Source organism: Cupressus sempervirens, chromosome 3 (assembly GCF_028749045.1).
Source record: "Cupressus sempervirens isolate cs-2001-9-10 chromosome 3, ASM2874904v1, whole genome shotgun sequence".
Taxonomy (NCBI): Eukaryota; Viridiplantae; Streptophyta; class Pinopsida; order Cupressales; family Cupressaceae; genus Cupressus; species Cupressus sempervirens.
Window position 1 is genome coordinate 447,991,942 of NC_143120.1, and position 72,089 is coordinate 448,064,030.

General features: G+C 35.0%; 1 protein-coding gene across 1 annotated transcript; it reads right to left on the minus strand.

Annotated features, from left to right (window-relative positions):
* Positions 1-366: 366 nt before the first annotated feature.
* LOC149567001 (Saccharopine dehydrogenase) lies at positions 367-30,484 on the minus strand. Its single transcript, XM_089820208.1, has 2 exons — positions 29,781-30,484; positions 367-1,247 (listed from the first exon to the last, which is right to left on the minus strand). Exons 1-2 carry the CDS (start codon positions 30,450-30,452, stop codon positions 558-560), a joined length of 1,362 nt encoding a protein of 453 aa, XP_089676334.1. The 5' UTR covers positions 30,453-30,484; the 3' UTR covers positions 367-557.
* Between the last annotated feature and the right edge of the window lie 41,605 nt (positions 30,485-72,089).

Below are 72,089 nucleotides of genomic sequence, written 5' to 3' on the forward strand. Positions count from 1 at the left end.
TATATGCATTAATTGGCAGTGTAAAGTGACAAGGACTCAACTTCTTGGTAGTAATAATACAAATTCCAGTGCTGAGGCAGAGAAAGGAGTATACCTAGGTATTTGTCTTCAGATGTATGTCAGTCCATTCCCGCAAGCTTTGCTTTCAACTTTAAGACTACGAGAGAGGTATTTTTCCCTTGTCATTTACATGATAACAAGCAAGTGATAAAATAATGTCTAACAAATGTTCAAAATCGATTACAATTATTTAAAATCCTATAAGGAAGTTCTTAAATGTATGTCTTTCTCAAATTGACCTAAAAGACAAAATTCTCTGCAAAAAGAAATAAATGGCAATCACACTAAAAACTGTAACTGATAGCATTTCATGAAGTTTTTGAAAATAATATATTGCGAAAAGGATGTAAAACTAATGTTTTTTTGACACAGAATTATCTTACATAAATCTATGTAGCTCGTTTGAAAGAGGGAAGAGCACAAATAATTATTTAGAATTCTTTCGTGTGGATCTATTCAGCTCGCTTGACATAAAGACTGTTTTTAGTGTATGATTACTATGAGATAGTCTTTTTACTGATAAGTTCAAACAATATGCCCCTTTTTTCTAGACGCTCTAGCAAGTCTGTAGGACCAAACACAATCCCTGGAGGAAAAACACCTCCCTTTGGTAAACTCTGACGTTGATCCATCACAAGGAGAGCACACTGGACAAGAGTGATAGGAGTTGTTGCGTAACCAATCTCAGGCCCCGAAATTCTAGTCACCACTTCCATATTTGGCTTTGATCCTTGTTGCAGAAGATGACTCTCATCACTGAAACCATGACCAAGAAACCACATCTTGAATGAAGCACTTCTAACCTCTTCTTCCGTGGGACCCCTCTTCTTGAACTGTCCTAGAGTGAAAATTTCTGGATATTTGAGAAGTAGTGAGCGACCCCAGCTAAATCTGCCTAGTAGGACCACCATCAACCCAATACAAATTGTCCGAGGAATGCTCCAGAAACTTTTAGAACCTAAATAAACACCAAAATAAAGAGGCTTCACTTCTGACCAGAATTTCCTCCTCGTTTCCACCAACTCAGAGTTCTCATTGACAGCAGGCAAACCATGTGGATTTTCTGCCAACAAGGCTTGTGTTCTTCGAACAACAGCTGCATCTGATGAGGGCAACTTCAGTGCCCATAGTCCAATTGATTTTTGGTGTTCAATTGACTTAGCTTTCGATGCAGGAGGGCCAGGTACCTGCATGCAAAAAGCAATATTTAATATTCCATGTCATTCTAAACTTCTTGTTCTGCACCCAGGGGAAATAAGATTAATCAAAGAAAGTGAAATGTACAATGAAATAGTAGTTATAACACATGTATTTCTAAGACTTTATTATGTACAATGGTTACAGTAGATATCATGTAATCATGATAAATATAAAACACAACATACATTTCAATATTAATATGAATTTGATTACTTCTACATCCATAGTATAACGAGGCACAGAATGTATCTTACAACAAACAAATAAAGAAGGTATATTTTTAAAAGTTCATCTGTACTTCAGGTACATCAAATAAAAATGTGATTACTAGGCATAAAAGCATTGTCATGTGAATAAAGTGTGATGGAAACAAAAGCTCCCCGCAGCTAATTTATTTTCATGTTTCGAAGATAAATACCTTAACTTTCTCCCTGCGAACTTTTATAATCTTCATGTTTAAAACATGAACACCTTTAACTCAGGATATTTCTCCCTACAAGCTAATCTCATTCACATTCAAGTTGCAAACATGTAATGGAAGATAAAGCAGATGATGTATGCCTGCTATCAGGAAATACTTACATTTTTGGAAATTGCAGTTAATTTCCTTGTCAACAATATCAATCTAGATAAAAGGACATGTCCACTTCCTCATAGTCATAATGTTCTAGCACGTCTACCAAATTAGGGTCTAAGGTTTTAAATTATATTAGAAAAAGTAAACTGCACACAAATTTTATAGTTGATTTTGAACAAATGCTTTGTTCTATAGTTCAATTTGTCAAAAACTATAGCTTGCATTAAATAAGAACTTCTGCTCTAAAATATGTGTTTATGAATAGGTGATTGGAGCATCTAATGCAGTTACAACTTCTAGTCATGTCCACTTTATAGATAGAAAAATACAGAAATTTATACAGATAAAATTACTTATATAATCAATCGCAGCTTAATGCAATAGTCAAGACTCACCAACTGAAAGTTGGTCAACGAATTGAGATACTATGATAGAACAGAATTGATCATTCAAATTAGGTAAGATGGTGCGAGATGTAAAGTTTCTACAAATTCTTTGGACTGAATATAGACTGGAATCTACCTTCTTTATCTCCTTATAGCTTGCTGTGAATAGCTTCAGATTATTGCCTTTAATTGGATTAGAAATGTAATTCAGAATTCTGCCTTTTATTTCTGCAATTCCTATGAGGGCAGTAATGACTAAGGAGCAGACTTGTATTTGTTCTTGTGTGCTCTTAGACTTCATCCTTACCCTCTATGAGTATAGGAGTCAAGGGACATGTCTCTTCCAAAGTTGTTTTGCCCAACCTCTACAAGTCGGCAACTTTCTAGGAATGATTTTAAGTTTAATTACAAACATAAAAAATTAAGTTAGTTTAGTATTAAAACAAAATCCTAAGACGCCGATCTTATAAAGGAAAACACAGCAAAGACTTTAGTCTTTTACTTATCATGCCATATCAGTTTGGATCGATCAGATCAGTATGATAGCAAGTTATAAAATTAATACTCCCTCTTAACTTGATAATCATACTGAGAGATATCATATCTAGCAACATCAATAAAGATGAACAAGCAAGAATTGATACTCTATATCTATCTGAATCTCCTTGGCATGTGGTATCATAGAACACATGATACAAAGTCATATTACTAGACCTGTAGTATGACAAATCACTACTACTAGTGATAACAGTATTGCAAAGAATACAATATACAGGATAAATCTGAAGAGTAATTTAATTTCTTCATTTATCCAAGTTGTGACTCATAGACACTAGTATTTCCATATCACAACATGATCTTGAGTTTAAGACCTACTAGAATACAGGATAAACTTAGAGAATAATAAAATTCTTCCTTTATCCAAATTGTGACTTATTGACATAGCAATGTCAACATCACAATATGATCTTGAACTCATCTAGATCTTAAAGTAGAACTCTACTATTTAGCACATTATCTAAGAGATCGTCATCTCTCATAATGTCTTTTATACAAGTGTTCATTATCTCAGAGATTGTCACCTCTTAAATAATGAATACAAATGGTGGACCCCATAACAGTCAATAGCCTGACAAATAAAATTATTTTATTAATAATTTAAAGAATACAAATAGATTACAATTCAACCATACCAAGTCTTCTCCTGAAGTGGTCTATCTTCACTCTAGATAGAGGTTTGGTGAGTATGTTTGCTATCTAATCTGCAGTGCAAATGTATTCTAATTTTACAGAATTCCTTTCTACCATATCTCTTACATAATTGTAAGGAATTTCAATATGCTTGGACATGTCATGAAACACTGGATTCACTCAGAGCTTGATGGAATTTTGATTATCACAATGAATAATTGTAGGATTCATAGTTTTCCCAAATAATCCCACAAGTAACTTCCTAAGCCAAACTGCTTCTCGAGAGGCCATCGTTGCTGCAATGTATTCAGCTAAAGTGGAGCTTTGAGCTACTGAAGACTGCTTTCTGCATATCCAGGATATCATTGCTGATCCTAAATTGAAACATCCTAAAGTACTTTTCTTGTCTTTAACACTTCCACCCCAATCTGAGTCAATGAATCCATGTAAATCTAAGCCAACCTTCTCGTATTTGAGTCCAAAATTAAGAGTGCCTTGTAAGTATCTCATAATGTGTTTAACTGCAACTAGGTGAATCTCCTTTGGCTCACACATAAACTGGCTTAAGGCATTAACAACATAGCAAATATCAGGTCTTGTATTTACTAAGTACATAAGGGACCCAATCATCTGTCTGTAGAGAGTAGAATCTATGGAAGGTGATTCTACAACTACTTCTTTATGTAGATCAGTTTCCATTGGAGAAGACATAGGCTTGCAATTCCACATTTCAAATCTCTTCAAAATGTCTGATGTATACTTCCCTTGATTAAGTATGATACTGTCAGAATTCTGCCGTACTTCCAGTCTTAGGAAGTAATGGACGAGTCCCAAGTCTTTCATCTCGAATTCTCTAGTTAGATCTTTCTTACATTGATCTATAAGATGATCATCACCTGTTATTAGTAAATCATCAACATACAATATCAGAATTATCATATCATCTTTATCTCTTTTATAATATAAATTTGGATCGGCTTCATTCTTGGACAATCCTAAGCCGGTGAGATACTTATCAATTTTTTCATACCAGGCCCTTGGAGCCTGTTTAAGCCCATAGAGAGTTTTCTTGAGCCAAAGTTTGCAACCAAAAACGTTAGGATCATGAGTTTCAAATCCTTCAGGTTGCTCCAGATATACTTCTTCTATAATCTTTCCATTTAGGAATGTTGTTTTTTTACATCCATTTGATGTACTTTCCATCCCTTCAATGCTGCAATTACTAAGACTGCTCTTACGGAGGTATATTTGGCAACAGGAGCAAAGGTTTCTTCATAATCAATCCCTTCTTTCGGAGAAAATCCTCTGGCCACAAATCTAGCTTTATACTTTTCAATGCTATCGTCAGCAGCATGCTTTATTTTAAATATCCACTTTGAAGAAACAACATATTTTCCTTTAGGGCCTATTTGGTTGGAGGAATATGATTTCAGAATTAGCATTCCAAATCTTTGATTTGGGATTCTGGAACTTCAAGTCCAGAATACGGTTTCTGGATTTTATTTTGAGACTGTTTGGTTCAAACCAAAAAACATTTGATATTCAGAATTTGTAATTCCATGCCTGTTTGGTTCAAAATATAAATATGTGATTGAGAAGATAAACATATAAGTTACAGTGATCACAACAAAAAGCCTCAAATATGTGACCTCAGAGCTTGAAACACAACAAAAATGGTGGACTGTAGCACATAAAAAATCAAAATTTGATTCCAAAACTTTGATAAATATCCCCAATAATATAAACAAAACTGAATGAACGATGGCACAATTTCTTATGGGAAAAATTCAAATAGAGGCACCACAAGCAATCCAGTTGACTCCATTGGCCTTGACCCAGTAATCGATTTAGTTGCCCCAGCCCAGTAATCATTGAGATGCCGGATTGGGAAGCCCAACAAATAGCCAGAGCCGGGTGTTTAGCAGGATTGAGACCGGTGCAGACCCCTAGTCGGCTTAGGAAGCAATGACACCCCTACAATTCTATGGAGTTAGTCCGTAGGAGATCGAGCAGTAGATGTTAGGGACCGGGATCACTACTTGAACCAGCAGTGGGGGCGGAGGTGGGCATAGAGGCCGGAGCGGGAGCAGAGGCAGGGGCAGTTGATTCGTTGGTTTAGCCAACCCTACATGGCTATGTAGTTGATCCAGCAATTGTTGATGCATATGAAGCAGAAGAGTTGAAGCGTTGGATGGTTCGAGGTCGATGAACCAGCCTAAAGAAGTTTTAACTATCCCACTTGTGGCCGTAGGCAACCAGCACTTCAAAGCCCTTGCTATTTCTCTGTGCAATTTAATTCAATCTGGTTCTACATTGATTGGATCCGCTATTTCTCTAGTGATTCGATCTCAAATCTCTCTCTGTGTAGTTGCAAAAGTGAGCGTCCGGATGTCAAAGGAACATAAATTTCACTTTATTTAGAATGTTCAATTTGAAAAAATGGGATTTAAAACCTGGATTCCAAATAACAAGTATTTTGAAGGGAGATGGGATTCTTGTTTTGGGGGTCAAATGGGGATACCAAATCCACATTTTCTCGAATTCTAATTCTCATGTTGCAGACCCAAACAGTGGATTAGGAATTTTTTAGAATTTCAAATTCTAATTCCTGCTCAAATCCACGATTCAAACGGACTCTTAGGTCTTGGAACAATTTCCCAAACATCATTCTTCATAATAGATTGATATTCTTCTGTCATAGCTTCTTTCCAAGCTGTATGTTTAATAGCATTAGAAGGATTGGTTGGTTTTGTTTGGATAAATCACTCATGTTTGTTGTATAACTAGAGAATCTTTTAGGTCTTTTGCTTTCTCTTGCTGCCTCAACTGTTTTAATGGCCCAAAGTGGTCTTTTCTTTGAATTTTGAGTTTCTTCAAGATTTAGATTTTGAATTTCATCTTCAATTTCTTCTAAGTTCTCCCTCTGGGACTCAGAGTCACTATTTCTTTCAGAACTAGGTAAAGGAGAAGGTTCTTCAGAACTTAGGACTTTTTTGAATGCTAGATTTTCTTCAAAAATTACATCCCTATTAAGTTAAATACTTTTTTGTCCAAGTATGAAAATCCTATATGCCTTAGATGTTTCACTATACCCTACAAAAATACCTTTCTTCCCAAAAATCTTAAGATGACTTATATTAGGTTTGACCTTAGTAAATACTTCTTCAGGAGTTTTATCTCTAAGGTAAGAATGCGGGCTTCTATTTTGAATATAGACGACAGTACAACAGGCTTCTGCCCAAAGATAATATTCTAGATTTTGATCAAATATCATAGCTCTAGTAGCTTCTATAATTGTTCTATTCTTTCTTTCTGCTACCCCGTTTTGTTCTGGATTATAAGGAATGGTGTACTCCCTTTTAATTCCTGATTCTTTACAAAACCTTTTAAAGAAATCTGAGGTATATTCTCCTCCATTATCAGTTCTAAGAATTTTAATTTTATGTCCTGATAAGTTCTTAGTTAATGTTTTGAATTCTTTAAATCTCTTTAGGATTTCTTCTGATTCTTTATAATTTAAGAAGTAAATCCATATTTTCCTAGAGGAGTCATCTATGAACAAAATATAATACTAGAATCCTCCAAGAGTAGGAACAAACATAGGTCCACATAGATCTAAATGAATTAATTCCAAAACATTATTTGTTTTTCTAGTGCTATCATGAAATGGACATTTGGTGTTCTTACCCAAAGCGCAACCTTTGCATATGCTTGAGTGGTCTTTATTTAATTTAGGTAACCTAGTAACCATCTTCTCCATAGTTGATAAGGTTTTGAAGTTTAGATGCCCTAATCTTCAGTACCAGATTTCATTTATGTCTTCAGCTTCATGAATTAAGGCTTGAATAGGTTGACTAAATTCTGAATTCAATTCATACAAATATTCTTTTCTCTCACTAATCAACTTTTCTTTCTTGATTGAGGAGTTCTTTGCCCAAATTATTACTTTGCCGTCCACAAATGCAACATTATGCCCATCATCTTCAAGTGTTGTAATTGAGATTAGATTCCTTTTAATTCCTGGTACATAGAGTACACCTTTGAGAAGAAGAGAATTTCTAGATTTTAGTTTCAAGGTACAATTTCCAATTCCTTTGACGTGATGTGTTGAATTATCACCAATGGTAACTTCGCCATTGACCTTTTTTGAAATAGAGTCGAGTGCTTTTTTGTATCCTGTTATATGTCTAGAAGATCCACTATCAATTACCCATGGTTTACTTGAAATTTCATTTGATAGTGATGAGTACAATACACGATTCTCAGGATCATAGTATCTTCTTCCCTAGTAACATTTGTACAGTTTCCTTGTTGTTTATGATTCTCGGGACAATTAGATTTGTAGTGTCCAAACTTTTCACATTTGAAACACTTTATTTTGATTAAATCTTTCTTGGGTTTTCCATTCTTTTGATTTCTCTTTTTCTTCTTGAAATGCTTTTTCTTGCCCTTATAGGAGTTTGTATTAAGAACATCAAGTTCTTCATCTTTTGTTTTCAATTTCCCTCCTTTCTTTAGTTTTCTAGATTCTTCTTGAAGACAATCGTTCTTAAGTCTGTTGAAGTCAGGAAGATTATCTTTGACACTCATTCTTTGTGCAAAAGTCTCCCATGAATCTGGTAATCAATTTATAGCCATTAGTGTTAATTCTGTGTCACTAATAATGGTTCCTATACTTGACAGTTCATCTCTAATGCTAGCAACCCTTAGGAAGTAAGAATTCATTTATTCTACTTTCTTTATTTGAATGTGATTTAGTTGCCTTTTCAGTGTGAGAACCCTAGTTGCATTGTTGACCTCATATGCATTTCGTAATGCTTTCATCATATCAAATGCAGTTTGATGTTTTGTACGCATGGGTACGATATTATTTTTTACTCCATCTAATATGATTTGAATGGCTTTTCTATTTCCTCTGATCCAAATAGATTTATGAGATTCAACTGGAGGTTGTTTGGATGCTCTATCAACAAATTGTTTTACATCATTCTCTTCGCGAATCATCATGATTTTGAATTTCTAGGCATCAAAGTGTTCTTTCCCATCAAACCTGTCCTTGGGTCTAATTGTGTATGCCATTGAAGATAGGAGATAGTTGCTAGATATATATAAAGTCTGATTACTGAATTTTGCAGAGCCTAGGTTTGACTACCAGAGCTCTGATACAATGTAAAGTTTCTCCAAATTCTTTGGACTGAATATAGTCTGGAATCTACCTTCTTCATCTCCTTATAGCTTGCTGTGAATAGCTTCAGATTACTGCTTTTAATTGGATTAGAAATGTAATTCAGAATTCTGCCTTTTACTTCTGCAATTCATATGAGGGCAGTAATGACTAAGGAGCAGACTTGTATTTGTTCTTGTGTGCTCTTAGACTTCATCCTTACCCTCTATAAGTATAGGAGTCAAGGGACATGTCCTTAGAAAGGACATGTCTGTTCCAAAGTTGTTTTGCCCAACCTCTAGAAGTCGGCGACTTTTTAAGAATGATTTTAAGTTTAATTACAAACATAAACAATTAAGTTTAGTTTAGTATTAAAACAAAATCCTAAGACACCAATCTTATAAAGAAAAACACGGCAAAGACTTTAGTCCTTTACTTATCATGCCATATCAGTTTGGATCGATGAGATCAGTATGATAGCAAGTTACAGAATTAACACAAGATGGTGAGTTTCGATGATAAAACATGATTGATACATTTGGAGTCTGTAAGAAAATGCTTTTCCCAAGCTGCTCCAAGGTAAATCCTAGTCATGTCCACTTCATAGATAGAAAACATATAGAAATTAAAAAAGATCAAACAAATTATATGATCAATTCCAGCTTAATGCAATGAAACCAAGATTCGCTAATTCAAAGTTGGTCATATTAATTTTAGAACCAGAGGAGTGTAATTGCACAAATAAAAACCTCGAAACTCAGAAAACAAAAGAAAATAAGAATTTTATTTCCTGGTAAAAACCCTCCTCACCGAGGGAAAAAAAACCCAGCCCACCAAAAATGAATCCTTTATTTAGAGTCTCAAACAATTTTATAACTGCCGCTATTGATTAAAGTCTTCAAGATTAATCAATCAATCAATAATCCTCTGTAATAAACCATCTCAAATGAAGTAAGACTGATTACAAAATAACAGAGTACAATCATGAATCATACACAACAATAGTAATCATCTCTGCACCATTGAATTCCCAGACTAAGAGAGGGATATCAGAAAATGACAACATTAAGAAATAAGCCTAATTCCACCACCCTTGAAAAGACACACAATGGAATATCAATTGATCCATAATCCAGGAGATCAACATTATAATCAACAATGGCATAAAGGAAAGAAGAAAGAAAAGGTAACCTGATGAGAAGGATCAAATAGAATAGAATAATCAACAGCACTTAATAATCATCGACACTTAATAAACATTGGCACTTTCCAAAGAAAGAAGGCCTGACCATGCAAAAAACGTGACCAACATGATGGTAGATCATAATGAACAGCGGTGACCAATACATGGCTTCAGAAAAACGAATTGTTGACAATAATAATTTCCGTAGATTCTGCACAAGACTGCCAGCTATCCATGGTCGAATATGGTGCCATGTCATCACTTATGACACCAAAGCATAAATTCTTCATATGCAAGGAAGCAAGGAAAAGTCAGTGCACCAAATTGAAAAACAAGAATGAAAGCCACAAATAACGTCCATGTTCCGAGCACAGCTGAACCAGATGACCAGAGGTAAAAGATATATATCACAGTTGCTAATCTTCAACAGGTCAATCATTACATTTCTCTTTATTAAACAAAAACTGAGATACTGTGATAGAACAGAATTGACCATTCAAATTAGGTAAGACGGGGAAAACTGGTGAGTTTTGATCATAAAAATGATTGATACATTTGGACTTGGTAAAAAAATACTTTTACCAAGCTGCTCTGAAGTAAATCATTCTACATTTTAAGATGAAGGTTCTTTAACTTGTGGAATACTTCAGAGGGTCCACTAGAGATCTTCACAAATTAAACATAGATACTTTTTGAAAACTAAAGAGGAGGATGGGATATGTCCTCAAAAGATTTCTGGACATGCATGAACTGTCATGTGTGCTCCAAGAAGGCAGGAGACATGTCTATCAGTAACAATAAAACATATTTATGCTGAATTTTTGTTTCAAAGTGATTGGGGGTTTGGGGGTTTGCCACAGATAAGATACAGACCAACCTTTGTACCCCAGGGACATGTCCCCAGCATTTTCAGACCACAACCTCTACAAGAAACATTTCAAGGAAGTGGAGATAGGTGGGATATGCCACTCAACTGTCTCTGATCTGCTACCAAAATTGTAGGCCTCCCCAAGACTATCATTTTTTTTTCCTGAAGTGGCAAGGAATGTTTAACTGTCTAGGACGATATAAGCATCAAAAAAGGATGTTGGGCTGGTCCACCCCTTTACAACAAAAACAAAAAACCACTCATTTTGCCATTTTACATTTTGTAAAGATGATGCTTTAATTCTCAACTTTGAAAACAAGCAGCAGCAATAAGATAGTGACAGTGAAGGAGCTCGAATTAAAATTTGAGATTGTTGAAATACAGCTGGGTTCTTTAAAATGGGAGTGCTGCAAACACAGTTCAAATAAGCCATCTGAATGCCTTTCTGAACCCCTCAACACATATGCGGAGGGCTCATTTGATCCTTCATAAGTTAAACCCTTTTTACAATTTGCAACAGTCATTTGTGTAAGAAAGATTATAGGTGCAACTACAAAAGGATTTACTCCCATCTTTTGTGCATAAGTGAACAAAAAGTTGTGCAAAACTAACCCTAGCTTAGAAGGTCAAGGTGACTAGGTTGCACATGAAAATAAAGCCAAGAAATAACTGAATGTCAATAAAGTCTACATGTTATGAAAATTCATCATATGGTGATTACAAAAGGGAGATGAAGTCTCCTTATAAAGGCAAAAACTGAGAAACTTTCTAAAATGACCTAAACAAATTGAGAAATTAGAAACTAGCTATAAGATAAAATAATGAACAAAATATCTAAATGACCATTAATAATAACATTAAAAACTTTATGACTCTCCCTTAATTGTCATTTTGTTAAGAATATAGCTTCATTCTGATTGAACCATTCTTATCATTAATATGGATTTTATATATATATATATATATATATATATAATTGTATATATTATTGTTAGTCACAAAAAATTTATACATATACTTATATATTGAAAGGAATACAAGGTATCGACGGATTCATATTAAACTCATCTTAATCGGCATAACTATTTAATTAGCCCGATACACTAAGAGAGTCATGACCATGAAGGGCTGTGACTCCCCGTGGCATTTGCCATGGAGGGAGTCACAACCCTTCATGATTGTGACCCCTAGATGTTATACTAGTATGAGACCGATGACTGTAGCAATCTAACAATCAATAACTAAGGCATTGAATTGTTACAGCAGTCATCACATTTAGCAGATCAAATATATTCAGAGACATCGATTAGAGCAATTCAGAATTAAACATATTCAGAGACATCGATCAGACCAATTCAGAATTAAACTATAAAAGATACATTTGAAATAAACAATGCAAGCAGAATACTGACATTAAAACATCAACTCCTGAATATAAAAATAAACCAAGGAGAGACAATGACAACTTACTTTTTAAGAATCTTTGAGATACGAGACCAACTTGTCACCATTGGAAGCAATGCAGATGATGAGGAACTTACACTAATTACTCTAAGAGGCTTATCTATATCATGGGAACCTTTCATTCAATGTGTAAGTCGTCCCTCACTTCCAAAATTTGATCAACTCAAGAATGAGTGCATTCAAGAGGAATCCCGGTTAATCTCAAGAGGAATCTACACAAATCAAGAAGGGGAGAGATTCAAGCCCTACATACCAACAACAAAGGGAAGAAGAGGAAGTTCAAACCAAAGAGGAAATAATTCTCAATATCACAAAGAAAAGGATCTATCCAAAGTTTAATGCTATCGATGTGATAAATTTGGTCACATCCAAAAAAATTGTCTTGAAAGGAAGAAAATACAAGCTACCATATCTGAATCTCATAAAGTTGAGAATCCTCCATTCTATTTATAGCTTTGTCAAGTGAATTAAACACAAGTGATAATACTTGGATAATAGATAGCGGAGCTTCAAGACATATAACTGTATTCAGAAATCAGTTTAAAACATTCAAAGAGTATTGCATAGAAGAAGTCACAATTGGAGATAATTTTACTTATCCAATAAAAGGAATTGGGACCTGCTCCTTACAAATAAAAACAAGAGAAACTCTTCAATTAAAAGATGTGCTATTTGTACCAGGGATAAAAAAGAAAACTAATTTCCATTTCAGGTCTAGCCGACCAAGGATATTGTGTCACCTTCAATGAGGATAAGGTGTTACTATGGACAAAAAACTCCAACATTAAGAACACCATTAGTATAGGATCAAGAGATGGAAGTTTGTACAAATTAAGCACTAAAGCAAAACAAGCACTAAATCATGAAGTCCATAATTCAAATGAACTTTGGCATAGAAGATTAGGACACCTTGGCTTTAGTGCTCTTCCTACCATAGGGAAATCACTATAGGCATACCTAATCTCAAATCTGATCACATTAGTATTTGTAAAGGGTGTGCCCTAGGAAAAAATAAGAAAGGATAATAAGAAAGGATACTTTCCTTTAAGTGAACACAACTCAAAAATTGTACGAGGACTTGTTCGCACTGATTTGTGTGGACCCATGTCAACACCCTCACTAGGGGGATTGTTGTACTATGTGACATTCATTGATGATTACTCTAGGAAAACTTGGATATACTTTCTAAAACTTAAAGAATCTAATGAAGTTTTACAAAAATTCAAAGAATTTAAAGCCCTAGTGGAAAATCACATTGGAAAGAAAATAAAAACATTAAGATTGGATAATGGAGATGGATACACATCTAACATCTTCAAAAAATTCTGTATTTCTGTTGGGATTAAGAGGGAGACTACAGTACCTTATAATCTTAAACAAAATGGGGTTGCAAAAAGAAAAAATAGAACTATTATAGAAGCAGCAAAAGCCTGATTCATGATCAAAATCTCCCTATGTCTTTTTGGGCTGAAGCAGCAAGTACAACAGTATACATTCAAAACAGAAGCCCTCATGTAACATGAGAAAATATAACTCCTGAAGAAGCCTTCATAGGGAACAAACCAGATCTTAGTCATCTAAGAATTGTCGGTAATCTAGTCTACATTCACATTCCCAAAGAGAAAAGGTCTAAATTTCCACAAAGAAAGGCATATTCGTTGGCTATAGTGAAACAACTAAGGGATACAGAGTATATGTTCCATGAAAAAAGTCTGTTGAAATCAGCAAGGATGTTAAGTTTGATGAAGATATCGCTTTCAAAACATCATTAAACAAAGAAGACGAGGAAGTTGAGAATCAGAGGGAGTTCATCATAGAAGATGATTATAATACTGAGAATCAGAGGGAGAACACTATAGAAGATAATTCAATTGGAAATCTAAGGGAGAGTCTTTCTGAAGGCAGAGACACACCTGCATCTAATGTTGAGAATGATGAAGTTTTAAATCACAAAAAAAGACCACTATGGGCAAGGGAAATCATTGAAGAGAACAATGTGGAACTAGATGAGGTTTCTAAAGAAAATAAAAAAACAAGAAATCAAAAATGCTATGTTGCCTTATTGATAGAACTCACAAAAACAAAACCAACTAATGTTGAGAAGGCCTTAAAATGTCAGGCATGGAAAGATGCAATGGTAGAGGAATATCAATCCATTCTAAAAATGATGTCTGAGATATTGTTCATAGACCTAAAGACAAATCAGTTGTATCTTCAAAACAGTTGTTTAAAATCAAGTATGCACCAGACGGAAGCAACAAAAAACACAAAGCCAAATTTGTTGCAAGCGGTTTTTCTCAAAAGGCCGGAATTGATTATGAAGAAATATTCGCTCCAGTTGCATGTTATACTTCAGTAAGAATGATAATTGCCATTGTTGCATCCAAAGGATGGGAAATACATCAAATGGATGTAAATACAACTTTCTTGAACGACATCACTGAAGAATATATATATATATAGAACAACCTGAAGGATTCACTACACATGACCAGAAGCCATACGTATGTAAACTAAAAAAAGCCCTCTATGGGTTGAAGCAAGCTCCTAGGGCTTGGTATGAGAGAATAGACAACTAACTTCTCAAATTGGGATACTCCAAGAATGAAGCTGATCCGAATATATACTTCAAAATATCTAATAATGACATGTTGATACTTGTTCTTTATGTTGACGATTTGTTGATAACAGGTGCACATCATCTTATAGCCAAATATAAACAGGATCTCATAGTTGAATTTGACATGAAGTATCTAGGCCTTCTACATTATTTTTTGGGTCTAAAAGTATGATAGAAGGAAAATTACATATTCCTAAATCAAGAAAAGTACACTACAAATATATTGACCAGATTGGGATGATGGATTGTAAGCCACTATTTACTCCAATGGAAACTAACCTTCATAAGCTTAAGAGTGAAGCAACAAACTCAGAATCAGTAGATCCTACTCACTATTGACAAATTGTTGGATCCCTTGTGTACTTAGTAAAAACTCAGCCAGATATCTACTATGCTACAAATGTGTTAAGTCACTTCATGTGTAAGCCCATGAAGATTCATCGAATGGTTGCCAAAAATATTTTATGATATTTAAGAGGAACTATTGGACTTGGATTGAAGTATGATAATACTGAGCTACAACTTCAGGGGTATTTTGATCTTGACTGGGCAGGCTATATGATTGATGGTAAGAGTACAACAGGGTGTTGTTTTAGCCTTGGATCAGCTATGATATCTTGGTTCAGTAGAAAACAGTCAGCAGTTGCTCAAAGCTCTATGGAAGCAGAATGTATGGCATCTTCCATGGGAGCACTCAAAGTAGTATGGCTAATAAAACTTTTATATGGATTATTTGGAAAACCACTAGAAACTTTCAGTTAATCCAATTTTTCATAACAGGTCTAGACATATAATGATTCCTTACCACTATATAACAGATATGGTAGATAGAAATGTTATCAAATTGAAGTACATTAGCATTGAAGAATGTTGAAACTTGAATACTTCAGGAATAAACTTGGTATAACCAAACTGTAATTCAATATTATGTGAAATTGTTATTGAATATTTAATAAAATCAATATTGCAATATTGTGGATATGTTGTGGCAAGAAAGGTGATGATCTTTCATGCAGGTGAGGTTACTATTGTAAGGTGATGATCTTAACAATAGTTTGACCTGTTGTCATGTATCTCTAAAATTGTTGAAATACATGATGATGGATGTATGAAGATTGACTGCATTGGATTAATAGTAGTATGCTCTCAATCCTCTTTCTTCTAAGAGGGAGTGTTAAGAATACAGCTTCATTTGGATTGAATCATTCTTATCATTAATATGGATTTAATATATTGATGAACATATATATACATATATATATTCTATTGTTTTACACACACACATATATTTGGCATAACTATTCAATTAGACCGATACACTAAGAGAGTCACGACCATGAAGGGTTGTGACTCCCTATGGCATTTGTCCCGGGGGGAGTCACAACCCTTCATGATTGTGACACCCAAATGTTATAATATGAGACCAATGACTGTTGCATTCAATCAATTAATAACTAATGCATTGAATTGTTACAACAATCATCACATTTAGTAGATCCAATATATTCAAAAACATCAATTAGACCAATTCAAAATTAAATATATTAAGAGACATTGATCAGACCAATTCAGAATTACGTATTCAAAGATATTGATAAACATTAAAAGCATATATCAATAGTCAATATTCAATTCTGAAAAATACAAGTTAGATTATTCTCTAGAAAAGATCCTTTGTTTAACACATTTTACTAACTAGCCAGACAGAAAACAAAAACTATTAAGTCATTTGGCCATGAAAGCATTGAAGGTCGACTCCTCTTCAAATTGCTCTAGTACATGAGCTTGTTGTTGATGCTCTCCCTAGTTGGACTTCTGATTAGCCAATTGCTATTTGCAGAACTCTTATACATATGATCAAGCTTCCCACAATAATGACATATGATCTTCTTCTTGGAACCCTCCTCAAATGTGCATTGTCCATTATGCTGAGCAAACATGCTTTTGCCTCTACTTGTGGCAGTAAATGTCTATTCCGCACTAACCATATCTTCGGTGCTAGCAAATTGCTCCTCCACCTAGTTTGTTGCAAGAGCTTAGTGCACAACTCATCAAATTTCAAGTCAACATTAGTGGAGGTAATGTTGAGCGTCTCAATAAAGTGTTTGTAGAACTGATAAACTCTTTATTGTAATCACTATCATGTCCTCTTCCATCTTGCGACCAATGGAACCCAATCGATCGTGTATTTCCTTGATCTTCATGAGATGCTGCTACAGAGACATCTATTCTTCAAAAAAAAGCTCAACTTTTATCTAATGTTTCTTGGAGACTTTTTAGTTGTGCCTAAAATCTCCACTATAGACTTGCTAGATGACACTTCTAGAAGCATCTCATTGGTGACGGATAACTTCAACAACATAACTACTTCTTGAGTACATTCATCGAACTTGATCTGATCTTTGCATGTTGTTGTAGGACAAGTAGAGTTACCTCGAATAAGCTAGTCCAAGCACCGCTACTCAAAAATCGAGAGCATTCTTTGCTTCCAAGTATTGTAGATCCTATCATTGAATTGTTGATTTCTCCAACATGATGTTGGTTAATGACATAATCTCTCTTGCTTTCGTATACACAAAGAACTAGGCAAGCTTGAGCTTCCAAAAAATCTACTTTTTTGGTCAAAATCTTCAATGAAGTACTAGCACAAACTCTAAAAATCTAGTGTTCAAGTCAAAACCAATCAAATAATAGACAAATCCCAAGACAATTTTGGTCAAATTACAAAATGTTGTTCTTATGGAAGAAACGGTATAAACCCTTCTCTAAAAATTATGATTTTTTTAGAAATATTGCACAAAACCTAGAAAAATTGAGGAAAAAACTCCACACAAATTCCTAGGTTTGAAAACCTAAGTGCCAAAAGATTCAGGAAACACAAATTTTCTCAAAAAATTATCAAAAAATTGTAAAAGAAAAACCCTAGTCACAAATTTCAAAAACAACCACTAAATACCAGATGTATCCAAAAACAAGGACCAAAAAACTCAAAAAACCGCCCAAGAAAATGTCTTCTTGGGAAGGAAAAACATCTACAAAAACCACACAAGTTTAGTCATAGGAAATTGAAGGTCCATTGGAAACTTGCGCAGAATGTAAATAAATTTGCCGAAAAATCCTTCCCTCCTACCAGCTCTAAGAAACCCTGCGTGTTGCTTGAAAATGCAATGCAGAGAAATGTGCCCTGCGACCCAAAAATAGCACCCAAACAATAGTTGCAAGGAAAAAAGCAACGTCTACAACTTCAAAAAAAAAAAATTGCCCTTGGAAGAACTACGCCAAAAATTGAAGAAGACAAAACACAACCTTCCAAAAAACATGTCACATGGCAATATAGAAAAACAAACCACAATTTTTAGAAATTGGCATACGATTTTCTTTTCAAAGAAACCCTCAATCTTAAAATCAATGTCCAAAACCTTAAAAAGCATACTCACAAACCCTCGAAAAAAAGAACAAACCATACTTTTATCAAAAAAAATGAAAAAAAAATTAGGGCAAAATTCCAGGTAAGAAACAAGAATTACAATTTTTTTCAACAAATCATTTTGGCCTAATACCATATTACAAAAATTCATAATATGGTGATTACAAATGAAGATGAAGTCTCCTTATAAAGGAAACAACTAAGAGAAACTTTCTAAAATGAACTAATACAATTAACTGAGAAATTGGAAACTACCTAAAAGACTAAATAATAAATAATAAATGAAATAACTAAATGATCGTTAATAATAACATTAAATACTTTATTACTACACAACACAATATGTCATTGCCTATATGAACCATATATCTCAAAAGGAAAGAGTTCTACCAAAGGAAAGAAATGGGCAATGATGTTCAATATGCAATCACTTGTGGTCAAGTCTTCTATTATCACATATGGCTAAGTCTTCTATTATCAAATTTTCTTTGCCCATGTCATAATATTTCATGTTGCACATTCTTATTTCAAACAAATTTCCAAAATACAACTATTGTTGTTCAGTTTGCACCCTCTAAAAGATGTGCACTAATGAGTCTACTTCAATAAGTAAAGGGTGGCCTTTGTAAATCTTTGTGTTCCCAATTCACCAAAAAAGAAGTGAAAGAGGGAAAAGACATGGTAAAGGTTCCTGGACTAAAATTGCATTCGAAGGATAAGTACCACTAGATATGATTGGTCACCTTGTCAGATCGGATTCTTGGTAAGAATGTGGAATAGTTATGTTCAACTTTACCTTCAAGTATTGGACGACTCTGGAGTCATATTGATACCACCAACTTGCACCATGTAGGACGTGTCAACCTTGTCTAGCTTGAAGGGATTCCTAGCGATGTTACTTTTATTATCCGTAGTGTAAAATTAACAAGTGATGATTTAGAAGATGTATGCATGTGTAGACGCGATTTACACTTGTATTTATGTGTGTCGCTAATGGTTTGAACGCCATACTAGAATCACCCACACATATGTAAATATACGATAGGTATATATTTTGACTGAATGAGCATACATGTTTTATATCATTACTTGTTGGCACTAGATACTAAGCTCTTATAATCTAATTTTTTGGCCAAATATTTTAATGAACATTTCAGTGCAATGCATAGTGGGCACTTAGTAACAATGGTAAGGAATTGAGTTTCCATAATTTATTAACACTCAATTAAAACTAGTTCAACCTTCTCGAACCATGAGCATCGCCCAGTAGGAGTGGCTCTATGGGTGAGCGCCCTTGAATCTGCACCTAGAATAGGTCATAGCCAATCGGTCGCTTCATAGCTTCATTCCATAGATTGGTGCCTGGTCTAGTCCATTCATGCCCCCCCTCGGCCGATACATGGACTGGTACGCCTGCAATGGGTTGGTCATCGATCCGATCCCCTGATTCATAGATCCCACCCAAGGCCTTCACTTCCTAGATTCCACCCCAGTCCCTGATTCAATTCATAGACTGATTTCTTTCAACCCCTCCATATAGATCCACCACCTTTGGATAATCATATATGAATTAATTCATTGGTTAACAGGTGAGTTGTCAGAAAAGCTTGGCTCTTTAAATTAAAATCTTTTGTGAAAAATTAAGGTAAAGGATTTGAATAGGAGAAAGAGGATCTGATTTTAGAACTTTAGAAAAAATGATCTCTCCCGCATGCATACATTCTTGAAGCACGAAAGGAGGTGGTGGAATTAGTATGTCCGCCCATCGTTAGTTAGGGATACACCTCCAACGGATATAATTTGGATGGGAAAATAGTTTTGTGTATCTTCTCTTCTTTTTTGGTTGGTATTTTACATTCTTGGTCGTTGAACACTATCGTGAGCATAGGAAAATAAAGGTACGCACCGTTGGTAGCTTGGGTCTCAGCTTGGAACAATACTTGCATAGCTTCTTGTGAAGAAGAGCTACACAGACCTTGTATTCTCTCCACCAACAATTCTAGACAAGTGAATCTCCAATTTTTGGTTACTTTCTTTTGATTTGAATGAATTGGAGAACTCTCATTGCCATTGTAGTTTCCTTTTGAAGGGTTCTTGGCAATCGCACACGATAGGAATGTTAAGATGATTATGAATTGCTATGTAGTGACAAAGAATTGTAACTCTTATGTTGTTTAGTTTTGTTTATATCTTAAGTTCTAGTTTTATGCATAATACGAGGATGGAAGAATAGACGTACAGTTTAGATCAGTGTTACAGGACTCGGTGAGTCCTACAAGGATTTAGTGAGCCCATCAAAACGAGGAAAATTGCCTTTGGACTTGGACTCGGCCAAGTCCTAGCCAAGTCTTGGCTAACTCGCTGAGTCCCGTTAGCCTAACTCGGTTGGCGGACAATGTTTGAAAAAGACAAAAACAAATTTTTAATGTCTTTTTTTTGGTATGTTAAGCATGAGTAAGACCTAAAAAGGTAATTCTATCACTTGCAAACACAAAGAATAGAGATGTTAGAGTTGAGGGAAGAGTATTGGGGTTTTGGGAGATAGATTAGCAAATCAATTGAGTTTCATCTATCAGTTGTTGATTGTTTGTGCGAATTTGTAGCTTGCATATAAATATTGAGAGGAGTTAAAAGAAGCATTTGGAGGAGGCTTCTTCAAACTTGGGTTACATTTCCATTTCTAAAGCAAATTTGAAAAGGTAACGCAATTGGAGTATCTTGAGCCAACCATCTAGTGCTTCAGGATGCGAATGCAATTGGAGTATGTTCGAGCATATACACTCAAAGAGGCGCAATAAGTTCGCAGAAAAACGTTGAATGATCTTGTTTTTGTTCACTACAACCTTCGCTTCTGCCACAAATAGATTTTGGGCACCAACACATCTCCCATTGTATTAGAGAAGGTTGATATACAACCAAGGTGGAACACAGAGGTTGATGGTCTTGTTTTTAGTGATGAAGACTTGGAGTAGGTTGATCAGGTGGATTGAGAGGCAGAGGCAGTGACGATGGCAATGGAGAAGGCTAGAGCACGAGGAGACCTAGTGTAGGATCCTGAGGTCGAGAGTGATGGATCTGACTCTGATGATGAGGATTATGAGGATGAGTATAAGGATCATGATGAGCATGTCACTGAGATTCAACCTCAGACACATGGAAAGAGGATGGCTCTAGCATCTTCCATGACCTATCTTAGGTGTACTCGTAGGAAGACATAGGCTACTATGAGCCTTTCTTTTGATATATGTTTTGAACTTTTGATTCCATGGATATTGTAGACATTTGACAGTTACTATTTTTCAGATTTCTAATATGTTATTCAGTTTAACTTTAAGTGATTTCTTTCAAAAATTCGCCTTTATACTTAGTGATCTATGAAAAGTTGTATATGTGTACAAAGTAGCTTCTATTTATCTCAATTATTGTGTATTTGATGTTAATTGGCAAAATGATGCACAAATAAACTTTAAATCCTTAAAAATCTTTGAATTTCATGGGTTTTTTAATTTGCCGAGTCCGGCCGCCAAGATCAAGTCCGAGCCCAATTTGGGCCTGACTGAATCCAAGCTGAGTCCGAGGCTAGTAACACTGGTTTAGATTGTGCATAGTTTTAATTAAAAGAATCCTTGAAGATTGGATTAGCAGTACGGACTCAACCAAAACTTGTTGTGGTGCTGGATGGCATGCAAGAAGTGCCGCTCAGCTATCTCATTAGCACAGACTGTATGGAATGCAAGCTTTTAGTACACTTAACAGACACTTTCTTGATTACTTTTTTGGTCTCTTCACTTAACAGAAAGAACTCCAGCCATAAGAGCAGATATTAAGAAGGGTGACTAAGCTATTAATGTTCAGGCAGAGCCGATGCAATTTGAAAGATTTGAAACAACAACACTTAACAGCATAACAATAACTCATACTGTTTGATGTATCATGTGTGGACTGATTCGGGATAGGAAGTCCAGGATTACAGCAGGCAAGTAGGAAACTTTGACAACAAATTTGATTTGACCAATATCTTAAGCATGATACAATAGCAATGATGTATTAATAACATACTTCCATGTTGAGAATACCTATCAACAGTTGCAGCAGAGCAACCATCCTCAGATTCTACATTTGTAGGTGCAGATTTAGATTCCTTAAAAACCTACAGCATCAGAAGAGTCATGTGCAACAATATAACCAATAAACAAGTCAGTCACTTCACAAGGATAACAACAGTTGATCTATATGAGTCAGATGTAATAGAAAAAAGCTTAGATACCGAATCGTGAAACGAATCCGATTCGGGCAAATGAATCGGATCCATGGATTCGTGATTTTTTCCCCCAATTATTATTTGTGGAGGCTATGTATATATATATATATGTTGACCTCATGTTAAACATGACTATGAATCCTTGGTCAAGGTGCACTAGAACATGTTGTTGCTTGTCAATCTTGCGATCCCAGATGCAAACTTGGTCAGGAGTTACGCTAAGTTAGCAGGAGTTATGGGGCGTAACCAATAAGGTTTGAAGGGCAACACCAGTTCCAGATGACTTGAATCCTTACCATGTACCTTTCCCTAGAGGAGGGTCAAGCCCTTCAGCTAAAGTATGCAAGGGATGATAAGGATTTCATCCATGGTTGGCTGGATAAATGCCCTGATGGTACCTTTTCCCCTAATAAGAAGAGAAAATAAGGTGCCCAGAGTCAGACATTCTAACTGCTCAGTAAGTCCTTTTTCCATTCTGCATTTGTTTCAATATTTATGGTATATATTGAAGATTCAGATCTGATTTAATTTTCCAGTTCAGATATCTTGCATAGATGTTTATAACGTAATCTAGAGTATATGTATTTGTGTACATTATTCTGTTCCAAATTGTAAATAAAAATTATAGGTCTTTATGGCAAATATAATAGTTTCTTTTCCTGTAATTTAGAATTATAATCTTGTTATTAATTAGAAAACTAGACATTAGATTCTCTTCTCAAGTCTTAGCATATTACAAATAGACTGAAACTATCATAGTCTCACCCCTCCAAAGGCTCTGTTTGGACATCCAACTACTATCCATTTGGACCACCATCATTGGAAATATCTATACTCAAACCCATGGCTGTTGTTTTATATTTTCTTTCATGCATAAACCCGTCAATTGTAACTGCCAGCATGTCTAATGAAGCATCCCAGGTCTTAACAGAAGTTCCAAATCAGCAAACCCACCAAATTCCACATGATCAAAAAGACATATGCACTCTTCTTTACTTGGGGATACATCATTTGAGTCCACTTTAAATTTCTTGATACATTTTCTTTTCGGACTCTTCTTTTGTACTAGCTTCTTAATTTATTGCGATTCCAGGTTCCTCCTGTGTATCATTTTGAAGAATATTTTGCCCATCTTTTAACATACTTGACTTTGCATATTTAGGTTTTGTCATTGTATTAAGATACCTTTTGATGTTTGGGTCCTTCATTAGATTAGAGAGTTATTGCATCAACTCAAATATGGATAGTTTAGTTCTAGCCATAATTCTAACTCTATTGTGCAACTGTTGAACTATAACAAGTGACAACTACCCAATGGATTAACAGAAAAAAATTGCTCTGATACTATTGTAAAAGTTGCCCCTTTTTTTTTTTTTTTTTTACTGAGAAATTATATGCAAATGAGACAGATAAAATAGGCAAAAAGGACACTTGGATTCAATGGTCTGCTGTTGATTCCATTTCAGTTGACATATAAATTATTAAATGGTCTTTGGTGGATAAGCAAACCCTGAGGTACGTTCAACACATGGTTGAGAAAGACATGAAACCAATGTAGAAAGCACCTTATATTGAAGACAAATCTGAAGGTTGCAAGTCAGATACAAATATTCTGACTGCTATAAGCAATGTAGCCAATCAACACCGCCCAATACTCTTCCAGCTCATCAACCATACCCACCAGTAGATTGTTCTGCAGTTGTACCACTACCATTGTCAAACCCCTAGGACATGGACTTATAATATGTGAGTAATGTTCCCTCTCTGAAATAGGATTTAATGATTAGAAATAATATAAATTAAAAATAATACATAAATAATATAATATAATTACATGTTAATTAAGTTTAATGAAAGGTAAAGGGATATGCAATGAAGAGTTGTGAATCCCACAACATAAGATATAAAATCGAAAGTTCATTCGAAAGGAGATATGTAAGAAAGACAAAAGAGGGGGACATAGGAATTAATGAAGGATTAATGGAAGAAGAAAGGAATTGGAAGAAAATAAGGAAGTGACTCTTTCATTAGGCAGCAATTATGAAAGGTTGTAAACTATTCCAAAGGGTGGTAATTATGAAAAGTTGTGACTCTCTCAAATGGTAGAAATGATGAAGGGTTGTGACTCTTCCGAAGGGTCGATTATGAAGCTTGTGACTCTTTCAAAGGGTAGCAATGATGAAGTATTTTGACTCTTCCAAAGGGTCGTATTTATGAAAGGTTTTGACTCACTAAAGGGCTGTGACACTCTCTTCCAAAGAGTGGTAATTATTAAGGGTTGAGATTCTCTTGAAGGGCGGCAATGATGAATGGTTCTACTTTTCCTAAGGGAGATAATTGTGAAATGTTGTGATTGTTGCAAAGGACAACCATGGTAAGAGGTGTGACTCTCCCTCACACTGGAAGATGTAAAGGTGAGAAGGTTTCAATTGAGAAGGACATCCACGGGAGATCAATTTGGGGAATTACATATTTAAATCTTATTTTTCTCAAAGGAGACAAAGCCCCATAGAATTGTAGCGCAATGTTGGGGTAGCGACCCTTCCATCATTAAAGTATAAAGGAGATTTCATTCCAAGCACTAAAGGACTTATCAATCATCATCCTTCATCCATCAATCATTAATTCCTCAAGAAATCGAGCAAAGAGTGGTAATTATGAAGGATTGTGATTCTCTCGAAGGGTAGCAATGATGAATGATTCTACTCTTCCAAAGGGAGAAAACTGTGAAAGGTTGTGACTGTTGCAAAGGACAACCACGGTGAAGAGGTGTGTCTCTCCCCCACATTGGAAGATATAAAAGTGAGAAGGTTTCAATTGTGAAGGTCATCCAAGGGAGATCAATTTGGGGAATTATATATTTATTATTCTCAAAGGAGACAATGAAAAGTGGTGACTCAGTTTTCATGAAAGATGACGACCCTTTCATCAATGAAGTATAAAGGAGATTTCATTCCAAGCACTGAAGAACTTATCCATCATCATCATTAATCCCTCGAGAAATCAAGCAAACAATCAAACAGCAAGATCAAGCACACAATCATCAAATCCACACCAATCATCACTCCATCTTGGGATCAAGAAAACATAAAAATCAGAAATCAAGCATCACTCTATCAAATCAACATTCACTCATCCACCAATATATCAATCTAGCTAACATTATAGTCACTCTTCAATCGTCTAATCATGATTACTTAATCATAGCTCACCAATACCTTGAATCATCAAACAAAGGAATTCAATTGATCAATCAATCATTCAACAATCAATCAATCAGCAGCAGAAGAAAAATATGTTCAGCAAAGAGTAGTGAACATGACAGCAGAGATACAGAAAATAAGTAGAGATAAACATTGAACAGCAGCAGATCAACTCGTAATAATAAAGACTTCAGTCATCATGGTATGAAGGAGTAATTATATTCCTTGTACATAGTTGAATGGATCTGAATGTCTATACATTTTGCAGACTTTATCTCTAATATATCTATATGCTTAGAATAGACATATACAATGTAAATGTATATCCATACAATTGGCAATGCCATACATCTACAATAATCAGCCATATTAGAAAAGGAAAGGAAGTGCAAGGAGGGGGAATGGTGAGGCATCACTAGGTATGCCACCTCATGAGATTGGTTAAGGATGACATGAGGCCAAGGGAGACAAAGATTCTGCTCTTGGGGCTAAGGTTGAGTTAAGGGCGCCCTATTGCAATCTTCCCTCCAAGCCTATATGGGTTAGTTATTGAGGTTAATAGGTAAGGGATCATCAATCATAAGAGGACAAAAGGATAGCGTGATGGAGGCGAACAATGCATAGATGCTGCTATGTATGCCACCTCGTGAGCATTATTACAATCACATGAGGTCAAAGGGGATAGAGTTTTTTCTCTTGGACCTAGGACCGACGATAATTAGGGCACCTCATCATGTCTTTTCTATCTCAACAAGATCCCCAATTATAAGAGATGAGAAGGATAGCATGACAGAGAGGAACGATGAACAAGCTCCACTAGGTAAACCACTTCATGAGCACTGTTACAACTTACGGCACCTCATCATGTCTTTCCTATCTCAACTCTTATCATGTGCTATAAGTGCATCTCTCTTATCTCTAGAAATGGGTGTATTACACGTATTATGATTATATTATTATCTAATTTGGTTGCAGGTTCCAAAACAAGCTTATTTCATCTTATCTCTAGGCTAGGACTATATCATGTTCCTTGTTTGATTTGGATTTTGTGAATTTAGGTCTGATAATAAGGTAATTCCTGAGAGGTACATTACAATGTGATCAATTATGCAAGATCAAACCAAGTTGGTTTTTAGGCAGTGTTACAGGAATCAGCGAGTTCCAAGGCACAATGGGAAAAACGAGGCAAATTGCCTATGGACTCGGACTCGGTCAAGTCTTGGCTGACTCACCGAGGCAACTGCTTCGGCTGACTCGCCAAGGCCTGCTGGTCGGACTCTACCATCAACCAACAAAAAATAATAAGTTTTTCAGCTTAGGGGTAGGAGGATTTATACAAATATAACATTTAAGTATAAGTTGCATTATACTTTAAATTATGTTCGTATAAATATTGTGAGGATGTTTGAGATAGGTTTCAGCTTCATAAGAGTTAAAATGCACATTCTACATTTTGGAGGTTTTCAAAAAATTCCAGGCTTAGCCACATTTTAGGATTCAACATGCCTTCAACAATGTTATCTCACACAACTTCTCTTGGCTATTTGAGGCCAAATTGAAGTTGGAAGTTGATGATCCCGTCTTCAATGATGAAGACTTGGAGTGGGTTGATCAGATGGATTGAGAGGCAGAGGCAGAGGCAGTGGCGATGGCAGTGGAGGAGGCTAGAGAACGTGGAGACCAAGTGTAGGACCCTGAGACCGAGAGTGATTGATCTGACTCTAATGATGAGGATTATGATGATGAGGAGGAGGATCATGATGAGCATGTTACTGAGGTTCAACTTCACACACAGGGAGAGATGATGGCTCTAGAGTCTTCCATGACCTATCTTGGGCGTAGTATTAGGACATAGGCTACTATGAGCCTTTATTTTGATATATGTTTTTAACTTTTGATTCAATGGATTGCATATTATAGACAATTGACAATGACAATATATTTCTATTATGTTATTCAATTTAACTTTAAGAAATTTCTTTCAAAAATTCACATTTATACTTATGTGATCTATGAAAAGTTGTGGATGTGTGCAAAGTAGCTTCTATTTATCTCAATTATTGTGTATTTGAAGTTAACTAGCCAAATGATGCATGAAAAATACTTAAAATGCTTAAAAAGCATTGAATTTCATGGGTTTTTAATTGCTGAGTCTAGCCGCCGAGTCCGAGGCTGGTAACACTGGTTTTAGGTCTATAGCAGCTACCCAAAAACCCCAAATACTTTGATATCAGCTAGCAAAGATTAACAACAGATAAGAGTACCTCCAGCTCAATGGAACATTACCAAAATAACAAATGTAGTATGCAACAAGTTTGAGAAACACCTCTAGCAAGATACCCACAAAATCTAATCCCTTTCTAACTTCCTTTTTTAATGCCAAAGAAGGTTCTACAGCTAGGGCATTGTCTGAAACAGTCAATTGCACAGCCAGTATAAAGGCACCTGAAAATACCACCAAATAACACCCAATTTTTTTCGCTAACCATCAAAATGCAAACCCACAAATTTGCAAATCAAAATACCTTGTGTATTTTCATTTTCTTTAAACCCTGATTTCAGAAAATCTGTAGAAACACCAAACCAGCTAGAGAGGATCTTTTACAACTAAAACTACTGAATTTGATATGGATCTCCAACCTCAAACAATCTTGAAATAACTTCTCTATTCTTTTGAACAGCATCTCCTTAAAGTGTGCAAACTCTGAATAATGCAAATGGGAGCCCCAATCCTCCTTTTATAACTTATCAAAAAAATGTGTTTCTTTGTTACTGCTTTTTTGCTTTTCCAGAAAAGCACTTTTTTTGCTTTTTGCTATTTGAAAACACTTTTCCCTCTTTCGTTGTTTTCAAAAAAGCAATCTTTTGTTTTTTCTTAATTTTGGAAAATGCTTTCTGCTATTTCATTGCTCTTTCAAAAAAACAAATTTTCAGTTCCACTCAGAAAAGGGGACATTATACAACAAAACAAAATAAAAATGTTTTAAATCAAGAGACAAATCATATTCTTCTATCAAATACAATCCCTCTAAAAATATGAGGGAATACAATTCCAACACCAAAAACAAAACAATATAGAAACATAAATAGAGCACTAAGATAGTGTCAACTGAAACTAAATATATGCACCTGGTGATAAGAATCTATACAAATCACTAAAGAAAGGATTGAAATCAGTGTCCAGCTGGAGAAGATCAACACCGATAATATGTCGGATATTTTTGTCAATTTTTGCTCCTATCTGTAGGGAAAATTAGCTGAGCAACCAACAAAAGAGCTAATAGTTTGTAAGAGTTTTCCATTGAAACTGTGTGTGCTCATCTAACAAGACAGCCTCATAATTTGGCATGAAAAAACTGATGAGACAAAAGAGGAGCTTCTACTGAATTCCCACGAAATCTAGAAGTTCGATGAAGTCCTCCGATGATTATTTATTTCCAAGTTCTTAGTCTCCTTTAAGCTTTCCTTGTTGGACTATATATTTTTTTCTCGCTCTCCTTAAGACTTATATCCAATCACCATTATATAACAAATGTTAGTGGCATATTGTTGTGAAAATACAGCCGATTTCTGATGATACCCTGCTAGGATCTCAAGGAACTTAATATGATTCCTAATAATGGAAAACTCACATAGTTTGTAAAAGAGAAGGTCAACCATGGATTCTTATTTTAAATTGTAATTAGTTTCAGGTCACTTACATGTCATGTTAGTGGCATGAAAAATATTTATATATGTTCTTTGATTGAGACTTGAATGTAAAATTCATAGAAAACATTGCAGTTTATTATAACTAAATGAAAAGGTAGAACAAGTGTTGCATAATAGGAAGGGAAGTCGGGAAAAGGTAAACAGGAATCCAAGTAACAACTTTAAAAAAGATGATGTTAGATCACAACTACAAACTGCGGTTATGAAGACGGCATATGTAAAACTGAAATATGAAGAAAGATGATGAGTAATATGAATTGTAAAAACACAATCATGTCTCTGAAGAAACAAAATCAAACTAGCAAAAAGCGAAAAAACTTCCAATGAAACAAGACTTGATCAATTGTTTTTGTTCCCCACCACCTCAAACATTCTACATGTTGCCATCTGAAACATTTTCCAAAATAATCCAACAACAAAGCCCTAAGAATTACTATTTGTTAAAAATGATTCAGACTCTTGGACCTGAAGTTTGGGGCGCCGAGGCCTGGATCTTCTAAGCTTGTGAAGCTCATCAGCGTTAGCGACGCCAAGTACAGCAGATTCAAAAGTGGTAATATTCCCTACAATTTGCTTGTCAGACACCAAAACCAGATACGAATCCACGCTATGAGGCACAGATGGCGGCTCCCACTGCCTGGCATGGAAAATGACGCCGAGCTCAGCAGGCACAGAATCATAACCGCAGGCAGAAACAACGAGAGAACCAGAAAGAAGCGCCGATTCATGATAGATCGCCTCCATTCTTTCCATGAACTCCGGCTCACCTGTAATGTCCAGGTAATCCACGCCTGCTTCCACACAGGCGGCCACGACGGGCTCTCCGTAGAGGCGGTATGGCCCAACACAGCTCAGAATGAGCCGCGTTCTTCTACATAGAGCCGCCATGGACGCCGCATCCGTCACATCTGCTTCAATTATGGGAATTGAGGGCGGCAGCTCCCCTTGTGCGGCCCATCGCAGGGTTTCCCCCAATTTGTCTCGGTTTCGCCCTGCAATGCCGATTCTTCTCAGCCCTTGTCCATCCGGCCGCTCCAGATGGCTCAGAAATTCTCTCACAACATACTTTCCTGTGAATCCCGAGGCGCCCAGAATCACTGCGTCCAACACTTCTTCGCCTTCCATCTCCGTATTCATTGTCCAACTCTTCTACTGTAATTCGTCGGAATGCTTTTGTTCGGCTAAAAACTAGACATATTTCTAGCCTGAGATACCAAAAACAATGAGCAAACGCCGGCTGTACTGCCGAATGTTTGGACACCTGAACCGAGCTGGCATTACGTTGTAGCGTTAGAGAGGGTTGTCTTTAAAAAATTACCAAATTTCCCAACGGTCTTGCATGCACGTAGTATTAATGGTCTCCATTGTTGTTGTCAGTGGCATTGTTGTTGTCAGTGGGGCCTGGCTGTCTGAAAACTTCGATCTTGTCAGTTTGATTTAGGTGATCCAAAAACTGATGGAATTTTTTTGGGCTGAATAAGTTTATTATTATTATTAGGATTTTTTAAAGAATCTCAACGACAACTTTGTTTAGTACAATGTAGAATTTTCAAATTACTCTTAATTTTTATTGGATAGACTATTTGTGGAAACTTTATTTCTGGAAATTGAATTTTTCATGGAAAAGTTGTTAGTTTACCGTAAAAATTGTCAATTTGGCTGAAAATTATAAATCTTTTCCATTAATTATTTAACGACTAGTTTTTTTAATCTCACTCCACTTTTAACTCTTGCTTTGATATGTATTAGTTGTTATCTTCACTTTTAACTATTGTTTTTGAATTTGACATTATTCATTAGATGTAGAGTGCGATGAGTGGGGCGGAAGGAGGAAGCAAATTTTTGAATTCGGCATTAAGTGGGAAGTTGGCAAAAAAGGGAAAGGATGATCAGACTACAAGCTTGGACCAGGGCAATGACAATGGAAAGGGGGATGCGACAGAAGATGGGGACCCACGGGCTTTGCAAATGGATCCAGGCAAAAAAGAGGGTAATGCTCTAAAACAAAGTGCATCTAGAGGCCCCCTAGATCCTTTGGGACGATGGACTAATTTGTTTGGAGTCAAACCATCGGTAAATCCTCTTTTCCCAAGATTAAAGATAAAGAGAAGGGGACTTTTGCCTTAGAAGTGCCTTCTGAACTTATTGATCATAATATTTTGTGTATGGTTGCAACTCTTGTTGGAAAGTTCATAGGCCCTAGGCCAAACATAAATTTAGTTCGTACCTTTGCAAAGAACAAGTGGGATTTGAAAGGACAGGTTGAAGTTACGGCTATAGCCAAAGGTTTTATGTCTTTTGAGTTTTCTTGCCCTGAGGATTACTCAATGATTCTCTGTGTGGGAAACTGGTCGATGGGGAAATCCACTCTCATTCTTCAGAAATGGACCTCCAACCTTGACCTCAACAATGATTTCTTGACCCAGGCCCCAGTCTAGATAAGGCTTCTAGAACTCCCCCTGAGTACTGATACGAAGATGTTTTTAATGGCATTGCTAGCTCTTTTGGGGAATTGCTATCTATTGATCTAGTTACACTAGTAAAGAAAAGACTCACCTACGCTAGAATATGTGTTGGGTTGGCTGAAGGTCAGGATATGCTAGAAGTGATTGAACTCCAATCATGGTTGGGGAGGCGTATGCAACAGATAAATTATGAAAATGTACCTTTTGCTTGCTTCCATTGCAAAAAGGCAGGACACAAGGCCAAAATATGCCCTATTTTCATAGAGAAGGAAAGAGTTCACAAGGCTCAACGCAAACAAGGAAAAAGAAAAGAGACCCAAAATCAACAAAAATGATCGAATCAAGCTGAAGGTACTAGAAAGGTGTGGAAGGAGAAAGCTCCCAATGGAAAGATCCTTGAGAGAGAATCTCTAGGGGAGAGACTTAATCATGATCACTAGAGCTCAGAAGAAGAGAAAATAAATGAGGATAAGGAGCAACAAAGGGACCAGATGGAAAAAGGCAACAGTGTAAAGGAAGTTTTTGAGGCCAACCCTAATATCACAAATGCCACATATGGGGAGGGCGATAAAGGAGGTAGGAGCAATCTTGAGGAAGAGGAGATCATAGTGGAGGAAATCAATGAGGACTCCTTCATTCTAGACACCTAGGAGAATGGGGGAATTTTGGAGGTGCAAGATTTGTCTTAATCTTAGGAATCGATCTTAAGTAGAAGCAACTGGGTGTCTCCAAGGAAAATTAATAGGTTTCTAGAAATGGTATCTGCATCTACTCCTAGACAAATTTCAAGAATGGAAGCTCTCTTTGATAGCTACAAAGATGACAATGTTGGACCTTGGATAATAGTTAAGGGAAAGAAAAAGAAAAATAGCAAGCACCCATCACCAGTCTCTCCTGCCGCTACAAGGAGCAGAGCTAAAGCTGACACAAGAAGTAAATCCAACACTCCAGGCAGGGAACAAGAATCAAATCAGAAAGGAAGAAACAAGGAGAAATATAGCAGATGGAACCCAGGAAACCATCCAAGAATCATGTTCCCAAAATAAATTATGAAGGTCATATCTTGGAACATTCGTGGACTCAACAAAATCCACAAACAAGAAATTGTTAGGAATATGATAAGGGATCATAGGCCAGAAATATTTTTGATACAGGAAACAAAAATGAAGGAAAAAGTTGAAAGCATTATTTTCAATAAAGGGATGAAGACCATAGCTACCGATTCTAAGGGTGCTTTAGGAGGTTTGTTAGTGATATGGAAGGGCAACTTAGAAGTGGATATCATTTTTGATGAAGGTAACATTTTGCTTATTCAATTCAAAAATCTCAAGGATCAGGAAAACTAGTTCATTATGAATATCTATGCCCCAAACACTAAGAATGATAGAAGACTCTATTGGAATAACATTCGTAATCTTATGGCCAAGTTGGGAGACCCTAAGGGCATTATTAGGGGAGATTTCAATACCCCTCTTATGGCCACTGAGAAATCAGGTGGGATCCCACTGGACCGGGAAAGCAAACAACATTTGGCAGATTTGATCAATGACATGGCCCTTTTGGACGTCGATTTAGGAGGTGGAAAATATACTTGGTCTAACAGAAGAGTTGGGACAGATTGTATTCAAGTTAGGTTGGACAAAGCCCTAATCACTTTGGATTGAATCATTATCATTGCAAACTTTCTTCTATGGCAAGACTAGGTTTGGATCACTCCCCTATTGCTCTCACCTTAGAAATTGTCAATAGGAAAAAGGCTTTCCCTTTTAGATTTGAGAAGATGTGGTTTACACACCCTGGTCTTTCTAACAAAATTAGGGAATGGTGAGGTATTGACGTGGATGACACAATTATGTATAATGTGGCTAAAAAACTCAAAAACATCAAAATGGAGATAAGAAAGTGGAACAAAATGGACTTTGGGAACATCTTTCAATCAAAAGATAGGTTTTTGGAGAAATTTGCAAAGGTACATGAAGATATAGAGAATATGGGTTATGATGAAAGTAGGTTGAATGCTGAAAAGACTATTATGGCTGACCTTCACAACATTGTGGGTAAAGAGGAAATTTTTTGGAGGCAGAGGTCAAGATCGGTGTGGTTAAAGGAAGGGGATAAAAACTCGAGATTCTTTCACCTTTCTATTATGAAACACAGGGGGGCCAACAAAATTAGTGATATTAAAAAGGGGGATGTTACTATAGGGAAAGACAAAGATTGCTAAGGAAGAAATTAACTATTTCTCTTCTATTCTATCCAAAGAGCTAAACGTGGGAGATGAGGACCAGGTGGAAATTCTCAAGACCATCCCCAATGTGATAACTACTAGCCAGAATAAGGATATGGTGGCTATTTCGGATTTAGAAGAAATCAAGGAGGCAGTTTTCACTCTGCCAGCTAAAAAAGCCCTTGGTCTAGATGGTTTCCCTACTCTTTTCTTCCAAATGTATTGGGAAGTTATAAAAGATGACCTTGTTAAAGTGGTTCAGGAATTTTTTGGAGACAGGAGTTTGCTTAAAGAGATCAATGCTAATTTTCTGGTTTTGATTCCTAAAGTCATTGGTGCAGATTCTCTTGAAAATTTTAGGCCTATTAGTCTTTGCAACTCTTTTTACAAGATTTTTTCAAAGGTTTTTAACTAATAGAATTATCAAAATACTTTTGGAGATTATTGCACCTCGGCAATTGAGATTTGTCCCCGGTATACAAATCCTTGATTATATCATTGTCATGGATGAGGTGATCCATTCCTTAGATGAAGGTAAAAAGGTAGGCTTTCTACTCAAACTTGATCTATCTAAGGCTTATGATAGGGTGGACTGGATGTTCCTAGAAAAAGTTCTAGAAGCTTTTGGTTTCAATGTTAAAACAAGAAAGATTATATCTCAACTGATCTCCACCCCCACTTTTGCGGTGATGGTTAATGGTTCTCCCTCTGATTTCTTTAAATCATTTAGGGTTCTTAGGCAAGGGGACCCTCTTTCACCGATCCTCTTCATCATTCTGGTAGAATGCCTGGGAAGGCTTATTCATGACAAAAGGAGCAGAGGAGAATTAGCTGGGTTAAAACCTTCTTCTAGACCCTTGATCTTCTCTCATTAGTAATTCATGGATGACACCATTTTAGGGGGAGAAGCTTCGATGAAAGAAGCTAGAAATGTGAAGAAAATTCTTAATACCTATTCCAACGCCACAAGTCAACTCGTTAATCGAAGAAAAAGCTTGGTCTTCTATATTAACACCCTTGAGGGCAGACAAAGGAGAAGTGTCAACATTTTGGGTTGTGATATTGGATCTCTCCCTTCTACATATTTGGGGCTCCCTTTGGGGACTAAACCTCCTAACCTCTTTTGGAACAAGTTCATTGATAGATTCAATAGAAAGTTGGCGGGCTGGAAAGGCATTACCTTGAGTCAGGCTGGTAAAGTGCTTCTGATCAAATCTACTTTGAAGAATTTGCCTACTTATGCTTTAAGCCTTTTCTCTATATTGACCAAAGTGGGTGATACTTTGGAGTCTATTCAGAGGAATTTTATGTGAGCTAGTGTTGACCCAAAAAGTAGGGGGGGCTGGTGATTAGAAGTCTGAAGTAGTTCAATAGGGCTCTGCAAGCCAAACATATATGGAGGATTTTCAAATCCATAGGGGAATGGAGGGATATTTTGAAGGAGAAATATGTGGCAAATATTAATTTTAAACAGTTCATTAGTAGGGACTATGACCCAAAGAGATCCAACATTTGGAATGGAATTCTGACGACTAAGGGTATAGTCATTGAGGAAGTGTAATGGAAACTTGGTAGTGGTGAAGATATAAGTTTCTAGCATGATGACTGGCTAAGAAAAGGGCCCTTATGGAACATTGAACCATATAATAGATGGGAAAATTTATGTATGGAAAGATTTGGCTATAGAGTGAGAGACTACAGGGTCAATAATGAATGGGTGAATTTGACTGAGTTGTCCCAGGAGCTAAAGCCGCTAATGGACATAATTATGCATATCCCTCTATCCCTCAACAAGGATTCCATTATTTGGGAGGAGATGAAGGACAACAAATACACTGTTGCCTCCGGATATGAAACCATACAAAACATTGAAACAATCCATGTTTGGGTCAAAGCCTAGTATCCTGGACTAATCCCCAAAATCAACATTTTTTTTGGATTATGCTTCAAAACTGGATCTTGATGGTGGACAACCTTAACAAGAGGGGGCATCTAGTTCCTAATAGATGTATTATGTGCAAAAACCATAGTGAGAGTGTAGATCATATCATCATTCACTAACACTACACCAGAGACATATGGGCTTATTTCTTGTCTTTCTTCAAGGTGACCTGGTGTTTTCCCAATAACACTATAGATCTCTTTCAACAATGGCACCATGGTGCTATTAGGGATGTGAATAAGGGCTTGTGGGAATGGACTTTGCCTCATTTTTTTTGGGGACTATGGAAGGAGCGAAATAACATAATTTTTAGGGAGAAAGAAACTAATGCCAAAGTTGTCTTCCACAAAAGCCTTAATGCTTTGTTAGAAAACTATACTATTATTAAAGGTTATAACCATCTTATTAGTACAAAGGAAATTGTTAGAAATAGGAGGGAGGACTAGAGATGGACTCTCCCACCTAAGGGTTGGTGTAAAGCAAACTTTGATGGGGCTACTAAAGGCAACCTTGGTAAGGTTGGGGTGGGGGGAATCATCAGAAATGCCCATGGCAAAGGAATTGCGGCTATTTCTGCTCCTCTTGGGTTGAAAACTAATCACTATGTAGAGGCAACTATGGCATACCAAACCATCAAACTAGCTCGGGACATGGGAGTCAAAAATCTATGGTTGGAAGGAGATTCTAAGAATATAATAGACTGTCTTAACGAGAAGAATGAGCCTACGTGGATGATTGTGAATATCATTGAAGAATGCATTCAAATCCTTAAGTATTTTGATAATATATATGTGGCGCCTGAGTATATGGAAGCTCATCAAGTGATTGACAGGCTGGCCAACTTGGCAATCAAGAATGAGGAAAAGAAAAGATGGATGGACAATATATTCTGTCAAAAATCTTAGATTTGATAGAAAGGGAGAAGATCCCAAGTAGATTGGAAAACATTAACAGTTAATTATGAAAGGTTATGTGCTATGGGAAATGTGCCAAAATATGATGTGTAAGTATGATAGCCAAAGTATTAAACACATTATTAATATTCATCAACACACTTTGAGGATTGATTTTGGGTATATCTTGCATAAGGTTGAAACAAGCTTTGTGAAAACAATACATATCAATTGGAATCAGGCTTCAAAAGATATCACTACCAGAAGAAGGGATTGCAAAGAGGATGAAAGTATGGTGGGGGAAAGACACAGGAGAGGACCTGAGGATGAAGCTGATAAGTGGCATCGACGCTCTAAGGTGTGGATCATTTTGAAAAAAGGTGAAGTTACCACGTTCATCAAATGACTCCATGGGTGGAAACCCTCTGTTACATGTATCATGGTTAAGAGTTGGAACGAGGGGATTGTCAAAATTGATGGGGTGGATTTCACAGTGACGGAGGAGGTTATCTCTATGGTAACTAGCATACCCATTATTGGGAAGAAATTCTACATAGATAAGCATATTCCTGGGTAGGTTGTGATCGAATTTACCAAGGATGAGGAGGAAGAAAAGGCTTTAGTGAAGAAAAGTACCCACTACTTGCCAAGCTCCATCAAGCCGCTATGGAGGTTTATGTTGAGGGTTATTATCAAGTACATCTCCCTAGATACAAGATTCGATCGCCTCTGCACACATCACTTCGTGCTTCAACCATTTCAAGTATGAGGCAAAGGTTTAAATTCCTTTTTTCCTATATTCATCAATTAATGAGAACATCAATGACTATAGGGAGAAGTCCATTGCTAATCTTTCTTTCCATGAGGAGCTTTTGTTGTTAATTTATGATTTTTTTAAGGCTAGGACAATGGGGAAAGAAATTAAGAATGTGAAGGTGGACAAGGAGGGAAAGATGAGTCAAATGAGTTGGGAGAAGATTATATATCCCATCTGATACTGAGGACAATCAAGAGATGCATTCAGATGAGGATGAGGATGTTACCCCACAACATAAAAAGGGGAAAAAGAAAATCAAAATAGAGAAAAATGATACTCCTGACCCTAAATAGAACATTGAGAGCTCGTCTGATAGAGACTAAAATGAGAGGGAAAAATGCATGGATATGAAGGGTGACAATGTTGATGGGGAGGAAGATACAAATTTCAGAGAAGAGGAGAATAAGGAGAGGATGGGAGGAAAGGGAAACATTACTATAAAGATGTTTATCAACAGAGAGGAGGTTCTTACTCGCAAGCCTTTTAGGAGGCTGAAAAGAAGGAAAGATATCGAAAAAGAAGCCAAGGAGAAAAAGAAGGAGGAGGGGAAGGGTAGAGATGAGGAAGAGGAGAATTAGAGGAGTGGTGGAGAGAATGAGCAGGTTTTTGAGGAATCTGGGTCTGGCCATTATACTTGCAAGATTTCGGACAAAGACAAGAAGGTGGTTTGGAGGATTTTTGACAATGTTTCTATGAGGATGGGACTCAATAAAGAGCCAATGAAAATTCTAGTGAAGGAGAATAAGGAGGGAAAAATTCAAATGGAGGAGCTTATTCATCCTGCCCTTTTCATTTTGAGCAACATCACTAAGGAGAACCCTCAGATTGATGTGCTAAATAATGCAAAGAATAGCGTAGTTGACAACTATAGAACCACTAAATGGATTTACTATGAAATCCAGGAGCTACATACAGAGTGGGCAGATTGGAGAGGACAATTGCAACAACAAGAACAGGAATATCGAGGAGGAAAAGGATATGGAAAATAGAGTGGAGGAAGTGAAGAGGAGAGTTCAGAGCATGGAGGGCACTTTGGGGAAAATTGCTGAACAGAGCTATAACATTCTTAAAGCTTCTAATGACAACATAAAGGTGTTGATTGACAAAATTGAGGAACACAGGGGTAGTACGGAGGAAAGCCATTCTCCCAACACTAGTGAGGATAAGTCTCCTGAGGATGGTTAGGGGAAGAGGACCACATCGAGCACAAAGAAAAAGGACACCCAGGAACCTCATAAAAATCTTTCTAACCTTAAGGAGGCAGCTAGAAGAGTGTTTCAGCTAGAGATTCGTGCTGTGAAAATTCTCAGAGAAATTGCTTGAGTTGTTCTCCTGGATGTGGGCCTTTCTTGGCTTTTTGTTGTCCTTCCCTGTTTTTTTTTTTTGGCTTTATCTATTTAGCTTGAGGGAGGTTATTGTTTTTTAGCCTATGGCTAGTTTGTTGTTGATACTTTTAGCGCATTATCTTTGTTAATCTTTTAGTTATGTTTTCAAGGCCCCATTAAAACCTATTTTCCTTAATAAAAAACTATTATTTTTCTTTTTCTATTTATTTAAAACAATAAGAAGCTTTATTTAAAACAATAATTACTTCTTATCTTCACATTAGCTCATGTTGTAATCTCTATTTATTTAACTTTTGATTTTTAAAATTGATTTAGGTTTTAGTTTTTAAATTATTATAATTTATTTATTTATTATTAGTTTAGTTTTTTCTTTAAATATTGTTTTTAAGTTTCTATAATTTATATAGTCAATAGAATATTTGTTAGAGATTTTGTTATTTTTCATTTTCTTTTGTTATTTTGTTATTGATTTTTCATAATAGATTTTTGATGGGGTTTTTTAAATGGCTATTTTGTTCATATTTGATAGATTGACCTTAAATAAATAATATTTATTAATCTATTTAAAATATTTTAGTAAATATTATGCTATTTAAATTTAAAATTACTAATAATCTAATTTGTTCACATAAGATTATATTTTAAAGAATAATTTTATTATCAAGCACCTATCGGCTTATCGTTGCATGCACAAAATTGTGCAACTGCTAGTTATTTTCATTGCAACTTATTTAGTGAATGGATTTCTTACAACTAAGGTTTAAGTCCACATTATCAATTATGATGTTACATCAACATTCTTTTTTTCAAGTTTTCCAAAACAATTCAAATAAAAAGTGAGGCCACTCTTTCTAAAAAGGAGCCTATTTGCACAATTGATGTAGCATTACATTATTCCTTACTTTTTACAATTAAGAGTACATTTAATTAAATTTTGGGTAGTCATCATTGTACTAACAACTTTAAAGTTGCAGCAATTGGTGCATTCTAAAATCTAGGGAAGAAATGATTACAAGACAATGTATATTGGCTAAAATAAAAAATACAATACATTTCACTAAATTTTTATCATTTGTTCTTCATAGAAAGGTATTGAGAAGTTAATTGTTAGAGATAGACAATCAATTTATACATTTAAGATAAATATGTAGGATTTGAGCAAAAGCGCATAACAAATTCACAAAGCCCAAGAAAACCTGCATGCAGAAAACCTGTCATGGAGAAGAAAAAGACAAGAAGAGGCAAGGGTTTGATCTGAAAAACTCAGACGAAGAAGAAAAAATATTATTAAACGGATTCTATAAATTTACAAAGAGATCAATCCTTATAAAGGAGATCAAAACCCAAAAAGGGTAACCTAAAGCCTAAAAAAGCTAGGGTTGCACATTATAATTAATAAAATATTAATTATATGTACCTACAAGATAGCTTAAGCAAACTAGAGTAATAGGCAACTTAATTAATTAAATCAAAGTGATTTAATTAATAAGTGAAAACAACTAATTACTCTAACAAAATAGTTTCTTCAAAAAATCTTGGAAGTACTATTTAAAATATCGTGTATATTTGATTTTATTTTATATATAAAATATTAAATTTATAGTTGTACTCTTGATCTAGAATAATGATACTATTGACATAAGCACAATCATATAGATAGGGATATAATTCAAAAGTCTCAATATTTTTTAAGATTAAGAATATCAAATGAAATTCATAAATAGAAGATTATCTAGATAAGATGGTCATGCATTTCTTTGTAAGAGATAGTTTTCTTTAAAAAAGGAAAATCTTTTTGCATATCGACCCCTTTAAAAGACTTTTTTTTCCTAGGTACATAAGTTGGATTCGTTGTCCATGTCATTTGGAAATGACTGATCTAAATGAAATAGGTCAACTATTATTTTAGTCTAGAATGAAAAGCATAACCATAGACAATAAGGATTGTAGAATTAACTACAAATAAATAAATAAAATAGGGTTTGTGTCATAGCTAGGGTAAAAAAAAGCAAAGATGTTCTTTTGCTCAATGTGGATATATATGTGTTTGGGTGATTTGTAAACATAAAGGAATTGTATTATCAAGTGTGATGCTCTCCTATGTTAAGTGGTTGATAATTTTTCATTTGACACTCTACTACAACATTTTTCCATGTAAATAAGGTTTTACGTACCCTTTAAAATGTAATGTTATTCTCAAAGTCTTATGAAACAATAAAATATTGTCTTCTTGCAACTCCATTGACTGTGTCTCCTTATCCTTATATTTGATTTCAAAATCAAAGGAGTTTTACTTTAAGAAATATCTCATATATAAGAGTTCAAACTTTATTTTTTCTTTGAAAACTAATGAATGATTGGATTTTGCAAAAGCATAGAGAAGCTAGTAGATTTTATTGAAAAATGGTAAAAAAAATTAGAGATGTTGAACGATGCATCAAACAGTTTTGTAGACCAAAGATAGTGAGATTGAACACGTAGCACTTGCGAGTTAGATAATTTTGAGATAAATAATATCAAGATTTAAAAAGTATAGGATACATTTGAATGTATTCCTCAACTACTTCACAATCTCTTATTAAATCTAAAATATATATGGTTCAATGTTAATGAATTCACAAAGTCTAGATTAATTTCACATGTTTATTATGCAAATAGAATAACTATTGAAGATAACATAACTTTGATAAAAAATCTCGTCAGATCCACTAACTCCTTGATTTCATTTTATGAAATGAGAGTTTTCCAATAAGAATTGGGCCCTAGATGTGTATTTTTTATTAGAAACTAAAGATTAAAGATTATATGATAATATTTTGTGGGGTGTTGATTAGTGTAGTAGTATTCTTACTATTCTTCAAGCAGAACCAAAACTTAAATACACTTATAACAAAAAGTAAACTAAACAAGATAAACAACATCGTAACAACATGGTTCTATTAAGAAGTAAAGTCCACACACAACTAAGGGTGGGGGGTGAATTAGTTGTGACCAGATGTAATTAAATTCAAACTTATAAATCTAAAAGCTAACAATTGAAAACAATGATACACAACAATAAGAAAACATATCCCATAACCCAATGATTTGTTGACTAGGGAAACTCTTGATCGTAAGAAAAGCTGGGTGGGGATGGTACCCACAACAGTGTACTAATTCATAAAGTCCTCATGAAAAAAGTGACCCTTTTAAGAGTCAAATACAATGTATTTAGTAAAACAGTCCATGTTAGAGGACAAATCCATGTTAGGATTCCTAGAACCCTTGTTAAAAGGTTCCAACCCTCTTAAAGACTAATAGGAAACAAATAGACCCATTGCCTAAAGGCTTCAGTAAGTGTGAAGAATAAACCTTCTGGATAACATATCAAAAACAATGAATTGACTTATTTGCAACTTACTTCTCAAAACAGTTCCTTTCGACTTCGCCTTGATCATTCAACACAACCTCTTCTCTAATTCTAATCATTCAACATGATATCTCACATCAACTGATCACATAGACGACATGCATGATACATCTCAACCAAGGAAAATACATATCCTTTATACCCCTTACAAATAATTAATTAGGTTAGCTTGTTAAGGTTTCCCCAATGTATAAGTAATTGCATAGGCCCATTATAAGGCATACATGTCTTTATAAGTATTATCACAAATAAAGTTCCCACACGTTACAACAAAGATGATACATTTTACGATGCTAATCTATATGTTTCCTCAATACCATTTGTTGGTAGTAAAATATATTGTATGTTACACAACAATGACATTTCTACAATAGTTTGAATGCTTCTCACTCTTGAACATGGGTGCATGAACAAGTCTTCTATGATATCATAATCTCACTAACATTAATTCTTGTTAGCCAATAGGATATAACAAAAATATGACCAATTGTCTCTTTCAATAATCCTTATACATTGATCTATTACCAGTCTTCACCAAATAAACTATAATGCATCGACAATTGAACATAAGACTTAGTGAACATAGACATGATATCTATACTCATTCTTCTACACAAATCTAAGCTCTCATAACTTATTCTATCATATACCAACTTCTTTGTCCTAGTAATCATCTTGTGATACATTATTTCTATGTGATAATATCTATGTATGTCATGATCACATAGACATATGTTGTCATCAATGACAAAATGAGTCATCAAGACAACATCATAGCAACACATCCATGTGCCAATAAAGACCTTTATTCCTAGCACTCTCACCCTTTGGTATTGATGTCAACATATGGCGAAAAACCATAAATCCAAAAATTAACCTTGTATCATGTCAACAACTTAATATAATTTTCTGAATATCCTCAACATATACAATGTTCACAACTCTGATACAAACTTGCAAGAATATTCTCTAATCTACTACTCTCCCTTTTCACTTAGGTTTTTCAGTAAAGTATTGTCCCCCTTTGACATCAATGGAAAAGGTGCCAATATGCCAAGTATCAATTGACCTTCTAATTTTTTCCCCCTTTAATGATGATCTTCATCAAAGTACCTATATTGGATCTAGCCAATCTACTACTAAAAATATGTCAAGTGCCAACAAACATATTATGCCAAAAAATAATGTGTAAGTTATCTAGAATTATCTCTTCTTACTATTCTTCAAGCATAACCAAAACTTAAATACACTTATAAAAAAAGTAAACTAAACAAGATAAACAACATCATAACACCATGATTTTATTAAGAAGTTAAGTCCACACACAACTAAGGGTGGGGGGTGAATCGGTTGTGACCAAATGTAAAATTTATAAATCTAAAATCTAACAATTAAGACAATGATGCACAACAATAAGAAAACATACCCCATAACACAATGATTTGTTTACTAGGGAAACTCTTGATCATAAGAAAACCCAAGTGGGGATGGTACCCACAAGATAGTGTACTAATTTATAATTTCCTTGTGAAAAAAGTGACTCTTTCGGGAGTCAAATATAATGTATTCAACAGAACAGTGCATGTTAGAGGACAAATCCATGTTGGGACACCTTGAACCCTTGTTAGAAGGTCCCAACCCTATTAAAGACTGATAGGAAACAAATAGACCCATTGCCTAAATACTTTAGTAAGTGTGAAGAATAAACCTTCTTGATAACATATCAAAAATAATGAACTGACTGATTTGCAACTTACTTTTCAAAACAGTTCCTTTGGACTTCACCTTGATCATTCAATAGAACTTCCACTCTATTATGATCATCCAATATGAAATCTCACATCAACTGATCACATACACGACATACATGATACATCTCAACCAAGGAAAATACATGTCCTTTATACCCCTTACAAATAATTAATCAGGTTAGCTTGTTAAGGCTTACCCAATGTATAATTAATTGCATAGGCCCATTATAAAGCATACATGCCTTTATAAGCATAATCACAAATAAAGTTCCCACATGTTACAAAAAAGATATTACGTTTTACAATGCTAATCTATATGTTTCCTTAATACTGGTGGTTACTAATAAAATATATTGCATGTTACACAACAATGGTATTTCCAGAATATCTGAATCCTTCTCACTCTCGAACATAGGTGCACAAGCAAGTCTTATATGATATCCTAATCTTGCTAACATTAATTATTGATAGCCAATATGATATAACAAAAATACGATCAATTGTCTCTGCCAATAATCCTTGTACAATGGTTTGTTACCAGTCTCAAAAAAACTATAACTCATCAAGAATTGAACATAAGGTTTAGTTAACATAGACATGATGTTTATACTCATTCTTCTATGCAAATCTAAGCTCTCATAACTTGTTCTATCATATACTAACTTCTTTGCGCTAATAATCATCTTGTGATACACAAAATTTATGTATGTCATAATCACATAGACATATGATGTCATCAATGACAAAATGTGTCATTGATACACTATCAAATAAACACATCCATGTTCCAATAAAGACCTTTATTCCTAACAATCCCCCTTTGGTATACTAAATGACAACATATGGTGAAAAAACATCAATCTAAAAATTAAACTTGTATCATGTCAACAACTTAATATGATTTTCTAAATATCCTCAACATATACAACGTTCACAACTCTATTACTAACTTGGAAGATTATTCTCTGATCTACTACTCTCCCTTTTCACTTAGGTTTTTCACTAAAGTATTCTCCCTCTTTGACTTTAATGGAAAAGGTGCCAATATGCCAAGTATCAAATAAAATTCTAAAATAATTTCCCCTTTGATGATGATCTTCATTAAAGTACCTACATTGGATCTAACCAGACTACTACCAAAAATATGTCAAGTGCCAACAAACATTGTTATGCCAAAAAATAATGCGTAAGTACTCTAGAATTATCTCTTCTCACTATGACCGCTCTCCCCAAGGAGAAGTCTCAAGCATCGTCTAGATAAATAAATATGCTCTAAATATAGTGGACCGATGCAAGTCTACACAAATTACTCTGCACTAGGTGGAGCCATTACCCCAAGCATACCTCTGAGATACTCATAGGTGTCTTTAGCCAATGGCTTAGTGAACATATATGCTATATGATGTTTTTCACTTACATATTCCAATTTGATTTCTTTCTTGGTCACCTTCTCTTTCAAAAAAGATACTTAATTACAAAATACTTAGTCTTAGAATGTAAAAGTGCATTCTTGACATATTAATTGTACTCATATTATCACAATGTATGATAGTAAGTTCAAAAAATGTAATACTAATATCCTTTAGCATGTGTTTCATCCACATTATCTTTTTACATTTATTTGGTGTCATTACATACTTTTCTTCTATTGTAGACTGAGAACTGCAATCTTGCTTCTTGCACAACCGAGATACTAACCTTCCTTAATAGAATAATGCACCTTCACTTGTGTTTTCCTTATCATCTACATTTCTTGCCCAATTTGCTTCAGTATATGCAGCCAATATAAAATCATTAGATCTGTCATACCATAAGCCAAAGTCCAATGTTCCATTCAAATATTTGAAAATCATTTTTTACCGATGCAAGGTGCATCTCCTTAAAATATTAATTGTGTTCTTCAATTTGTACCTGAATTCCATCATCAATTTCAAGAATGAATCTTATTTTGTGTTCTGACTTTGTACTAGTCTTTGACTTGTACTAGCTTGATTTGAATCATCACTAGAGTTATGCTCAAAAGTTCTTTCATGTACTTGAAATCTCTCATCAGTTTAGACATTTGCATTTTCAACAACTTTCTTTAGTCTCAAATAATAGCATTTGTAAGCCTTACTATTAGTTGAATATCCAAGGAATATGCCTTCATCACTTCTAGGATCAAGTCTTCCTATTTCATCTTATCTTTTGATATAACATTTGCTTCCAAAAATTATAAAATATTTAACAGTACTTGTACGACCAAACCAAATCTTGTAAGGTGTTTTACATATTCCTTGCCTAACCTAAACTTTGTTAATGCTATATTTTGCAATATTAAATGCTTGTCTATGATGTACATGTGATACCTTACCTTCAAGTAACATTGTTATTTTTTCTCCACTAATTGTTCTATTTCTTTTTTATATTATATCATTCAGTTGTGGCATTGTAGGTGTTTAAGTCTACCTACAAATACCATTATCCTTAAAAAATGCATTGAATTAATTAGGAGTCAAATCTCCACCTCTATCAGACCTCTAACATTTTATCCTCATTATTGATTCATTCTCAACCTTTTCCTTAAATATATTGAACTTATCAAAAGCTTGATATTTTTCTCTCAAGAAAACAACCCACATCATCCTAGTGAAATCATCAATAAAGAGAATAGAGTACCTCTCACCATAGAATATTTGTGTCTTCATAGGTCCACATAAATTTGTGTGAACAATCTCCAACTTTTTTAAGTAGCAAAAGTTCTACTAAAAAAATTATCCCTTTTTTGTTTAGCCATTGCACATTGCTTACACATCTTGTTAGCAAGTATTACAACATTAGGTAGATCTTTTTTTGCATTAGAGTTATGCACCTTCATTATATTATCAAAATTTATATGAAAAACTATTTTGTGTCATTACCAACTATCATCGAGTTTTGCAAAAAGACAACTAATATCAATAGGAATCAATTGAAATACATTTCCTCTACTCATTGTTCCTATGACAATCTTATTTCCATGCTTATCAATAAATTGAACACTTCTTATCAAAAAATTGTAAATGATAACCCATATCAATAACTTATCTAATACTCAACGAGTTATGTTTCAATTCATCAACAAAATATATATTTTCCGTGTTAGTCTTATCATCAAGAGTAATAGAACCTTTTCCCTTTAAAGGACATGGTGCATTAATGCCAACTCTAGAACAACACCTCCATCATAGCTCTTAAATTCAACAAACTTATCTTTGTCAACTATCATGTGATGTAAACAACCACTATCTATAATATAGTCTGATTTCTTTTTCTCAACATGTGAAATAAGTGACTTTACTTCTTTAACAAGGCTTTCTTCCTTAATAAAAACAAATCCAATTTCATCTTCATCAATACCATCTAAAAATTTAATTTCTTTGTCTTCAATTTCTTCATCACTAATGTATAAGCATTATTTAGGAATATTTTATTTGTAGGGTATAGGTTTTACATTAGATTCTTTTGTAGGACATCTAGCATACAAATGACCAATCTTCTTATAATGCCAACAAATAAAAGGTGCCTTATTTTTAAGTATACCCTTACCCTTAGGTTCTCTTCTTTCAATTAGGCATACAAATTCATCTTTCTTTCTTCTTCTTGAACATTTTCCCAATCACTTGCATAATCTCCAAGGCTTCCACTAGTACTTTCACTTCTTGTTAGTACTCTATTATCTTTGTGCACTAGCTCTAAAAGTAGTCTCAACTCTAGGCAAAGAATCTTTCAATCTTCTAGTTTCAAAAGCTTGCAAGTTACCAATCAATGTTTCTCTATTGAAATATTTAATAAGAGGAATAACTTTTTCAATAACATTTTCCTTGTTTTCATAAACAAGTGTCAAGGATATGAGTATCTTCTAACAAACTTCATCTTCTAATATGGTTCCTTCTAAATTTTTTAATCTTGTAGTAATCTCAATTATCCTTTGTACATATGCTCTAACAAATTCATCTTCTTTCACTCTCACATTTTCTAGCTTAGCTTTTCAATTCTACAACTTTTATTTCTTTGTATATTCACCACCTTCTTATAAATGCTTCAATTTAACCTAAATATCATATGCTAAGTCAAATTCCTTTACCTTAATGAAATAATGATTCACATAGGGTGTTGATAAGTGCCTCCTCATAATCATGTTACACTAGAATATCTTTTTCTCCTCATTTGTGCTTGAAGATAACTCATCCTCTATCTTAACTCGAACTTTATTTTGTATAACCAAATAGAAGGAAATCTCTATGCATATCAAATGTGTTTGCATCTTTATCTTCAAACTATCATAGTTATCATCATCAAACTTAAGAATTTCCTTCATGTAAGACATAGATCTCCTCGAGTTTTTAAACTTCCTTATCAAAGAGGACCTAATGCTCTAATACCAATTGTTAAGAAGTAAATTCCACATGCAACTGAGGGTGGGTGGGGTGGGGGGTGGGGGTTAAATCAATCATGACCAAATGTAATTGAATCCAAACTTATAAATCTGAACTCCAACAATTAAAATAATGATGCACAAGAATAAGAAACCATATCACAATTATTTGTTGACTAGAGAAACCCTTTATCAAAGGGAAAACCCTGACGGAGATGGTTCCCACAAGATAGTGTACTAATATATAAATTTTGAAAAGATGTGACTGCTAGGAGTCAAATGCACTACATTTAGTACAATAGTCCTTGTTAGAAGGTTCCAACCATGTTAAAGGCTAATAGAAAAAAAATAATCCCACTGTCTAAATGCTCCAACAAGTGTGAAGAATAAACCTTCATGATAACATATCCAAAATAATGAATTGATTGATCTACAACTTACTTGCCAAAATAGTTCCTTTAAAACTCACCCGGACATTCAACACAACATTTTCTTTGATATGATCATCCAACATGAAATCTCACATCAACTAATCACATACACGACATATATGATACATCTCAACCAAGGAAACAACTTTCCTTTATACCCCTAACAAATAATTAATTAGGTCGACTTGTTAATGCTTCCTCAATGTACAATTAATTGCATATTTCCATGCTAGTGCATATATACCTTCATAAGAATTATTACAAATAAAGTTCCCACATGCTACAAAAAAGATATTACATTTATACAATGATAAACTATATGTTTCCTCAATATTGTCAACTCCTAGTAAAATATACTACACATTACACAACAATGATGTTTCCAATAGCCCAAATGCTTCTCACTCTCAAACATAGGTGCAAGAACAAGTCTTATACCATATCCTAAGCTCATTGACGTTAATTATTCCTCATCAATAAGATACAACAAAAATATACAAATTGTCTTTGCTAATAATCCTTGTATACCGATTTGCTACCTTTCTTCACCAAACAAACGACAACTTATCTAGATTTTAACATAAGACTCAACAAGAATAGACATGATATATGTACTCATTCTTGTACACAAATCTAAGCTTACATAACTTATCATGTCATATACCAACTTTGTTATGGTAATAATCATCCTGCGATATAAAAAATTTGTGGTTGTCATGATCACATAAACATACGATGTCATCAATGACAAAACTAATTATCAATACAACATCAAAGAAATATATCCAAGTGCCAAAAAAGACCTATATTCCTAACAATTTTTTTTCTGAGTAAAACTCAATTAAGGGAAAAACCTCAGTGGGGATGACACCCATAAATATCTCACAACTATAGTAATTACTGCCTTGTTCATGGAGTAAGTACAAAATAAGTGGAACACACCTACATTCATGATTAAAACCTAGAGCTCACTACTCAAATTAAAAAAACAAAATACATTAAGGAATATGGCACTTTACAAAGCATAAAGGACTCACAATACAAGACCGAACTGACTAGTAGTATCAACAATGTCAATACAGTTCCAATATAGCTCTATATCAATACTACATCACAAAAAAACATTATTCTCATTGATCATGTCCTTCTAGTTGCATCTTATCATCATATCAATCATCATACCAACATCTAAAAAAACATACAACTTCACATCCAAAAACGTGGTCTTAAATATATGATCAGAATCCTAAAAGTATAATTTTATTAGCCTAATAGTGAAATGTGCAGAATGTCCCACCAAAAAATTATCAAAAATATCACACTATAGCTTTCTATGAAAATGTAGTATCCTCCAATGTCATCTCTATCATAAAAAATCATCAAACTAAAACTTCACATTGAATTACAAAGCTTTTGGAACAATCTTATTGAAACTGTCTTCTTCATGCCAAAATACTAAAACTGATATTCATCAGAGAATATCTCACTCGTCCTATAATACCAAGTCCAATGATGATCAAAATTAACATAGCATGATGTCTACTTTTATTTTCTATATTTTCAACATCAAACTCTTTGACCTCCAACCTATCCAACTGTATACTGTTTTACTTACTAGACTTGGCCATTTTCTTAAATCAAATCCTTTGGTAACCATACAAAACTAAAAAAATTCCAAGGGTGATGAATGTAGTCACCATCAATGACAAGATAACATGCATTAACGTGTAACTCTTGCCACCATAATGTAGCAAAATAGTTGAATCAAAAGGTGAATGAGAGCTCATGAATCTCAAGTCAATATATTAATAGATTGTGTCTTGCTAAAAATACAACTGGTGAAAATATGTCTTCATTGTTTGGGTGACTTACATTAACTATAATGACCTTTATAATTTCCTTTTATTATTGATTGGTACATGGATTTGGTCATACTCAACCTGCTTTATTGTTCTATTTGGAGGCTCAATGAAGGTCAAACTCAAGGTAGCAATTATTATGAGCCTAATGTTCCCTTCACCACCATAAAAGATTTCAAGCTTCATATTTTTCTCTTTCTTGTTTAATGAATGAGTTTGCAAACAAGGCCTAAGAAGAGATCTAATAGAACTCCATAAGAAAGCTTGTTAACATAACATACAAAGAATCAATAAACATAAGAATTATGGAATCCTATCATACAAGTGACAACATCTTAAGGTCTTCAAAAACATATTTGATGGAACCACTCAAAAACATTTCATTATGTCTTGTGCTTCGTATTGGTCCCTGTTCTCTAGAAATGTATTATGTCTCTAGTATGGTTCTTAGATGGTAAAACAAAATATATCATCATTTTCCACTTTATTAAAATTCTTCTTAGTCTTAGGATGGACAACATATTCTCTTAAAAGCCCTTAGAAAACCACATCTAGTTTACTCTAACACAAGAACTAAAGGATAAAATAGACCCTAACCCAGTACTAAAGAACTACATGAGCTTTAGGGAATATTTGAGTTCTAAAGTATGATTTTTCATTATCCATCTATATCCAGTTATGCATTGATCTCATGAACTGATCTATCAATACAATCTAGAATCTTGGTCACATTGATAGGTTCTAGTTACTGAGAAAAATAATTAATGCCATGACATTTCTTCGCTACTAAGACTATGTGAACGTAATGATGGCATAATTTTGATCAAATAGAACTAAGATGAAATCAATGAATTTGAGATGATCTAGAAGATAGATTGGGTTGCTTTTTTAGGAGCTTGTTCTTTTTGCAACCTCCATCAAAGACACCATATATTTGGTAGTAAGCATGATAATGCAAATGGAGCATTATAATCTCAATTCTTATAGAATTTTATATTTATCCTTGGCTTCTAAATTCCCTTGACAAAATATGCAAAAATATAAAGAGGATTTCTTTGACACAAAAAAATTAAAACTAAACTTTTTACTAATTCCATTATTAATTTAAATTAAAGTTCATAAATAGAGTTAGTACAAAGTTTAGTACCAAACACATTTACATATTTACATATTAGTTTAAATTAAGGTTCATATATGATAATCTATATACAAACTTACATGAAAAAATAAAATAAAGTTTAGCCTTTTATATTAAAAGGTAAGACTTCCACATGATTTCTAGGATTATTTAAGAGAGAGATTTAATTTAGACAAAATTTAATTAAAGTACATAAGTTCAAGAGAATACATGTGTGCATAAAGTTAGTTTAAAAAAAACATTGAAATCATAGTTAAGAGAAATGAAAACAATTCCTTCAAATTACTTTCTATTGTGGAAGACATTGGAAGAAATACTACTTAAATTAATATAATTTGAGAGATATGAAAAGTAATTTCAAGTGTGTTTCCATTATTCACAGTAGTAACTTTTGTACTTCCCTTCAAATCACCTTCTATTGTGGAAGACATTGAAAGAAATGTAACTTCAATTAATATGGTTTTAGAGGTATAGAAACTAATTTCAAGTGTATTTTTACAATTTTTTGTGCATATCATTTTGAACCAACATTCTAGGGTACACTATGTGAACCATAATCAGGGCAAGAGAACAGTAAGGAGATAAATAATATACAAGTTACAAAAAAGAATTAGATTTAAGAAAAAATAGAGGAGGAGAGAGAAGAAAAAAGAGAAACAAAAATCAAGAAGAGGGAAATTAAAAGTTTATAAGAGAATAAAAGAGAAAACTTGAAAAAAGATAAACTAATAAAATGAATGAAAGTGAAAAAAAAAAGATTTATACAGACACACACATATATATATATATATATTAATACATGAGAATGCATACACAATTACATATACATGCACATATATATTGGTGTGTGCATATTTTAATAAAATAAGGAAAAAAGGAAGACAAAATAGAGGGGGGCCTAACTAAAGGGAGAAACAAAGAAAGGGACAATGCCTACAAATAATCATGGAATGAAGGAAACAAAACCACAAGAAAGTCAACTGAGAGAAAACTAAAAATGATCAAGAGGAGAACAAAGGGAAGAGAAGGGGACCACACCCCACTGGGGAGAAAGGAAAATCAAGGGCACAGACACCAAACAAGGGTAAAAGACAGATAATGGGGGGAAGAGAAGAGACATCATGAGGGAGGGTAAAAATGGTGATCGATGGATGCCACAAGGAGCTTAAATTATAACCTTCATCCCAGTTACAATTTGTAAGGTTAAAGATCGCAATGGCCTCTTTAAGCTTCCTTTTAATGAAATTGTCTACTTTAGAAAGGATGAGGATTTTATCCAAACAAATGTGATGCTTGGTAAAGGAGGAGTACTCCACTAAGGCAGACTTGAGAACATACTCATGTTTGATGCCTGCATCATGCTCTTTGATTCTAGTGTGTAAGAGAACCAATATAAGGAGACCCACAAGAGCACAACACTTTATAGACCCTAGAATACAAAAGGTTATCCCTAGAGCCTTTGAGAGGAGGGATACGATTCCTGAGAGTAGAGAAGGGTTTGGACATACATAGAAGACCTTTCTTAAAAATAATTTTGGAGATTTTGTGAGAAATGCCTCCAATTAAAGGAATATACACAAAAAGGGTTAACGAAGGTTGGGAGGGGGTAGGGGCAGAAATGGAAAGGAAAAAGGTTTTGGCTTGGAGGAAGGATCTAGAGATTTTCTTGTTAAAGTACTCATTAATTCTATAGACTAGATGAAGATGAGAGAGTTCTTGGTTTAAATTATCTTCGTCATAAATATGGCAGGCTCTAAGAGAAAGGGTTTTGAGGATTGTAACCTTTTGGTGTGGGTGGTGGTGAGAAGAAGCATAAAGCTACATATCAATATGAGTAGCCTTATGTAAAAAATGGTGTCCCAAGGAGCCATTGGGTTGTTTGAGGAGCATAACATCCAAGAAGGGTAACTAGTGGTCTTCTTCAATCTCCTTGGTAAAAGAGATGCTAGGGTTGACTCCATTGAGCTAAGAGTGGAACTCATCTAATTTGTCATGACCATGAGGCCACCAAACATTGGTATCATCCATGTGGTGCTTCCACCATTTTAGTTTAAGGGGAAAGGAACAAAAAGAAATATCTTTAAAATGTTTCATGAAGATATTGGAAATAACAAGGGAAAGAGGCAGCCCATGACTACCCCATTAACCTTCTCATAGATTACTCTTTGGAAAGAATAGAAGGAGGAACCCAAGCATAACTCATCCAAGGAGGAAATTTCATCATTCAATTTATGCTTAATGATTTCGATCAAGTCAAGATTCAACACCTTAGTGAAGAGAGATACAACATCAAAATAGACCAAGGTGTTGGTATCCCTAGTGAATTGGACATAATGTTTTAAATCTTTGATGAATGAAAGGACATTTAATGCAAGGATGGGTGTGACACACATGACCTAAATGAATTAGAAGAATAAGTAGTCTCATGTCATTAATAAGGCATGCACACCATGAGAAGAGTTGCCTTCACAACATGGAAGTGTGCTTTCACATTGAGTAAAGAGGAGTTACTAAGATCACATTTTTTACAAAAAGTTTGACATGCAAAAGTAAAGGATAACATCTTTGTATCACCTGTACCACTTATTGTGTCTTGAATAAGATTGGGAACTATAGATATGATAGGGACTTTATTTTTTATGACAAGCAATTACCACATGTCAGGCAACAACTACTGGTAATTACATTTTCCTAGTTGAAATGACTATTTTGGGGGACTAGTTATTATAAAAGGAGCACCATTTTGGAAGACGAAAGAGGAGGGAGTCTGGATCCATAATCTTCCCAAGATGGTTGAAAGCATAGCCTTGAGAAACCCTTCCTAATGTTTATGGGAGGGGAAAATTCTTTAATTAAGATGCAAAGATTCCATGGTTGTTAGAAAAAATTTCTAACATTGCCACTATGATATCTTCCATCACAAAGACTATATCAAGAGAAAATATTTTAGTTTTGGTGCTCTTGGTTTATCTATAATTTTCATTTATGATGAATGCTTTGTAGTGTATATTCAATATCTTATATTCTTTTTTTTAAAGCTGATACTACCTTCCTGAAACTCGTGTTTCTCATGTTTTAGAGCCTCCTCTTTGTTTAGCATTCTTAGTAGGATGTTGGGGCAGAATTGGGATCTATCCCAAGTAATTAGCCTCTCAACCAAACTTATTCTCTCTAATCATTCTAAACAATGCATTATGTAAAATGACATTTCTTTTGTAGCTTTAAGCATAATTACACCGCCTTGGGGGACATCAGGACATCGAGACAAAAGGACATATTTCTAGGCAGGGGGGATAGAGGGGCCTCAATCTGGAAATGATGGGGGCATAGTGGTGAGTCATGAGGTATTTATATAATATACTTTGCATGTGGTACTTAAGATGCTAGTTATGGAAATATGTATCACAATATAAGGCATAAAGATGTAAAAGACTAATTTACTAAGATTTAAATACTTGAACATTGCATTGAACATTGAACATGGAATTTGAACATTGAAAAATAAATATTAAAATTTTAAATACTTATGAGAAAATGGATGAGTTCTAACTTGTATTATATAAATATTAAATAATAATAGCCATAGATATCAAAAGTATGAGTATCTTATCATAAAGATGATCTTGTTAAGCAACATGATATGTTATTTAATACAAATAGTAAAATGTTAAAAATAATAATAATTTTTTAAATAATTTTTTTTTTTGGTTGGACAAGGGAGACCCAATTGTCCCATAGAGGTGTCAAGGGACCTATTCTTGTCCCATTGTCCCATTAGGGGAGGTTGGGGCATCGCCCCACCTTTGGTGTGTCCACATCTCAGAGAAATTATGATTTTTAAAATTTATTATTTAATTTATTTAGTTATTTATTTGTTTTTTTTTGGCGGGGGGGTGTCCTCATATTACACTAGCTTTATGTCAATTAGTTAAAGTGACTTGTTTATTCTCTTCTATTTTTACATGCTTTCTAGGCTACCTAGAGAATAATTTACACTTTTTATTACTTCATAATTGGTTAATACGATTATAATCAAGCTCCCTAAAATATTGCAACCACTAATATATGCCCGAATGTGTTGAGGAAATGCTCATACATGTTCCAAAGCTCCAACTTCATCACAAATAGCTACAGTGTTGGAAATGAAATGCTGAGTTTTGGCTTCAAATTTTATACATTATAGTTTTGGAATGATACTTTTTATTATATTTTATCAATGCCAAGATATCACAAATTTTAGATCTCTCACACTTCCTCTCAATAAAGACACTAGAATGGCTATGAAACTTCATTTTTACATAATTTTGCATGCAATTTTTATTGATTTTTTATTTTCTATTTTTTTCATATGTTGTCTTAAAAAGTGAACCCCATGCACTCAATCACTTTTATATACATATCTATGATTAATTTGTTCGTGTAAAATTGCACTCATTATCTTGACCTTATAAAATTTTACTAAGTATACATGTAGGCATTTGATTGAATTCATTGTTTCATAATAAAGTATATCCATTATTTTGAATGTTATGTATGAACTATAGATGTCTATATCTATTTTAATGGCCAACATTGTTGGTTAAAAAATTTATCCTTAAGAAAATTATTCCCATACTAGTGACGTTAAGCCCTTTTAACAAGAAAAATATATTCCCAAATGTTGAGTCAGTCACTCGTGACTGAGCTCTCTGTATTTATAAGTGCCACTCCCTCTAGAAAGATATTAATTCATTCAATATCTTTTAAAAGAGGAAAACATAATTATGGGTAACACTTTTGACCAAAAAGCATTAAGAAAGGAAGTAAGTATCCAATCATGAATATGAATATTGAAAGTAAAATTGAATCCTCACAGTGTCAGAAATTTGAAGTGAAAATGGTCGATTGCCCCTGTGCTAAATGCCCACCTACCCACCTAACGCTCATTAACTCGATAGGTGAGTTTGAAATATGGAAAAGAGAGGGAAGCATTTTTGAAGGTAGACAAAAAGGAATGAACCTCATTCATTCGATGAGAAAGCAAGAAGGATTGAGCAAAAGAAGAGAAGAAGCACAAAGCAGAGAACAAAGAAGATCATCCAATCATAACAAAGGAGGAATATTCAAATTTTAGAGGATAGAAGGAAGGTTTAGTTTCATAGCATGTGTTGAATCTCTCTATCATTCTGTAAGTTCATTTTGGTTTGTCCTGTGAAGCAGTGATTTCTCCAGGCATATTGTATGCAACCTTTAGTGCTGTAAGTTCAAAGATTAAGTTTTATCAGTTGAAGTATTTATTGTATTTTGACTGAAGCCAACTACTCCCATATTTTGTAACAGTTTTAACCTAGTTTAATAGAAAGCAAGCAAGCATACATACTTATCAATCTAGTTGTGTTGGTTCTTTGTTGTCTCCTTTCTATTCAATATTGCATGTGTAGTATTTAATAAGTTCACACTTGCAAGTATTGTTGGTATCCTCTTTATGTGTTAATGGTTGAAATGCTCATACTGTAAGTCTGTTGACAATTCGTTCGGTTCACTCCTTAATTGAGATCTTCCTTTGTCAATTCGGTTTGTGCAAGACTTATTTTCTATACCGAGTCTACCAAGCTTGTCTTTATTGAGTTCACTCGGTGCCTTCATTAACTTAGTTCACTTTATTTGGGTGCTAGTTGTGTGTTGAGCCTGTCATGCTCCACCCTCCTTTGGTTATCGAGCTCATTGGATATCCTCCTATGCCTAGCTCCCTTTGTTTCCAATCTCACTCAGTTTCTTTGTGTGTTGAGTCACTGAAGACCAACTGCCTGTCACTTGACACCTTCTTGTGCCGAGCAAAACTGTCACTTGACATCTTCTAGTGTCAAGTAAAATTTCAAGTTGTGAAGTTGAACTTTTTGACATGTCAGTGAAGTTTTTTAGTGACACATACACTTAATTAGATGGTTAGCAGCTACCGAGCTTATCTTGTAGTTTACAGTGTTAACCAAGTATTCAGGCTCTACCAAGTTCTACATTTACTACTGAGTTCTAGGACCAATATTCAGTTTGCACCAAGCAGTATCTACCAAGTTCTACATTTACTACTGAGTTCTAGGAACAATATTCAGTTTGCACCAAGCAGTATCTACCAAGTTGGAGATTATCATTGTAAATTGAGCTTTAGTGTTTATCGAGTTTCTCAATGTAAACTGAGCTTCATAGTCTTTACCAAGTTCGCATCTTCAGTAATGTGAATCTAGTGTTAACCGAGTTATGCAGTGTTAACCAAGTGATTCATTTTATATGCTAAGTTTTGTAGTGTTCACCAAGTCACCAATGTAGACCAAGTTCAGATTATTTGGAAGTGATTAGTATGAGATGAGCTTCTATGTCTACCAAGTGCATGACAATGTCGAGTGTCAAAACCTCACCAAGTTTGTCTTCAGAACCTAAGTACCTATAGTTGGGCTGACTTTGTGTATTTTGGTAAAACTTGTATTGTAGCCAACTTTGATGAATTGTAAATTGGATTGATTTATATGTAATGTATTGTATCTCATCCAAAGAAGAATGATATGAATATATAAGGATATGTATAAGAGCAAAAGTGCAAAGTGAAGAGGATACAAGTAGTATAAGGAGCATCAAAGTTTTATCTATCATAGCAAGGTGATCATTACACTCCAAAGGAGTCTGATTCAACAAATCAAAGTTGCAGATTAGAGATCAACCACTGGTTCATCCCAATAGGTGGAACATTTAAATCCTTTCACAAGGTAGACTTAATAGTATTTTGTAAATCTCTTTACCAAGTACATACTTCATTGTATGTTTGTAAATCCATTTGCAAGGTGGACCTAGCAGTCCTTATTGTTCCTAATAGGGCAGATCATCAGAAGTGATCATTATAAGCCTTAACAGGCCAACTTTGTACTGTAGTACTAAAGCTTGTGGGTATCATCCCACCCTAGTTTTACTTTCTATTTGGAAGGTTTTTATATTACCATATTGTGTGTCAAAATGTTATAAATGTTTTAATGCTTTTAGTTTTTCATGGATACAATTAGATTAGAATATATATGAAGGATTAATTGGTGAATTAAGGTTAATTTTTATTGGTTACTGATTCACCCTTCCCCTCTCAGTAACCTAGCCTATCTTATATTTCTAATAGAATTCTTTACATGGTATCAGAGCTTTGAGGCCCCACATCCACAATGAGCTAAGGCATTTTTTATTCTAGGTATATTTGACATGGCAGGAGATGCAAGAAAGATATGGTAGTAGCCACCATCCTTCAATGGACAAAATCATGATACACGGGCAAAGAAGATGAAAACCATAATAGTAGCTAATGATTTGTGGGAGTTTGTGATCAATGGGTTCAATGATGTTACCATCCAGCACTATATGTTGCCCTCACAAACCCATAGAAGACTTAGTTGAAGGAGTCAAGAAGAAAGGATGCTAAAGCATTAAGTTTGATTGAGGCATCAATGACAAAGACTATTTTACCCAAGATTGCAGCAGCAAATTACTCAAAGGAAGCATAGGATATCCTTGAGATGAACTTCAAGGTCAGAGTAGTAAAGCTATAGATGATTAGAAGAGAGTTTGAGAACCTTCAAATGAAGGATAATGAGCCTATTGCAGAGTTTAGCTCACAAATCTCCACTTTGATAAACCAGCTCAAATCAAATGAAGAAGAGTATGAAGAGCAAAGGATTGTAGAGAAGATATTGAGGAGTTTACCTCAGAAATATGACAACCTTGTGATGAACATTGAGAAGAAAAGGACCTTACCACATTGATCATGGATGATTTGATGGGAATTCTTCAAACCCATAAGCACCGGATCAACAGAGCAGCAACAATTTCCCAAGAGTAGTCTTTCAAGGCTCAAGAGAATTCAAGAGGCAGGGGAGAGAAATAAATAGCTTTGATAGAGGCTCAAGAAGTAGAGGTTATGGAAGGAATGGTCAAAGGAATGCTAGTGCAGAAAGGTTAGGACAAGAAAGCAACCAAGAGGGAGCAAGCACCTCTCAAAACAGCTCTAGAGGAGGAAAGAAGAATTGCAACTCCAATAAGAGCAATGTAGAATGCTACTACTATCATAAGTATGGGCATTATGCAGGTGAATGCTAGAAGAAGTAGGGTAATTAGTCAAGACCAAATGCAAATGTGGCTAATGTAAACATGGGAAATGCAAATAATCCCACAGCCTTCATCATGTGTAATATTGGTGAAGAAGGCAACCATGAGGTACAATACCTAGACAATAGTTGTAGCAACCACATCAGTGGTAATGAAAGATTATTTTCTTTCATTGATAAGACTTTTCAAGTTTGAAATTAAAATGGGAAATGATGAAACCATTCCCATAGTGGGCAAAGGATCTATCATGGTTCGTACCAAGCAAGGTGAGAAGAGGGAGATACAAAATGTATACTTTGCCCTTGGTATGAAGCACAATTTGATGATTGTTGGACAACCTATTCAAAATGGTTACAAAGTGCTGATGGAAAATGACAAGTGTGTCATTCATGAGAAGGATGAGACTAATAGATTACTTGCAGTAGTCCAAATGACAGAATCAGATGTTCCCTTTGAGGATAGAGACATGCTTCTCTTCTCAAGTTAGTGTTGCACTTCCCAAGCATGCATGTACAACAATGCATCAACAACAATTTGTTAGGAGCGTGATTGAAGATCCCTCCAAGCTTTGGCATCTTAGGTATGGAAATCTTGGCTTTTCTGGTTTAAATTTGTTGTCTAAGAAAAGAATCGTAGATGGTTTTCCAAGCATAGTAGATTCATGTGAAAGTGTGAGGCTTGCATTTTGGGTAAGCAACATAGGCTTCCCTTTAATTCTAAAAAATTCTAGAAGGGCTAGAGCACCGTTAGAATTGGTGCATTATGATTTAGTAGGCCCTATGCAAACTACTTCTATTGGGGGGAGTACTTAATGACATTTATAGATGATTTCAATTGTAGGACATGGGTGTATTTTTTGAAGAACAAATCTAAAGCTTTTGACAAATTTGTTGAATTTAAAGCTCTGACTGAAAAAGAATTTTGACACTTTGTAAAGGTCCTTAGGTCAGATAGAGGAGGGGAGTATACCTCTAATTCATTAGTAATTTTTTGTAGGAAGAATGGCATTAAGAAGGAGCTTACAGCCATTTATACTTTGTAGCAAAATCAAGTGGCTGAGAAGAAAAACAGGACCATTGTTGAAATGGCAAGAAGCATGATGAAAGAAAATAGGCTCCCAACTGAATATTGGGGAGAGGTTGTAGCAACAACAATATATTTGATAAATACATGTCTTAGAAATTCAATTCATGACAAGATTCCTCTTGAGGCATGGTCAAGGAATAAATGGATAGTTGAGCACTTAAGAGTGTTTAGATGTGTAGCATATGCACACGTACCAAAGGAACAAAGGCAAAAGTTGGATGAAAAAGGTGTGAAGTGTATCTTCACAGGTTATAGCTTAGAATAAAAGGCTTATAGATTTCACGATCCGATCACCAAGAAGATCATCATTTCAAGAGATGTGGAGTTTCTTGAAAATCAATCATGGGATGACTCAGTTGATGAATCTTCAAGCACTTCAAGTAAAGTGTTGAGCATTGATGAGGAAGAAGAATACATTGGTGATCAACAAGATGATGGAGCAACAAACACGAATTGTAGACAAAGGCAAAAGGGGAAGCAACCTCTTACATGCAGAGTGACAGCTCTAAGCAGATCAAGACATCCCCGAGCTAGTATGCAAAATAGCAGCAACAACAACACTAAAAATTTAGACCCCCCTCTCACCTCCCTACTACCAAGAAAGACCAAGAGTCTAAGGGAGATATACCAAGAAGAAAGGTGTGAGGAAGATTACGATGAGAGTGCTATTTTTGCATTATTTTCTCACAGTGATCCAATTTACTTTGAAGAAGCTATGAAGGAAGAGAAATGGTGTCATGTCATGGATGAGGAAATAGATGCTATTGAAAGAAATAAAACATGGGAGTTACCTACTTTACCTCCGAAGAAACAAGTAATTGGAGTGAAATGGGTTTCAAGACCAAGTGCAACGCTGAAGGAAAAATAAATAGGCATAAGGCACGTTTAGTGGTCAAAGAGTACAAGCATAAATATGGCAAAGATTATGATGAGACATATGCCCCAATTGAAAGAATGGAAACCATGCACATTGTCATAACAATTGCAGCCTAACACAAATGGATGTGAAGTCCACCTTCTTGAATGGTGTATTGAAAGAAGAGGTTTACGTGGAGCAGCCACCTAGTTATGAAGTCTTGGGTGAAGAACACAAGGTGTATAGATTGAAGAGAGCTCTATATGGGCTCAAGCAAGCTCCAAGGGCATGATACAATAGAATTAACTCATATCTTATGAGAAATGGCTTTAGCAAAAGCGATGGAGAGCCCATTCTCTACATCAATGCAGAAAATGATAAAGTGTTAATTGTTGTCTTGTATGTAGATGATTTAATCTTCATTGAAAATGATAATTTCCTAATTGGTGAGTTCAAAGAGGCAATAAAGAATGAATTTAAAATGATATACCTAGGTCTCTTGAAGTACTTTCTAGGCATAGAAGCAAAACAAATGCATGATGACATCTTTATCTCTTAAGAAACGTATTCAAGGGAGATCTTGGAGAGATTCAAAATGCAGAACAATAAGGCAACCTCAACACCAACAACAATAGGTCTAAAGTTGAGCAAGAAAGATTGCCGCAAGAATGTAAATCCAACACTATACAAGAGTATGGTTGGAAGCTTAATGTATTTAACAACAACTCAACTTAACATGATGCATGCAATAAGTCAGATTTCTAGATTTATGAAAACACCAAAGGATTCCCATTGGCAAGCAGGAAAGTGGAACCTAAGGTATGTGAATGGTACCAAGGGATTTGGGATTTTGTATACTATAGATAATGATTTTAAGTTCTTTGGTTACACTAATAGTGATTGGGCTAGAAGTCTAGATGATAGGAAGAGCACTTCCAAATACATGTTTCATATGGGTTCTGGTGCAATTTCATGGGCATCCAAGAAGAAACCTATTATTGCTCAATCTACAATAGAGGTTGAATACATAGCAACGAATGCAAGATGTCAAGCTATTTGGTTAAGGAGAATCTTGACAGTTTTGATTGAAAGGCAAGATGATGGAACCATAATCTTTTGTGACAACATTTCCTCAATTGCACTGTCTAAGAATCCATTCTTCCATGGGAGAAGCAAGCACATAGAAATCATATATCACTTCATTAGAGAGTTGGTGGAGAATGTAGACAAAAAAATACAATTTTTTAGTCCGAGCAAAAACTAGCAGACATTTTTACTAAGCCTTTGGGTATAGGAACTTTTTTGCACCTAAGAAAGAGTCTTGGTGTAGTTAATTTGGATCAAGAGAGATCCTTGCTTTGTTTGGCTCGGGACAAAGGGGGAGTGTCAAAAATTTGAAGTGAAAAGGTCGGTTGGCCCAGGAGCCAAACGTCGACCTACTCACCTGATGCTCAGTAACTCGGTAGGTGAGTTTGAAATCTAGAAAAGAGAGGGAAACATTTTTTAAGCCAAAAAAAAAGGAATGAACCTCATTCATTCGATGACAAAGCAAGAAGGATTGAGTAGAAGAAGAGAAGAAATAGAGCACAGAGCAGAGAAGGAAGAAGATCAATGGATCAGAATAGAGGAGGAATATTAAGAGTTGAGAGGATAGAAGGAAGCTTCAATTTCATAGCACATGTTGAATCTCTCTATCATTCTCTAGGTTCATTTTGGTTTGTCCTATGAAGCAGTGATTGCTCTAGGCATATTGTATGCAACCTTTAGTGTTGTAAGTTCAAAGATTAAGTTTTATCAATTGAAGTATTTAGTGTTTCTTGGTTGAAGCTGAATGCTCCCAGATTTTGTAATAGTTTTAACCCAATTGAATAAAAACCAAGCAAGCAGACATACTTATTGATCCAATCGTGTTGGTTCTTTGTTGTCTCCTTTCTATTTGCTATTATATGCTTAGTATTTGAGAAGTTCACACTTGCAAGTTTTGTTTTTATCCTCTCTGTGTATTAATGGTGGAAATGGTTAGACTGTAAGTGTGTTGACAATTCATTCGATTCACTCCTTAACTGAGCTCTTCCTCTATCAACTCGATTTGTGTAAGACTTGTTGTCTTTATTGAGTCCACAAGCTTGTCTTTACTGAGTTCACTTGGTGCTTTTGTTGACTGAGTTCAATTGGTCTAGGTGTTGGTTGTGTGTTGAGCCTTTCGTTCTCCACTCTCCTTTGGTGGCCAAGCTCACTCAACATCCTCTTGTGTCGAGCTCCCTTTGTTGTCGAGCTCACTCATTTTTTTCATGTGCTGAGTCACTCGACACCAACTACCTATCACTTGACCCCTTCTTGTACCGAGCAAAACTCTCACTCAACACCTTCTATTGTTGAGAAAAATTTCAAGTTGTGAAGTTGAATTCTTTATGAACTAAGCCTACAAACTTAGTATTCACATACATCATAAGTGATAAGCTTCAAAGAGCATTCCATAATATAAAATACACCTTAAATATTAACAAAAAAAGAATGCAGATTGATACTGAAAATGATTTAGCTCCCATTGAAATCCAATGCATATACTCAAAACCAACAGATTGAGAGGAATATAAATGTGCTTCTAAACCAACGAAATTAAGTCTTTTTTACTATTAACTTCAACAATGTACATAAAATTCAAGCAAACATTATCCCTCTTTTGAAAATAGAGTGCCAACCTTATCAAAGTATTTAATTAAATAATCTATAGCCACATAGGTCATGATTAGTTTTTGAAACTAACTCTAGTGGGAGAAACCATTTAGTAGTTTTAAAATAGCCAAAGATAAAAAGAGCCATATTGGCTCTCACAATCTTTAGGGGAAATAGATTAGTTAACAACTAAGACACGTGTAGCTTCCATTCCTTGTATGTCACTATGAAATTTTCCAAGATTTGATGATTTGGCAATCCAATGTGTGCTAGTTGTTGCCTCCAAACTTCCTTATCCTTGAAAATTTGTACTACCTTTCGCTCATGCATCTCCAAGTGATCTTGACATATGATCAACATAGATTCTACTTGTGCTACTTTGGAGAAGTCACCCAAATAGATGACCTTAAATTCATTAGTCATCTACATCTTTTATCAAAATGATCCAATCATCTCTTCTACAATCCTAACAATATTCTTATCATTCCTTATTAGCTGGACATTGATGCATTTCATATCATTATGCATGATTTATTTGATAGAATCTAATTGTTTTAAAATTTCATATGACTCTTTCATCCCTTATTCAATGACTGTATTTCTCCATTCCACATTGATCTTAGAAACATACATAATATTATCATCCAGTCTTGACACTAACTTTTTTGCTAGGAACTTCATGACATTGTAAGCCTAGATCTCCTCCATTTGTGTTAGTTCTTTCACCCATTCTATTTTCTCTTTCTTCCACAAGGCCAACTCTACTTCAAGTTCTTTAATGACAATAAGGGCATCCTTATGAGTCTCACTGAGGTTGTTAATATAGCTGGAGCCTTCTTGAGTGATAAAGTCTATCCAATCACCAAAAGATTTAGAGACCACCATGTCCCTCTAAATTTGGTCTAAGAGCTTATGTTTAACTAGTGATTTCACATCAATGGTTATTGGGGCTTTGGAGAGAGGAAGAGGACCCAAGTGTTGTATAACATTTATGTATTCTCTCATTTGCCTCATTGTTCACTTTATACCCATTTTATCTTTCTAGTCCTTCCATATCCTTCTAGATATCCTTTTATTAGTGGATTCAAAGTACTTCATGTCAACTGCCCTTGTGGCTAGACCAATATTAGATAGTTTGACTTTGAAGTCATGCATAGAGACCTCATCATAATCTTTACTTGTTGTGGGCTTGAGTATATTCACTACCAAATTCCTTGTGTCCTCATCCACTTCTAACATGACTTTGACCTTGGGTTTCTTGCCTTTAGAGGTTTTTCCCAAACACTTACTTACCATGTACTCCATAGAAATTGATGTAGGGATTATGCCTTGTTTCATGTTGACTGAAAGTTTGAGCCATTTTGGTTTACTTGTGTACTTTTATTTTGAAGAGTCTGGAGATTAATAGGGTTCTCAAAGGCTAGTACCATATCATGGGAACTGGGGTTTATATCTATATGTTTGTCTCCTTTTGTTGCAACTCTAATGAAACCTTCCATGTTTGGGTTCTCCATGGGCTTGTGGCTTTCTTCCATTGAATCAAGGTCTGCTATAATATTTTCTTCTATAGACTACTTATTCTTATATCTAGTCCTATAATGAATAACTCAGACACTAGGTTGTACTTGAACTAAGACTTGTTTCTCTAAAGGAGGGCCAGTAACTAGTTCTATTTCACCTATATGGGGAGATTTACCAATTTCATCAATACAAAATGGGGAATGTTCTAAACTCATTTGCATCAAATTCTACCGAGAAGTTGCTTTGGCACTATCTCATTTCGTTGTTTTGTGTTCTCTCAGCCACTTTTTAAGTTCTCCTTATGACATTAAAGGTCCTAAACTGCATGCTAACCTCTTCCATTTTACTCCAATCCACTTTGGGTATCGAGAGGCCTTGGACTCATACAAGATATTGGGGATCTAAGACTTCTTCTTTTGTTTCTTTTACACCTTCAATGTTTATTTGCATCCTAAGTGTGCCATTTGTTTCAATGTAGACCTGGACCAAATTCTTCTCCTTAATTCAAATTTGTCAACATGGTCAGCCTAAAGGTCCACAAATCAAGGTTCATACATGAATTATGGGACTCCATTAAAATCAGCTCCAATGAAACCCTTACTGTCAAACTTAGGTATGGCTTGGTAGGTCTTTAGGTTCATTGTTAGGATAAACCACAGACAGAAATAAAAACTACATGCAAATATAACCAATAATAGAAAAATAATAGATCACACAGAAATGAACACAAGGTGGGCCCAAAAAGATTTAACATGGTTCACCCAATCCCTAGGCTACGTCCACCAAACAACAAGTCTGATCTTATTACAATCTAGTGATTACAACCTGATTACAGTCCGTAATCCCTTACAGCTCAATATCGTCGCAAGAAGCAATTTCGCATCACAACATAATGAAAATACCTAATCCTAAACCCTTTTATACAAGTATTTTATCCGTTTTAGGGTTACAACATGTCGGCCATAATATGTTGGCTACAACGTCGGCCCCGAACCCCACTAATTATGAAGTATGTACAATACTTTCCTGATCAGTCACCATAATCTAACAATCTCCCACATGGAGACTAATTAGGCTCCACACTAAACAACAATCTCCCACTTGGAGACTGATCCTATAGCAATAACACTACCACATGGGGCTCCCACTGGATCAAACCACCCTGGACTCTTCTGTTCTTTGATTCATGTTCAGTCTAAAAGACCAACTGAAGCTGAAGAGGAGTTCAACTTCTCCCTTGTTACAACCTTTGTCAACATATCTTCTGGATTGTCATTTTTATGGATCTTCTCCAGCTTTAACTGTCCATCCTCCAAAACTGATCGAATGAAATGGTACCACTACTGTATGTGTTTGGTCTTAGAATGCAGAGCTGAATTCTTTGCAAGATGAATGGCACTCTGACTATCTGTGAAAAAATAATTAGTCTTCTAAGGATGTCCCAATTCTTCCAAGAAGAACTAAATCCATATCATCTCCTTGGCTGCCTCTATAGTAGCAACATACTCTGCTTCTGTAGTGGATAGACCATTAATCTTTTATAACCTAGAAACCCAGCTTACGGCTGCCCCACCAACAGTAAAGACATAACCTGTAGTACTTCGCCTGGTATCGATATCCCCTACCAAATCTGAGTCAACATAGCCTTGTAAATTAGTAGTAGAGCCCCCAAATTGTAAACACTTATTAGATGTTCCTCTCAAATATCTGAGAATCCACTTGACAACATTCCAATGCTCAAATCCTGGATGAATCATATACCTGCTAACGACTCCCACTGCATGTGCAATATCTGGCCTAGTACATACCATAGCATACATTAAGCTTCCTATAGTTGAAGCATAGGGTACCTTGGACATCTTATCCTCCTCTTCCTGTGTCTTAGGACACATCTCCTTAGTCAACTCCAAATGACCAGGTAAAGGTGTGCTGACAGCTTTAGCATTCTCCATAGAGAAACGTTGCAACACCTTCTCAACATAATCAGCCTGAGATAGCGTTAATGTTATGTTCTTCCTATCTCTGCAAATTTGCATACCAAAGATTTTTTTTGCTGCCCCCAAATCCTTCATAGCAAATGCATGTGCTAACTAGCATTTCAACCCCTTAATATGATCCATGTTAGACCCAACTACAAGCATATCATCAACATATAAACATAAAATAATGTAGCTATCATCATCCAACCTCTTAAAATAAACACAGTAATCTGAATAACACCTATTATATCCATGCTCATGCATAAAACTGTCAAATTTCAGATACCATTACTGAGGAGCTTGCTTCAAGCCATATAAACTTTTCTTCAATTTGCACACTAAGTTCTCCTTACCTTTGACCTCAAAACCCTGTGGCTGAGCCATATATATTTCTTCATCCAAATCATCATGAAGAAAGGCTGTTTTAACATCCAACTTCTCTAAATGCAAATCTTCAGTAGCCACAAGACTTAAAATAGTATGAATAGAAGTCATTTTAACAACAGGAGAAAATATCTCATCAAAATCAATTCCCTTTTTCTGTGGAAATCCTTTTACAACTAACCTAGCCTTAAATCTTTTCTGACCTCCTTCCTCTTCTTTCAACCTGTAAACCCACTTATTCTGTAAAGCCTTTTTACCTACAGGCAACTATCATAGATCCCATGTCTTATTCTTTAGCAAAGAGTCCATTTCATCTTTCATTGCAAACTCCCATTGAATCTTAGTATCCACCTGCACAACTTCATCATAACTTTCAGGTTCACCAGCATTAGTAAGTAAAATAGAATACAAAGAGGGAGAAAATCTTTGTGGAGGTCTAATTTGCCTCGTTGACCGTCTAACATTCACTGGTGTGTGTGGTATTTGTTGTTGCAGTTGTTGCACATCATGAGGAATGGATGGAACATCAGCTTTTGGAGTATCATCCAGTACTACATAATCATCTTCTTTCTTCTCATGTTGCTGTAGCAAATCTTTGTACAACACTTTCTCATTGAATATGACATCCCAACTTCTAAAAAATTTATGATTTTCAAAATCCCAAAGCCTATAGCCAAATTCATTAATACCATATCCAAAAAAGACACATTTCTTTGATTTAGCTTCTACCTTGGTTCTATTTTCAGAGTCTATATGAGCAAAAGCTTCACAACCGAAGGTCTTGAGAAAAGAATAACTCACCTTCTTACCAATCCATGCTTCCTATAGAATACCACAGCCCAAAGGAGTAGAGGGACCCCTATTAATCAAATATACTGTAGTATTGACAGCCTCTGCCCACATGTGTAAGGGCAACCCAGCATGCAACCTCATGCTCCTTGCGCGCTCCATTATAGTCTTGTTCATGAATTCAGCCACTCCATTTTCCTGCGGAGTCCTTGGAATAGTTTTCTATCTACGAATACCATTATTGGAGCAATAATCTTCAAATTCATGACTACAATACTCACCACCATTATTAGATCTAAGACATTTTAATTTCTTACCAGTCTCATTTTCAACCAAGCATTTCCATTTCTTAAAAGTTTGAAATACATCAAATTTCTGTCTAAGGAAATAAACCCATACTTTTATAGTTGCATCATCAATAAATGTAACATAATAATGAGAGCCACCGAGGGAAGATACCTGAGCTGGTCCCCATAAATCTTTATGCACAAGCTCTAATTTCTCCTTTTTGTTTTCCTTCCCAGTCTTTACAAAACTCACTCTCTTTTGTTTTCCATACACACAACTTTCATAGAAATCCATATTAACACATTTCAGACTTGGTAAAAATTTCTTTGAATGAAGTACTTTCATACCTTTCTCACTCATGTGCCCAAGTCTATTGTGCCACAATGCTGTATCAAAATCTACAGCAGCTATTCGTTCTCCCTGCTCAACTGCAACAATTGTTCCTGAACATTCATTTTTCTCTGAAACAATCAAAGTAGAAGGAATAATATGACCTGTACAAATATATAAGGTGCCTACTTTCACACCTTTTGCTACTACAAGGGAACCTTTTGAAACCTTCCAATTTTTATCATTAAAAGTAACTACACAACCCTCATCACCGAGTTGCCCTGTTGAAATTAAATTCCTACTCAGCCTTGGAACATGTCTTACCTCATGTAGTAGCCAATGATTCACATTCTGCAACTTAATCTTAATTTTTCCCTTTCCAACAATCTGACAGGTTCATTATCCCCCAAATAAACAAGCCCAAAATCCCCTTGGACATAATCAATGAAATAACCTCTATGAGGTGTAGCATGAAAAGAAGCACCAGAATCTAAAACCCATGAATCATCAACACTTTCTAAAGACAAAAGCAAAGCATCCTCTTCAGATTTGTTACTTACCACATTTGCCTCCTTGTCTGCATCTGATTTATCTCCTTCATTTTTCTTTCAATTCCAGCAATCTTTTTTTTTGTGCCCTGGTTTCCCACAGTACCAACAGTCATTTGGTCCTCTCGATTGAGACCTCTTCCCCTTTGACTTTTCTCTTGATTTCTCACAATTTTTGGAGTTACTTCCTCTCTCAGTTGTTCTGCCCCTGTTTTGTGCATTCAAAGCACTTCTTGATGTAGATCCACCTAAGGATTTCCTATGAGTTTTCTCATGCAAAACAACACCGATCACATCATCATATTTTAGGGTACTAGATCCAGGAATAGAATTACTCACCGCCATTACCAAGCCATTCCAGCTTTCAGGCAAAGAACACAAAATCAAGAGAGCCCTAATTTCTTCATCAAAATTGATACCCGCAGAAGATAACTGACTAGTAATTATATTAAACTCATTTAAATGATCTGTAACAAATTCACCTTCTACCATTTTCATATTAAATAAATTCTTCATGAGAAATACCTTGTTTGAAGCGAGGGCTTTTCATATAGTGTCGCTAGGGTTTTCATCAACTCTTCTGTTGTCTTTGCATTTGTAATATTAAATGCCACTAATGGTGCCAAGCATAACCGAATGCTTCTGAGTGTCTTTCTATCTAAAAGATCCCATTCAGCCTCTAACATAGTTCCCTGATTATTGGCTTTGGCTTCCAACGACTTCCATAAATCCTTCTGATACATATAGTCTTCCATTTGCATCTTCCATAACTGGAAGTTCTGCCCATTAAACCTATCAACCCTCAGCTTACCCTCATCTGCCATTGCTCTCACTCAACTGTGAAACTTTCCTGCAGAAGATAACTGAAAAAAAGAAAGAAAAAAAACTAGGCTCTGATACCACTTGTTAGGATAAACCACAGACAAAAATGAAAACTACATGCAAATATAACCAATAACAGAAAAATAATAGATCACACAGAAATGAACACAAGGCACAAAGATTTAACATGGTTCACCCAATCCTTGGACTACGTCCACCAAACAACAAGTCTGATCTTATTACAATCCAGTGATTACAACCTGATTACAGTCTGTAATCCCTTACAGCTCAATACCGCCGCAAGAAGCAATTTCACATCACAACATAATGAAAATACCTAACCCTAAACCCTTTTATACAAGTATTTTATCAGTTTTAGGGTTACAACATGTCGGCCATAATATGTCGGCTACAACGTCGACCATGACCCACTAATTATGAAGTATGTACAGTACTTTCCTGATCAGTCACCATAATCTAACATTCATTACTTTTAATTTAGACTCAAGGTTAAAGACATCTTGTATTGGCTTGAACTATTAATGTTTGAGGTCAATATGGAAGACAATGCCTGAACCTTTATGGCATTTAAATATTTTGTCAATACATATTTGTCCATACAATACCTAGGTAGCCTTAGTGGTTCTTCATCAAATCCCCCTACCCTCAGATAAGTAAATTATGGAAATTGGATTAAGTATACACA

What these genes read in the sequence shown, in the direction of transcription:
- LOC149567001 (XM_089820208.1), bottom strand. Translation starts at nt 30,452, where the DNA reads ATGAATACGGAGATGGAAGGCGAAGAAGTGTTGGACGCAGTGATTCTG. An exon ending in CTCGGCGCCCCAAACTTCAG is followed by an intron (nt 1,248 to 29,780) that starts GTCCAAGAGTCT and finishes TTTTGCATGCAG; the next exon opens with GTACCTGGCCCTCCTGCATC.